General features: G+C 46.8%; 2 protein-coding genes, 1 long non-coding RNA gene and 2 pseudogenes across 3 annotated transcripts; 3 read left to right on the forward strand and 2 right to left on the reverse strand.

Annotated features, from left to right (window-relative positions):
- Positions 1-17,336: 17,336 nt before the first annotated feature.
- On the reverse strand, positions 17,337-19,937 carry LOC144100545 (uncharacterized). The gene is made up of 3 exons (XR_013307719.1): positions 19,650-19,937; positions 18,804-18,897; positions 17,337-17,543 (listed from the first exon to the last, which is right to left on the reverse strand). It is a non-coding gene; the product is annotated as an uncharacterized LOC144100545 (long non-coding RNA).
- Positions 19,938-27,268: 7,331 nt separating this feature from the next.
- Positions 27,269-30,191, forward strand: LOC144102613 (uncharacterized; annotated as a pseudogene).
- Positions 30,192-41,552: 11,361 nt separating this feature from the next.
- Positions 41,553-42,413, forward strand: LOC144101134 (uncharacterized). The gene is made up of 2 exons (XM_077634171.1): positions 41,553-41,705; positions 41,964-42,413. Exons 1-2 carry the CDS (start codon positions 41,553-41,555, stop codon positions 42,411-42,413), a joined length of 603 nt encoding a protein of 200 aa, XP_077490297.1.
- Positions 42,414-43,515: 1,102 nt separating this feature from the next.
- On the forward strand, positions 43,516-57,628 carry LOC144102615 (uncharacterized; annotated as a pseudogene).
- Positions 57,629-68,424: 10,796 nt separating this feature from the next.
- On the reverse strand, positions 68,425-71,562 carry LOC144100546 (uncharacterized). Its single transcript, XM_077633462.1, has 5 exons — positions 71,440-71,562; positions 70,938-71,124; positions 70,594-70,836; positions 69,234-69,405; positions 68,425-68,674 (listed from the first exon to the last, which is right to left on the reverse strand). Exons 2-5 carry the CDS (start codon positions 71,095-71,097, stop codon positions 68,425-68,427), a joined length of 825 nt encoding a protein of 274 aa, XP_077489588.1. The 5' UTR covers positions 71,098-71,124; positions 71,440-71,562.
- Positions 71,563-71,623: the final 61 nt, after the last annotated feature.

Here is a 71,623-nt window from a genome sequence, read left to right on the forward strand (position 1 = left end):
GGCCGTTACCCAGCACCTCCACCAAATATGTCACTGAGAAACTTTCTCAGAATGCCCGGAACGTGTAGATAGAATTCGCGCGGTAAAAAGACGAGTTCAGATTCCTCTTTAGTGCATCTTTAAGGGCGTTTTGAGGCCAAATATGGCAACAGCACAGAAAAAAAAACTGTTCCTGTCTTGAAACAGCCCAATCTTGAGCAGAAAACTTGATGCGGTCAATGATCAAGAACTGATCAGAAAAAACAACAAAACCGGTCCAGGATAAACCAGATAAAGCCATCTGGCCAAGGACCTGATAGTAGTACTCATGGCCAAAGTCCAGCCTAAGCACACCCATGCTGTCCTTGAGGCAGTGCCCATCCCCCATATCGTCAGTTTTTTTCTTCAAACTGTGTGGGCACTTCACCTCAAGAAGGCCATGTGAAGGAGTTTTGCACGGGCCTGTCCGGTGAAGCTCCCAGCCATGGACACGAAGGGTCCACGACCAATCCGCTCCGGAAGGCCTCAACATCATGGCCCCTGGCTTTCATCACAGCCACAGAAAGCTGCACAGCCGGCTGCTTATTCGTAATGCCGTACCTGCAATAACAGCATAAAAAAGGCAGGCACTTTCATCTCAAACGGAACTTTCACCTAGAGCAGAGTTGGGTGTGCTTGCCTGGTCTACCGAAAATAGGGAACCGTTCGCATTGTATTGTAGGGCAGTCGGATAATCAAAAAATTAGGATAAAGGAAAGAACACATGCTGTTCTGAAAATGACTTGGTGCATATCCACAGCAAAGCAAATTTGGTGACACCCTTTGACCTCATTTTGAAAAGGTCTATAAAGGACGTTTTTTTTATTCAGGCGTCCACATATTTTGCTGAAATTATGTTGAGCTCTCAGGCAATGTTCTGCATGCCATGTTATATGCTCCACACTTGTTGATATTCGTTCATTTTTTGAAGGGAAATATTTTGACCTTTGGTCTTTCAAATAAACAGTGATTAAATTTGCCACCTGTGGTCACCTGTTGAGCAATTCGACGTGCACATAGGAGGCTTCACAGCACTACCCATGACGCCGTGTGTTGTTTGAAATTCATTTTCCGAACTTAGTAAAATAACCTCACTTACTGAACATCCCTGACATGGGGAAGGTCTTTGTGGTCAGGTTCTGCAGGCCTTTCTCTGTCCACGTAGGGCACTTGACCACAACCCCAAATGATGAAGCAGACAATCGATGGACGCGGGCTCTCTTCCACATCTCACTGCCAGACTGCTGCCTCGTGTTCTTTTCGAGGTCGATGGCCTCATGGCTGGATACTTGCAAACCCTGGAAAGAAATATATTTTAGGTAGTTATTGATATGACAGCTGTTCACCTGCGTAACCTGTCACCTCATACTTACATTGCCAAATTATTACATTGCCAAATTACGCACATTTTATACCCAACCAGGACAGGGGCGCAAACAGAGACAAACACGATCGCTCGTGTTTGCCTCTGTTTTTTGTGTCCCTGTACTGGTTGCGCTAAAGGTATGTATAATTTGTCAAATCCAACTAGCCCAATATCCAACTCTCTTAAGGTATATTATATTGGCAGTGCTGTTTGCTATGGCTCTACCACTGTGTAGATAGCCTAAAAAATTTCTCTCAAAAAAGGGACTATTTCAGGCCCCTATTGTGCAAAGTGGTCTAGCAATCACACACCAAACTTCCTCACGACGGAAGCAGTAGCCTGTATAAATAATACGTTCAATTTCTGAGTGACTATAATGATGCTTGAAGTCAAGGTTACTGTTCTGCAACTGAAATAATAAAACCGCTATAATGGACAGATGCTCCTTAAACTACCAGCTGCTCGTTGTTGCTTTTTGTGTTTGCTTGTCATTCATGGGTTATCATCTATTTTTATTCCTTTCAGCAGTTACGAAACAGACTGCTGTGCAGTTTGGTGCAGCTAGGTTTTCAATATGGAAGGTATGAAAGAAACAGCACGACACGGAAACCCCACTATAGTCGGATACAACTCAAGAAAAAAAGCGGCACTTCCTCTCGTATGACCCTCCCCGCAAGCCAATGGTGTCGAGCGATTTTCATTGCGTCGCGGCCAATCCGATCAAGTCATTGATAACTCGCACTTCCCCTCAAATGACCCTCCCCACAAGCCAATAGTGTCGACCAATTTTCATTGCACCGCGGGCAATCCGATCAGGTAATAGATAACTGCCTTTAATCTGCCACTTCTTGCGATGACATTGAGGGAATGACACCTAGTGCGTCTTCGGCCTCATTGAGTCATGCACAAGGTGGATCAGCAGGCCACTTACTCGGTTACCTCCAGCCTCCAGGTAAAATATACACATATTGTCACTGAGAAACGGTTGGCATAAGAAGGGCTGGTTTACTTGCTTTAATCAGACGCGCAAGACGTTGGAACGCGCAAGGCAGCAGGCAGCACGAGAGATGAAGACGAAGTATCCAGCCCCGAGATGGCTCAAGGCTTGCCAACTGCCATGAAATGCAGTTTAGCCGCTGTATGGCGCCACTAGAGTAGTTAGTAGCGTAGCAATATCTTAAGGATAGCTGATTCAGCGGCAGGGAAATCCCCATCTTGTAGGTGCCGCTTGCGACACGACTCAAACAGTCGTGGTGGAGTTGGCATTTCTGCAGTGCTAGCATTTGTGCACACAATTTCTGGTACCACGCAACTTGAAATCCATGTGGCACAAGAGGCATCAAATACTGCAAAAGACTGCCAACTGGTGTCAGCCCAATTTTTGAAGACGTTTCAATGAGTTGAGTGCTTTCAAGGTGTCTTGAAAGTGGCGAAGGACACAGTTCACCAATGCTTGCCCCAAGTGTCCTTATTCTTGATGAAATGTCCTCAAATGGCTGGGCGTGCTGTCTTGCATCATAAAACCTGGTGCTCATCGGCTTTGAGAGGCCACCTTTTCGCACACTCTTCAGCCCACAAACTGCAAAGGTAGCGGTGCAAGTGGGCTGCTACGAGGCCGCCCCCACAGCTGCGGCACCTCGGTGCACGCTACCTCTGGTGGAGGTTCCTTATAGCCATTGCTCTTAAATAGCAATACTAGCTTTAATGCAGCTACACACTCCACAGGCACCAGCTGGGTAATCGCATCTTGCAGACACCACTGATCCACAGGCTTTCAAAGTAAGGCACACCTCATAGGCCTTTGATGCCTCCTTCTGGCTCCAAAAACAAGTGCAGTTGACATTCACCTCATCAGGCCTGCAAAAAAATGGAAAAATTTCATGTCAACCACTTAGAGTAATTTTAGACCACTACATACTGATATCAGTTTTTTGTACACTTTCTATTATAGCTCCATGCAACCTATTTGGCAAACTATAGACATCCCAAACAATGAAATTCGCTTTAAACTGCATTACGATAACATGTGGCGCTCACAAGATATTGTTCTTTTATTTTTTCAGGTACTAGTATTCTATGGTGCTCCTGCTACTCTTGTATGGCAGCAGCATGAATATACGTTTGTAGCAGGAGCCTCGTTCGCCCGACAGCATGAGACATGCTCTAAGCGTGCAGGTTCACCAGACTCGATTCTCGACAAAGGAAAACTAATTCTAAAGGATGAGCGGAGTCAAAGAGCGAGAGATAAATATCTCAAAGAGCAAAGCGGCTACAGGTTTATGCTTCAGTGCGCCTCCCGTGACTGACGAGCGGCGCAGATGGGCGAGGCGCCTTGAGCTACCGAACACACAACACTGGTGTGTCGCATCGCTTCCCCCTTGCTTCCTCTACATTCTTGACCCAAGAGAACAGAGAGCAGCCCACGCAGCACGCTTGCAGTCATTGGCACAGAACACTACAGACAAAGGCTTGTCTAGAGCACCTGAACTGAGGCCCGCGAAGCAAGAGATAAGAAATTTTAATTAAAAACAGGCATTTTCACGAGTAATCCTAGCATGCAATCGCTGCAGCATAGCCAAACGAAGCATAAAAACAAAAGCGCAGTTCACACACAAAGCAGCTGCGGTAAGATTTCTGGTTACTTGTGTAGCACACCGATCCTGAGCTTTCTAGACCAGCGGGCACACCTCAAAACGACTTCAGACATTAAGTAGGAGCGCGCGTCCGTATCGCATTTTCACGCAACGTGACGCCCGAGTTCAAGTCTGTGCATTAAAGGTTGCTAAACACGCTACGCTTATATTTTTCCTAGTGAGGAGGCATATATGCTGTGGTTAGCAACTAAATTTAAACGCGTTCTCTGCCACTGACGTGCAGCGTGGACGCACTTTAGTGGTATGCACAGACGCACCAGAAGCACCGAGAACGCAAATTTTTATAAGTCGGGAAGAGAGGCACTAATACTGTACCTGCAGGATAACACGGCAACGCGCACTGTCGACGAATCGCACTAAGTCTTGTATACCAGCTTGTAGCTTCGCTGAGAGGTGCGGCCGGACGGACCGCACACACCGTGGGCATCACAATAGGAGCCCAAAAGCCTTTCCGAAAATTCACCCGGGATTATAGTCAGGTCCTTCGACCACTGCAAATTTTCTGCCATCACTTTCGCAAATGCAAAAGTATTGTAGGTGCCACAAGGTGGAAACTAGTGCAAAGGCTGTGCAGAGCACCTGTGCATCTTCTAGGTGCCCAAAATGTGGCGACGGCACCGACAGAAGTTGCTGATGATGATGCCTGCCAAGCTGCCAGACTGAATTTTCTAAAGGGTCTATTGAAATGCAAATAATCAATTTTTATTTACTGTTATGTGCTTTTTTCAAGCTTGCTGATGCACGCTGTCCAGCGTTGTCCTGGCCGCAGGTTAATAGCTACATTACCCATGAGCCAAGAAAAGTTGTCTTTTGTTTGGGCTGAAAAAAGGAAAAAAGTAAAACTTTTACTCCTCTCATGACAGGGGTTCTTTTTGGAGTAAATGTTCTGATCGTCAAGGAGTATTAGTGCTCCTTTTAGTACCTGCTTTACTCTCACATACGGAGAGGCATCTGGTGTTCCAAGGAGTACAAATTTTATTCCTCTTAGGACAGGGGTTCTGTTTGGAGTAAATGCTTTATCATGAAGTATTAATGTTCCTCTTAGTACCTGCTTTACACTCAAATACAAAGAGGTATCTTTGGTGCCCAGACCAGTATATTTCATTTGATGAGGAAGCCCATTTCAAATGCAGTACTCCTATGGAAGCCCTATTTTATAGCTTTGTGTTGCACAACAAAGGCGACAACGAAATTGCTGTGACTAATTTCAAACTATACATTTATTGACTACAAAACATTTGGGCATCCAATTTGAAATACCCAATGCAATGAAAATTGAGACGGCACGCTTGCAAGCAAGCAGAGCACGTTTTAAATGATTTGCTATCAACATACAGAAATGTCATGCTATCTCTGGTTATAAGGTAAGATGTCAAAGGAGGCTTCTTCTGAAAGAAAGATTAGAAGAAAAAATAAGCGCGTGAAAGCAATCACACCTCTAAGCGTGAAGTATGAGATGCTTCAAGTGTAGTTTAAGTCGAGCTCACACAGCCAATTCGGAGCACACTTTTCAGTAAATCAGATATTGATGTTTAAATGTCTTTATGGCAAAGATTAGCTAGAAGGACATAGTAGCTAATCTAGTAGTTAGTACGTATCTGTACCCTGTCGGATGACAGCAGCTGAACGCAGTTATCAGGGTATCACGAGTTGCGGAGAGCCGCTTTAGGAGCCATTAAGGCAATACGCCGAGTGGAAAACAGCATAGATCAGAAACATTTTTCCAACAAAGCATAAAACTGGAAGACAAAAAATTTTCTTACTGAGGCACTTGCGCGTTACGATTGCCTCTGGCTGCTTTCCTGCGCTGGAAGGGGCATTATGGTATATATGTATTTCTTTTTTTCACTTGTGCGAAGGTTCCTCACGCGTTCCGCTTTGAACACATGCAGTGGAAGCTTGCATACAATTTCCTTGCAGGTAGAACGCGCCGCGCGCATTTTGAGGGCGTCGTCATTCTGGGTGCAGGAGAGAAACAAGGCAAGGGTGACTAATACAGCACAAAGAGCGAAACTTTATTGTAATTTTTTTGGCATTGTATGAAATAGAACCCTACCATCAGACGATCAGACCCCTCCTTCCGACCCCATTAGTTTTCTGTTCTGCTTTGCCCTCACATTTCTGGCCAGAGTTCAAAACATTCGACACAAGTCTGCCTGGTTGGGAAAGGAATTTAAGTCATAAAGAACGCCAACTAAAAGCAAACGGAAAAAGACCCAGAGTTTCGGAAAGTTATCGGTTCCCTCCTCAGGTGTAACAGCGGGCGGGTTGCAGCTATCTTTTTTTCAAGCCCTCGGTTATTCATAGGGGGGGGGGGGGGGGGGAGGAACATTGTCCAGCGTCTGCTGAAAATTCCGTGGGTAAGGGTCTTGTGAGAGGGCGCGGATCAGTGTCCAGCACAATAGTCCCCTGAAGTCAATCTTGTCAACTCGCGTTGTGTCCCTTGAATATTGTGCGCTATGGATCATCATGTTGTCAACCCGCGCTCTGTTCCCTGTTCATTTGTTTGGCATCCGCTTTGTGCTGCTTCATTCTTTCGGCGAAATGCTTGGTTTTGCCGCTGTACGACGCCAAGCTCTTCCAGCACAGGATCTTGTATACTTGCGTATGCTTTATTCTTTTCCTTTTTGATGCGTTCCCGGGATAGGCAGTTTAAACTGGAACATTTGCCTCCACAAGTTTCACATAAATGGAAGGTGTTTGGAAACTTGGAAGCGAAGAGAAAATTCTTTCAACATTTTTTCAAATGCGAAGAGCTTCCAAGATACCACATTTTGCAACTGGAGGTCTCACGACCCCATGTCCACTGCTGAAAATCGCTGCTACATTAAGACGCCACCAACCAGGAAAATGTAACAATTTAGGCAATCTCTTCGGGTGCTAAGCCACCGCCATATCCTGTGTTTTGATAACAAAGAATAAAATTGCTTGCTTTGTTTGCATCACAGGCCCCTATTAAGAGAGGAAATGAAGCGACCGATCAGGGAACGTGAGGTTTTGTTCTCATTGCTGTTCGTAATAACATGAAAAATATTCACGCACCCCAATGGCCGTGCATTTTCACCCTGCTCATTGTCTGCACAGCTTTTCCATATTCATTGCACGTAAATACATGCAGAAAATTCGGTCCCCAGGGAAAGTGATCATACTTTCATTCGTACATATTAACGCAAAGAGCCACAACTGTACTGCCACACTTTCACTTTCAGCCACACTTTTTTTTCAGCCACATAGAACAAATTTCGCATACTTACTTAGTGACAGCTGTGTGAGTTGGGGCGGTGATGAAGCCTTTCGTCTCTGTGCACCCGGCGTTCACAGCAGTTCTTCACACACTGAAAAGAGAGTGGGGTTAGGTGCATGCGCGTCTGTGGCATCAAAGGAGAGTTCAATGCTGCTTACCCCTATACACACGACGTTGATAATCCGGTGTTTCGAATCCCTGCAACAGCGAATGAACGAGGGGACATCGGTGTCGAGAAAACTGATGCGTCACACACAACGCCATGTCGACGTGGCGAAACGGCAGCCACCAACATTTGTATGCTGCTTATATAAGAAATGACCAGTCATTGCTTCTGCACATATTGCCAGCTTGAGTGAGACATTCAATACAGCATGTTGCTGCCAAGGTCGATGATGTCCACTCTTATGTGACGCAAGCGCACGCAAAAAAGCGGGCGGTAAGCTGGCGGCTGCGGTGAGGGAGGGAGGTCGACGCGTCACACACCGCCATGTTGGTTCGACTGAGCTAGGCTGGCTAGGCCTCTCTCGGACTACCTTCACAGGCGGCGCAGCACCAGGCATTCCGCGAACACACTGGAGGCTTCAGAGACAGAGTCTGTGTAGCAGATTGCTGAGCAGGGCAGCGGTGATCCGGTGTCCAGTAGCATGACAAACGTGCACGAAGCAGCAAGAGCAGAAGCGAGAAGCAAGCAAGCAGCGACGAGCGAGCTGGAGCCGTCACCTGCAAGTGCAGCGAACGGGAAGCTGCCACTAGGGACGGGCAGACTCTAAGGAGTGTTTAAAGAGCCCGCAGTAGTATTTAAGCCGACATACTTCTGTTTGGAAAAGTAGTAAAATCATGTGAATGCTTTGTTTTACTCCTTGCCTTCGTGACGGCAGTAAAAAAGGGGTATTTCCCCATTTTCACCACTTACAGCCGGTCATATTATTTTTGATACGGAGTTTAAAAGCGGACGGTAGCCACTTATGCTCCTATAAGGGCTCGTTTACAGTGTACAAACTGCTAAGCTCTCGAGCTGTGCTTGCAATGTCTTCGTCTGCGTCACGTACCCGCGTTCACGCGAGTTAAACTGCCAGTCTAGAGCTCTCACGCTGCAGTCTGAACGCATAGTTTTCATCATCTTCCGTCCTTGCGTGGCGGAAGCTTCATCAGATAAGCATGCAGCAAACCGCACGAAATGGCGGGACAATAGAAGCATCGAAATTCAGAAGACCCAGTGCTATCGCAGAGTCATCGGGTAATGGTAATTAAGCGACCTACAAACTTCTCAAAATGAGGGAGATGCTGAGGGAGGGCCATGGAATAAAAAGAGAGGGTGAGGGAGTGAAAAGTAAAATGAGGGCATTTGCCCACCTCTGCCCGTGAGCACTGAAAGAATGCGGGAAGTCCGCGATAATCAAGGCAGTAGAAATGTTTTCCTAATTCCTCAGCCACTTACGGGTGCCGATTTTATGCAATTTGCCACAGCTGACTGCATTAACAAGCAACATTACATTTACTTAAGGCTTGAAAGGATTTCAAAGTGTAGTTTTTCTCCACGAGTATGCAGTTTTAAAGAACCAATGTCCAATAAGCAAACTGAGGCGTTTTTCGAAATAGATAGCTTCAGCCAATTTAGTACTCCAGTCATTCAATGATAGAGATATATTCAAGGATAGAGGACACGCTTGGGTTCTCCACAAAAAAGAGCCACAAGTTGGGCTTTTACCGCACGAGGCGGATTTAGGGTTGCTTGACAGCGGAACTTATCTCTCATCCGTGAAGGCAACTGTTTGGTCCAAGACCCTTTCGCCAAGCATCTTACCCTAGAAGAGCCGAGCATCAGGACGGGGAAAAATCATGTACCCATTATAAAACCGGTGGGTACATGGTGGCACTGGGGATCGAATCCAGCACCTCCCGAATGCGAGGCGGAAGCTCAACCACAAGGCCACGCTTCGGTGTTGAAAATAAGGCCAAAGTGTGACCTTGTGGTAGAGCATTCGCCTGCCTCGATTTCGAGGTGCTGGGTTCGATCCCCAGTGCCACCATGTACCCACCAGTTTTTTAATGGGTACAATATTTTCCCCGGCCTTGTCCTCGGCTCTTCTGGGGTGAGATGCTTGGGAAAAGGGTCCTGGACCAAACACTTCCCTTGACGGATCAGAGATACGTTCCGCCGTCAAGCAACCCTAAATTCGCCTCATGCGGTAGAGCCCAACTTGTGGCCCCACAGTCGTGGCCTAGTGGTCTGGGCGTCCGCCTCGGCTGCGGGAGGTGCACGTTGGTTCGAAACCCACCACCGGACACCCACCGGTAAATTTGGGAACAAACCACACCGGCCCGGCGCCCGGCTTCTTCAGGGGTGTGCGCTTGGAGGAAGCTCCGGAAACCCCGCTGCACCCATTCGGGGGCAAACCCAATTTCGAACACTGAGCCTGCAAAGTGAAGAGTTCGATTCAAAGCTCGTATGCTCTAAGCCGCGTCAAGTTCAACACTGCTGTAAGCGATCCTTTGTCAGAAGCAAAAACTGGGTATCACTGCCGTCCTGGGCAAGTCCGGTTTTTCCGGCTGTCCGACTTTGTGAGAAAAAAAGGCCACAAGTTGAGCTTATACCACACTAGGCAGGTTTAAGGTTGCTTGACGGCAGAAGTTATCTCAGATCCGTCAAGGCAACTGTTCAGTCCAGGACACTTTTCCCAAGCATCTCACCGTAAAAGAGCCGAGCACCAGGCCGGGGGAAACCTTGTACCCATTAGAAAACCGGTGGGTACCCGGAGGCACTGGGGATCGAAGCCAGCACCTCCCGAATGCGAGGCGGGTGCTCTACCACAAAGCCACGCTTAGTTTTTTTCTTTTGTGGAAAAATGGGGGGACAGCCTTCAGCCCCCCCCCCCCCCCTCCCACTCCACGGATGCAGCGTTCCCGCTCGCTAACCGCGGAGGGGTTCGTGCTCTAGGTAACAAATGGAGAGACGACAAAGCGCTATCACTCATGTCCTATTTATTACTCTTGCAATTAATACACAGAGCGAGCCATCTAGCTACAAAACATTAACGAGGCATTCCGCGGAAATAGAAGGCTACGTAAGAAGGACTTCCAACTTACCGGCTCGGTCAGGGGCGCGGCTTCGGCAGTATCGGCAGCGAACATTTCTATGGTCCGACAATGGCGGCCGGGTTTTCCCGTGCGCGTTGCATTCTTAGGGCAAAGCACGGTGTAAGAGTAGGTTAGGTGAGGGAACGGCGCAGGCGAGCCACTGACGCAGAAAGCAGGTCGGAGCATTCTGCTTACACGGCGGTCAACAGAGGGCGCTACCGACTGTTCCTTGGGTATCGCGCTTTCGCACTTCACGCTGTTCGACTATTTTTGACTGCTTCGGATTGTTCCTGCTTTCAGAGGCTCTATTTTTTTTTCCTTTTTTTTATGCCTCACCATAATTTATGTTCCTGCTTTCACGCGCGCGTTTAGTAAAATCTAACTCCACAATCGACTTATTCTATGGAGCAGTACGATCGTGAAGTGCTTCATGCAATTTTGTAGCAGCGGCTACATATCGTGTAAAGAGAAGTACTCTTTTCTCAAGCCGCCCCAGGATGACGCAAGGCTCGAAGCATGGCGGCGAGCAATACTTCTCATTGACCGTGTACTACGAAGAACAGATCGCGTTTGCGAAAGGCATTTCGCTCCACACTTTATATTGAAGACGTGGTCAACGGAAGTTGATAGCCAAGTGCTAATGTCTGGCAAGAGAAGAGCGGGCCTTACAAAAGATGCCATTCCATCTATCTTCGAAGGGGCGCCGAGCTACCTTTCAAAATGGATCAAGAGCCTTTGCAAGACAGCGAAGCGACTATCTGGTCGCGCAGGTCCTTCTTCAGCCTCTCAAAAGAGCAGCAGCATAGTTGGATCAAGATTGCTCGCCGACACGACTCAACCTGTGGCCTCCTCCGATGAAAGCGTCTGCGTTACGAAGTCCTGCGGGGCCTCGTCGTTCGAAACACTCTTCAACGAAGCGGGCAGCATTTGCTTACCTCACCATTCATGGGCAGCACATCGCACTGACGTTGAAGTGGTGAGTACATTGTGTTTATTGACGCACAGGTAATACACAGGCAGAGAGACGGTTCTTCGGTAAATTTCAATAGAAAGACTGCATGTGAAGAGTGATCTCACAGTTGAAGTGCATGTCTTTGGCAGGCCAACTAAATGTGCTGCTGTTGGTGTAAGTTCGTTTGCCACGTCACCATCTGATATCGAAGTCATGCTCAAACCATTGATAGCCTTAACGTGTGCAGGGGAGGGCCGAGTTTAAAGGCCTTTCCGAGTGTGCATCCTAAGTGTGCTTCGGCAGACTACCAGAAGAGCTGGAGACACAACTGCCTACTACTATTGAATGAAGGAGTGATATGTCATCACTGCAGCGGTCTCGCTGACACCTTGAGGTTATACTGATATCGACGCTTTGTTTAAAACAGGTTAAATGTTTTTGTGTAAATAAAGTATACTTTACATCCTCGAAGTAAACTATCAGAAGAGGAAATCTTGACCACGCAGTTAACCACGCAGTTCAAGAAAATATGGGCCCAAAGCACCGTACAGCGCTCGCGCAGATGTGGCCCATTCGCTCGTGGAGCGGGGAAAAGTTGGTCGCGCCATCTGTCGGCTGCCTCCAAAAGTAGAATGTTATGACAGGGCGCTGGGCGCGGGCGTTCTCTCACCTAAACTACTCTTACACCGTGGGGCAAAGCCGTCCCCGAACATTTGCGGGGGAAGGTGACGAGAGCAAGCGTGTGCTGCTCTCGCTTCGTTGTCTGGAACCAGGAGTCCAGCGGCAAGGCACGACGGATTTCCGTGCGCTGGCCGCGGACGGTGACGAGAGCGTCCGGCTGCAACCACTCGGGACGCTGGCCGGATCCCGAACAGACTCTCTCCGGTCACAGCCGGTCGATTTTACGGCCTGTGCAAAAGGGGCAGTTGCGACCTACCACCGCATCTCTACGGCGGCGCTGCGAGCCAACCCTCTCTAGGGAGCCTACATACCTGCCGCCTGGCTTAGGGTGGTGACATCTCTCCCAGTGTTGCCGAAAACGGCCGCTAAACATGACGGGCAGCCATGTTGGTCCCCTTGAAGAGAGCATCCCCTGCTTTCAGTGGCGCGGTCGCTGGGGCGATCTACAACATTAGTTTATATTCTAGTTTATCGGCGTTTCTTTCGAAGTTAGTACCAACAGATGACGCCGTTCCGACGACATAGAGCAGTTCTCAGCGACGGTGCATTACACTCCGAACGGGTCTCTCCTCTGCGCGCGTCATCACGCCAAAAAGCAGCGCTTATCAATTACGTAAAAAGGGTTCCTCCTCACGATGAGCACTAACCGAGCTTAGGTGTTGGGCGTTCAGAATTTAATGTTATGACGGTAATCAAAAGATTACGCAGGCCCACTTTTTAATGCTTATCAATTACTTGGTTCATGCGCGGCCTGTACAGAATGTGGCCGTAGTGGCTGTGTAGCTTATGTCGGGCATAATCGCCGCAAGTGTTCTATCGTTGGATAGCTTATGTCGAGTATAATTGCACCGGACTAATTGTAGGTCTCAATTAATTACCGGTAATTAGTTAATTGTAATGTAATTGAAATTTACGCTACATCACTAAGTCGCTGGATAGCTTATGTTGAGTACAATTGCACTGAACTAATCTTGTCTTACCGACCATTAATTAGATAACCGTGATTAAAAATCAATCGTTATGCTCCATCATCAAGCTATATATCGTTGGATAGCTTATGTCGAGTATAATTCCACGGAGTAATCGCAGGTCTTAATTACCATTAATTATTTATTTGATTTAAAATTGAACCTAATGCTATAGCATCGTCATATATCGTTGAAAGGTCTCGATGAGTAGAATCGAAAATGTAACGGTAAACCGAGCTAACGCTGGTCTATGTAGGTTCAAAATAAAACCACGCAACAGAAGCAAAACAGTAGCACCTAATGCTTATGCATTCACAGCACGGGAAGAGACTTAAGTGCCCCAGTAGTTCTATTACCGACATCACAATGGCATTTGCGTGTGCAATGTACCATTAGTTTGTGCATTTTGCTCTTCTGTGAGCAATTACACATGCTCTACGCAATGAGCTATGCAACCCCATACTAGCACACTGTAGCTTCAGCAAAAGGTATAAACATACTTAAAAAAATTTAGGGAATCTTGAGGCTGATGTTAACAAATTAAGATCGAGTGTTGTAAGCGTCTTAGTTTTGTACAGATTGCCATTGAGTTAACATTAAAGCAGTGCTTCATTTCACATTGCCTACCATTTTTCCACGTGTGCTGAGAAACTAACTTACACAGGGTGTTCAGTAGGAGGCTCAAATGTTCAGAGTGTAACATGAGACTTGCTGGAATGGAATCAGAGAAAGAGGAGCAATACAAACAATGGGACAAGTGAGAAAACCTAAAATCAAGAAACCAAATGACATTTTCAGACGCCTTCGTGTAAACATCCAAGAAGCTTCTTTTATTGCCGACACACTTCTGGCAACTGTCAATTAAAGGGGAGGTGCTCATATTCTTTCTCAAGCAAACTGACAGAATATATAAGCATCCGCAGCCAGCTAAAGTGCATATGAAATTACATTCTTCCATTATCAGCATCTGTGAAACCAGTGAAATTTTTGTACACATATCAGTCACTCCTGTAAAACATATCTGGTGCGCACACTGATGGTGTAATTGCAAACAGGCTTATTATTTTTAAACATTGACCGAAGTAAAGCAGCTTCGTTGCTCAATGAACACTTCTACATAAAACAAAATATACTGATAGCCATGAACAAATTGCATGAGTGCAGTACAGAGGACACAATAAATGGGCTAAATTAGCAGGACTAGTAATGCAAACAACTCAAATGATAATGAGAAACACCACGGCAACTCTGTGGGAGCGTATGTTTTACAGCCCCTAAATAATGCAAGGCATGGTAGTGATGCTCCAGCCACAAAAATAAGACTGTTACGCACTTCACAAAAGACTTGAAACAGTGGTTTACACATTTGCATCTAGTTCCAACACTTGCTCCTAAAAACTTCACCTTTGATGAACACACTAGTGGCACGCACTGTAAATCAGTTTGCTATTTCCAAATGCTGACTGAAGCAAAGCAGCTTCATTGGTTAGTGCACACAATCTGCCAGCAACAGCTTGCTACAGAGAGGTGACATAAAAATATGCTGAAAGACGTGAACAATTTACAGGCGAGCAAAGTACACACGACATACACAGTGAAAGTGTCAGAGTGCTATATTCGGGTACAACCCAAGGAAGTAGTGGCAGATGCCCCCCGACCGTTTCCCTCCAGCCAATAGCAGTGACCGATTTTCATGACAACGCGGTCAATCCGATTAAGCCACGGTTAACTGCCGTTCATCTGCCACTCCCAGCGATGCAACTTCCCAGCATTAAACATGGTGTCATGAAAATCGGTTGGCGCCATTGGCTGGATAGAATTATTTAAGGACATCTCCCCTATTTTCTTGAGTTGTGTCAAACTATAGAAAAACAACGAAAGCAAGGCCAAATCATTAACTAGCTGACTGCAAGCATCTAAGCATATGATGTTACCATCCTTCTCAGAGTTCAGACCAGGTTTGTTGCGGCACATGTTTTGCTAGACATTCCATCCACCCTCTGTGCATGCTGCTGTCGTAGATGGATCCTCAGTCTTGTCCTCACATATTTTGTCAGGAGGACCTTCCCTGCCTGAGCATGATGCGTTTCACAGCAACCTAAGTTCAACTTCACAGCCTTGCACAGGGCATTCAGAATGCTAGCAAATGGGGTTTTGAGCACCATGATTTCCTTCATATCTGCAAAAGTCTTGAACTGCTCCTCACATTCTATAAGGACATTAATCACTGCTTGCGTTGGATAAATGAGGTTCTCAGAATTTTTCACGTACTCTTTAAGCTTAATAAGATTGCTATACTGATTTGTAGCATCTCCAACAAGGGCATTTTTGCAGTCACTACAGTTACCAATGGACTTCATGACAGACTTGACCAGGAATCCTCCTAGATAAGCAAGAATGTCACATTCTGCTTCTGTGAGAGCACACACAAACAGGTTTTCTAGCTCTTCAGGCTCTTGGTTTTGTCCTTCATGTCTCTGGATAGTTGGGTCAAGGAGGTCAGCTAGATGCAAGCTGTCATCAACCTCGTAGCTAGAATTTGTAGGTGTGTGCATGAACTGTCCAACACAAATCAGCTTCAGTGCACACTTAACGTCGTATGCACTAGGGACCGGCTTCTTGAGTCTCAACACAGAGAATATGTTTTCGAGACAATCTTGTACGAGCCGGCCAAGAAGCACATACTTGTAGCTTTGGTTGTCCAAGAGGTCTTGCGACAGGCTGAGAGCAACAGTGGTCGATGCCAGAAGGCCAGCTTGTGAAGGCTTCCAATGTGCCGTTGCTCCCATTTTCATTTGACGGAAAGTGCTGCACGTCAGTTCCAAAAGCGCAGTGGCCTCTTTATGCTTTGAAGGATCTATATCGCTCAGAGCAACAACCGGATGTCTGGCCGACATAAGGGTGTACCACCTGCTCACGAGGTTAAAAAACCACGCTGTAGCCTCTGCTTCGGGGGGCAAAATTTTTTGTTGGATTAAATATCGGATAGCAGCAGGAGCCTCACGGAACAATTGCACAGCAATGTTCACTTTCATGGTAGTGAAATGTCCACTGCTGATGTGGATTTCCGACAGCCTATTTGCAATCTTCAGCTCACTTTGACAGTCGTACTTCAACACTGCTTCAACATGCTCCACCTTGACAGTGCCAGAAGGAAGACTTTGTTCCTTAACAGTTTCTTCACCCAGAGTGAATTCTCCCACTCGGAGTAGTTGGGCACGGATGTTCTTCAAGACGTGGGCGGGGTCAGCCATAAAGAATAGTTGCCTGCCACGGAGGTGCGGGTGCGGAATACAGCAGACAGTCTGTGAGTTTCTGTGGTTGGACAAGCCAAGCAGGCGCCAAACTGCACGGTTGGCAGCTCCCATGTCACTTGTGACAACAAGCACTCTAAGCGAGATTTGAAAACAAAGCTCAATCAAGTGGAACACAATGTCCTTCAAAATAGAGCCATCTATCGACCTTCCAGTGAAGTGATAGGCGATAACCTGTTTCCATCTCGTGTTCACGCCACCAACCATGAACACAAGAGCATGGTTGGCAACATCTGTAGCGGACTCCGGCTATGTAGTGCTCCCAAAAAAGCAATCAAGCGAGCGATCGTGGTCAAATCCTTGGGAGATTTCCATCTCATCCATGAAGAGCACACAGTCTTTTTCTATGTCTTGCATTGTGGCTACTTTGGATTTCAGGACATTAAAAACTTCATGAAGAACTCCAGGCAAAAATTTAATATTTTGAAGCCTTCGTATTAATGTCCTATTGCATGGCAGTGGATATGATAATGATCTTAATAATTCATAGCCTGCTGTTCCACATGCGTGCTTTATTTGAAGGGCCTCTCGAATAGTCTTCTCAGACCACTTAAGGCCCTTCGTAGTTTTCACCGTCAAAGCCCTTCTCTGGTCGTGTTTGAGGAACGGTAATTGTTCCAAGGTTATCATTTTTTGTTGTGGCGACTGTGACTTCTTTACAAGACTGCGCAGTTTTCTCTTTGTTTGCTCGTGAAGCCTCTGTAGGTTTCTGTACTTTTGGGCCAAGTCCTTATTTCTCTTTCTCAGCTCAGCATTCTGTCTTTGAAGAGACAAGTCAGTTGAAGCCGTACTTGAACCAAGTGTGAATGCAGCTTGAGGTATTTCTTTACTTGATCGCTCATTACTATGCTGTGACCTTTCAGCGCTTAAGGATTCGGCCTCCATGGGTGAAGCTGCGGGCAGAGGAAGTCGACTTGCATCAGTGGAATGTTCCCCACTGGCTTTATCTGTTCTCAGAAAGGAATGGGCAACGCTGTCTGCATAGATAACAGTGTCGACAGCTTTGGGCGGCAGCAAGGTGGTTGTTAAAGGTAGATCATACCCTGGTACCTGAGCACATTGTAGTGGACTGACAGTGTCCTGGGAACTCATGCTGTCACTCACAGCCGAGTCTTGTGTTTGTTCGGCTGTTGATGCGAAGACAGGCTCTAGAGCAGCACTACCACATGGTTCATTTCCGGTGGGGTCAAGTACTGGGCTTTGCGTTGGCGTGGCCGGACGAAAGCAAGACCGCTTCTTCGGAGGCTTCCGGTGTTTCGGGATGGCTGAAATAAAAAATTCAGTCAATAGGGTAGCACTACACTCAAGAACTGCAGAAATTCTGCATTTACAGAAGAGCAACCTAGTACCTGCATAAAACTTCCAAATAAACTTCAGGAGTCGTAATATCAGTTGGGTTTTAAGATTTCAAAGCTGTACTGGGGGGCTTTAGATTTCTTACCGCCAGTGCATATTTAACAGCGTCGGAAAGCATGCTACAACTGGCAATGATTCAGTCGTGCAAAATTGTGCTCAACAGCAGGTTGTGTTAGCAGCTGAGGTGCCATTGATGCAACTAGAATTACTAATCGTCCTGAATTTTGCCATTTTAGCTTCTGTGCCAGGTGACATAGAACAAATGAGACAGCACAGTATGCAGTCTGCTTTAGGATATTTGTTTGATTCTAGACGCCCCCTTTCTCGCAGGCGTCGGGTGAATTATAAAGAAAAAACGATGCTATACAAAGTATAAACACACTATAGGTGGCCTTGTGCTCTTTGAATACAAGGCTATATCTGTGTGTTACGTTTTGGATCTTAGTATCATATATATGAGTGCATTGAATGTGTAGAGAAGATAAACAGTAGTCCCTTAGGGAAGCAGTGGGTGTTCAAGAAAAGCAAATATAGTAGGGGTAGGCAGAGATTTAGGTGGCAAAAGTTTTGTTTAGTGCCATACTTTATACCTTTATGGCTTACACGGAAGATTTCAATTGTCATTCATTCATTTTTTTTTCAATCTACAGTGAAAAATGAGCCAGAGGTAATGCAGAAGCCGTTAAAACACGGCTTAAGGTGATTTTATGTTTGAAGGTGCTGTTCGAATGCATGATCCTACAATAACGTGCAATATACATATTTTTTTATGCCCACGATTTAGTTTTACAAGAAATGAATTGCATGGATCCCAACAAATTTCTAGCTAGGGATCTAGATGCTGATGCAAACATGCGCTGTAGGAATGCTTGGATATAAAAGCCATATCAATAGACCAAGAAGTTTGTGTGGATAATGTGGCCACAGATGGCACAGGAACCGGTTAAAGGGAAGTCAGTAGGATAGGCTTCGTCCTGCTATGGACCTTGAAATGCTGATGGTGATGAACCTTTCTTTGCAGCCTTCTAAAAGCAGATGAGCGCACATTTTTGAGCTTGCACAAAGCAACCACAGCACTACCGTATACGTGTAGACAAATTTCTTTGCAAACATTTCATATGAATGAGGCAGAGTTGTATTTAAGAGATGGATCAAAATTAGAAGCTTACCTCGATAAGTAAAAAGTGTGGGAACCGCATCTGGCCTTAGCTTCTTTAAGCCATCCTGTCTGTTTTGCTCGAAACTTGTTTCTTCAAAATGTGCCTGAAATGAATGGCAGCAAGTACTTCATAAGCATCAAGAAGTATATTCATACCTGCACATAACTGTGACAAATGCTGCAAACCGGAACATGACTAGCGTTACAACTACAGAGCTGTTTCTACCTGCTGTAATGTTTTCACATGCTGTCTTTTACCAGGCTATAGTGCCAAGCTAAAAAAACTGGATAAGGGCTTCCTAAAGGCTTCATATGCATGCCAGTAACCGGGCATATACAAAATGTGTTCTTTTAGTCTGATCTTGGGTTCCCAATATTTTTCTACCGAATAGCGTCGTACAGCAGAACGGTGCCTAGATAACCAGACCTGACTGAAAATAAGTTCCTCCGACCACAGCGCTCACGAAACAGCGAACGCGTACAATGTCAGAGAGATGTAGAAATTTATTTTCACTACCTCAGTCATGTTCTCTGACATGAGTCTTGGCGCATGTATTACAGCGCAAACAAGGAAGCGGGCGCCAATATATCGTGAGTGCACTCGCGTGAGAATTACAGTCAGCGAGGGCGAATGCGAACCGTTGCTTCTCGCCCTTGGTGCTCGAGACACGCCGCCAGCGCATCTAAAAACTAACGAGAAGATTGCACCCACGCCCGCAATGCGTAGCCTGTTATCAAACCCACGCCGCGCACGCCGTTCGAGGCGGCCGTGGTTTAATTATCGTAAACGTGAAGCACAGTACACCAAACATAACAAGCGAGCAGGTAACAAAAGAGAAAAAGGTACGGTACTCACAGAACATATGCGAGAAGCAGCAGTGGGTTCCCAGCAGTCTCGCTTTACTTGTGCCAGCCAACGTTTTCTTCGGTTGGAGTCAGCCGGGAAACGAAACATCCGTGTGCCCTTCCTGCAGTGGTTCGAGCACTGCGGAACGCAACACCCGGGCATTGCTGCTGCGTAAGCTTCCTGGCGCACTTAGTGCAACAACCGACAACATATGACTGTCCCACTCAACGATGAACGGCGATGAAGACGCAACTGCTGCAGCAGCTAATGCGCGCCTATGCACGGCGGGGAACAAGATGGCGCGGCGTCTTCCCGTAACCATGACAACACACGCGCTGGCAACATGGGTCTTAGCGGGAGGCGGCATGTGCTGTGTCAAAGGAAGTCACCACCCTAAGCCGGGAGGGGGCGCGACATGTAGGCTCCCTAACCCTCTCCGCTCGAAGAGAGCCGCTGAAATGTTAGCTGGAGGCAGCCTCGGCGCGCGCTGGTTCTGACACCTTGCACTTGCTCCCAGCGTTGAACAAGAACCTGGCAAGTGTGTATTATAAAGCCGTCGCTATATATGCATGCAAAGGAGGGAAGTAGTAGACGGATCTCAAAACATTGAAGTGGCACGCAGTGATGGTGCATAGCTCGGCTGGATCATTTGGGACTGGCTCAAGTAAAAATGAAGCAAGGTATTTCAGTAACAACCAGGGTTAGGAAACATTTATTTTCATCTCAAAAGCCAGCATAGTGTCTGTCGGTACTTCAAAATGCATTCTGACAATAATAGCATTTGCCGCTCGAATGCGTTCAAACGCACCTGTTCAATCTGTTTGCACTGCACGAAACACAGTAGATAAGACAGATCATTTGCTCTTTGAAACTCTGACAACGTTTCCCATACTTAAAAGAACTTACAGTAATAACAAGAACTGCTTGTGATGAATTATACAACATTGTCCTGTGACTGACAGTTCCGAGTGATGTCGTTTAGAGCCTGAAATGCTTTCGCGTTTGTATGTGGATAAACGAAGACGGCTTGTCATTTTGGTCTGTCAATTTCTTTGTGTAATTGACGAGAAGAATTCGGAGAAACTTTGAGAGATCAGATGTGCTAAGCGTTTGAACAGGATTCCTGTTGAACCCAAAGGAAACTCAGAACATAGCAAAGACAAGAAACAGCACAACGCCACACCTTCGTACACCCTGGGCAGAGAAGAGCCGGTGTCATTTTCACTGCTTTGCGAACGTGCATCAAGTATTCAGCTCCCCAGCAAAGCATGAACAGTGCAAGTAGTTGAGAACTTTGGACTGCATGCTGTGATTTTTTCTGAAGCGGCTTCGCCAAACACTCTAGACTGTAACCACCCAACTTATCTCCGAAAAACAGTACAGGTAACACCTTCCACTGATGGCTCTCTGTTGGTGAGGACATTTGTTCATGCCGCTCAATAAATGCCGAGAGTGTGAGCAGTGACAGAAGTATGAATTCTGTAAGCACAGTAGAAAGTGCTCTTCAATGTTTCCATGACATGCATGCGTGCACCGGTGGCCCTTCTAAAGAAAAGTTTAGCAACATACATCCAGAGTGTGCATATGTTGACATGTGTGGAATGTGGCGGCACAACAAGTGTATGCTGCTTGCTGGTGGAACAATCTGCAAGGCTTGTAAACGACTGAAAGATGTGCTCCGTATCCATCATGCTAGGCAAAAGAAAAAAGGCAAAGTGAGGCATGTTCGGCTCATAGCAAGCCCATCAAAAAAGGCCAGGGTTGAGACAGTACGCAAAGCGAGAAATGCCTGTTTTAAATCCAAGGTACGGCTTCTAAACGGGAAAAAGAAAGTTGAAGCAGAACTTGCTAAGTGCCAAGAACAGCTGGAACGTCTAAACGACGAAACTATTGAACGTCTCTTTAAGGAGGCAAACCTTCCCGAGGCTCAGCAGCTCGTTTTTAAAGAGAGTGTGGCAGCCGGAAAGGTTGATTCATAGAAGGGCCGAAGGTACTCTGACAACTGGGTACTGCTCTGTGCTCCTACATATTCGGTCGCCTGCAGGATACAAATTTCTAATGGAAAATGAAATTGTAGCATTGCCATCAATCAGAACAATACGTCGTCACATGGCGACGGTCGGCTTCAAGTCTGGCTTTGACAGCAAGTTTTTTGCTGCTCTAAAGAAGAAGTTGGCGAAGAAGGACAGTTTTCAACAACACGGTAGGATAATGTTTGACGAAATGCAAGTCCGCAAGAGTAAACGTGTCAATTCAAGTGCAATGACATATGTAGGATTGACTACAGAGACAGCAGACTCAGGCGAGCTTGCTGACCATGCTCTGGATTTTAAGTTTTGCCCTTTTGGTGACAGCTATGCCCAACCAATTGGAGTCTTCGCTGCCAAAGGTTCAACAAAAGGCACCATTCTTACGCAAATGCTCCTTCAAGCACTTGCGCTCATGGAGGAAGCTGGTGCCAAAATTCATGGCTTTGTTTGCGATGGGGCATCAACGTTTAGAAGTATGTGGAGCACACGGTTGCAACTCTTTCACCCACCCAAGTGACCCTAGAAGAAAGATGTTCACCTTTTCGGATGTGCCACACTTATTTAAATGTATTAGGAATCGCCTCAAGCAGCAGAGGTACCTGAAGAAGGAAGGCTAATGGATTAGATGGGAAGATTATAGTGCAGTTTATAAGGAGGACCAGGACAAAGCTGGAGGATTACGCGTGTGCCCAAAGATAACATTCAGTCACATATGTCCAAATACTTGTGAAAAAATGCGTGTGAAATTGGCAACGCAAGTGTCCAGCCACTCTATGGCATTGGGCATTAAATTCTACAGAGAACAAAGTGTGCGCCGTCTTAGCGACAGCGAAGCAACTGAGGAATTTACTTTCATTTTGAATTATCTTTTCGATGCACTAAACCGACGTTTTCCGGCTGAAGGGATTACAAGGCACAATTCAGACCTTGTGGTTATTAGCCGCGCCATTCAATGGCTTGACAGCTGGGAGAAGGAACTTGAGTGCGGCTTGATAACAAAAGACATGTTTCTCACTAAAGAGTACCTGTGAGGGCCTTCGGGTCACACTAAAATCAACAAGAGACCTTTGTAATGTTCTCTTGGAGGATTTGAACCAAGATCTAATTGAACACTTCTTCAAAAAGTTAAGATTGGCTGGAAGACAAAATGACCACCCCTCAATGCCTACTTTCTTGCAGCTGTATCAGACATTGTCTATTTAGACCCTTCTAAAGCCTCCTAAATTTGGCAACTGCAGAGTAGTTGAAGGAGAAAAGCCACTCCTAGATGTGTCAGATTTCAGGGCTCTGATAAGCCCAAACCATGTCAAAGCGTCATGAGCTGATTTTGCAGATGATGTGAAGCAGAAACTAGAGAGCCTTATCTCCGTAGACGACTGGGAATGTGATGACATCATCAGCCAAACGAAAAGAAGAGCAGAAACTGAAGTTGAAGACTGCATTGTCATTTATTTAGCAGGATTCATGACCAGGAAAATGAAAAAGTTCACGAACTGTGCTACATGCAAATCAGCGTTCAGTTCAGAAAAGAGCAGTACCGCTGAGGCAGCACTGACTTATACATCCAAATATGCACCTTTACAACTTACTGAAACAAACTGAACGTTTGTTTGAAGCATATGCAGACAGACTGTCTACTGGGACACAATTGATGGTGTTGTTGACACTTACACTATTACTTTTCCATGTGATGAGCACAAGGAAGAAACAGTGGCTCAGTTGCTCCACTGCTATGTTAGCATGCGGATGAGGCAGCACTGCAGGCATGTTAACATGGGCATAAAAAGGAGACACAAGAAAAAAAGAAACTGGCTAAGCTTTGTTCCTCTTAGCCGCAATTTTCATCATTGTTCCTTTATGCTACAGTTTTGGGACTTTTGCTATTAGGGAGCCCTCCACTACGGACCTATTTGTTCCTCTCTTCTTTCACTCCCTCCTTTATCCCTTCCCTTACGGCGCGGTTCAGGTGTCCAACGATATATGAGACAGATACTGCGCCATTTCCTTTCCGCCAAAAACCAATTATTATTATTATTATTACGTTAGACGGAAAACTGCTGTTACCGCAGAGTGACACTGTGTATATGTTGAATATTTCACCCAGTTACTGCATTTTTGTTTGCACTGGGCATATGGTGTGCAATAATGTTCTGAAAGTTTTCATTTCATTTTTTTAATTGCGGGAGTACATGACAGCGTAAACTTCTGAGATGGTGATTTCCTTATATTTTTTCACCTCATTATGAGTCTAAAGCATACTCTGCTGAATGCTGACCCCTGCATACTTGAATCCTTCAAGGGCCATTTAGCCTCCAGTGGAAAAGAGTTTATGAAAATTATGCCCGTTCTATGATAATATGCATTGGAATAAAAATGCCGTATTCTCAAGCTTTCGTGTTGGGTTTTGGACCATGATCCGAAGCGCCCTTTCATCCCGCCTGATGCATTTCCGGCGTGAGAAATTTTTTTACCTAATACGCAGCCTCTTCAAAACTTGAGTCGTAAATAGCCGCGCTATACTAGTGGGCTGCATTTTGAAAATTGCACTCAGCGAAATAATGTTTGAACGCGTCTCTTCATATAGAGTGAATAAGCAACGATAAGCGTGAAGCAAAAACTTTTCGGTGCAATAATTTTCTACCCTTGTGAACGGAAAAGGGCACGATGACCCCCACTCATATTTATTATGGTTAGATCTACGATTAGATCGATTGAGCCATGAATTGAGCGAGAAAGCGAAACGTGAATGAGCTTCGTGTGCTGCTCGACCGAGCCCATATCGTTAACTGCTTTACACAAGATAATTTCATGCTAACAAAATGTTAAGGCTGGCACACTACTGATTTTAATTCCGAGCATCAAACAGTGTTTTCAATTCACGCCACCAAAGAGAAAATCGAGCTTGGGCAGCGGAATCTCAAGGCACCAGCAGCGCTCAACTGAGCCCGCTGACATCGGCGCCATCTGTCGGCTTGCAGCCGAACTGCAAGGCGTGCTCCACCGCGGCCGAGCATAATCTGGACGCTCCAGCAGGCGCAGTGTCAACACCTGAGTATTCTTGCACCGTGGTCAAGACCGGCCTTGCTCCGGTTCAGCGGCATTCCGCGAAACCTACGAGGTGACGCTCCCGCCTGCATATCCTTAGCAAGATTTACCCGACGCAATATCGGGACACTTGCCCGTGGTGTGGCAGCAAACCATCGTTGTACCACATCATGTGGGAATGCAGTAAAAACGACAGCTTTCGCAAAGACCCGAGTGCGGAACAGTGGGAGAGCCGGCTCTCCAGCGGCGATCTGGGTTGCCAACAAGGTCTGATCCAGCACGCCCAACGAGCAGCGAAGCTCAGCGGAGCCCTGGAATAGGGGCACCGACCCTGTGAGAAGAAGGAAGATGGACCTCTTCTTTCTCGTCTGCTACTAGCACCTTTCTAGAGCATTAAAAGTCTTTCCTACCTACCTACCTTCCTCTTCCCTCATGAGACTTCCCTCCTCGCCCAGCCGGTGCTGTCCTGATGCAGGGTGATGAAGATGGATCGCGTCGAAATGTAGGAGGAAACAGGTTCTCCACATCCCTCCCTCCTTAAACGTTGGCCTATGGTTGTACTCATCCATGGATGCCAACGATGAAGTGCCCACGAGCGTTGCGGTGACAACTGCAAGACAGCTCGTACAGGTGGGGTGCCGCGGTCACCCGACGAGCAGTAAGGTCACCGGGTACCCGTCCTTGTCCCGCGGCAGGCATCCAAAATAAGCGTGCCGAGAGAGTGTTCGCACTGACGCACCTTTGCTGGATGGTAGGGGGAGGGATGGCCCCCTGCTCTCGTAGCTTCTGCAAATTCCTCGCGGGAGACTCCGCAGCTCGATGACTCATGGCAGGCAGCTTCTCTCGAACTCTACATATCACTTCGATGATCTCCAAAAGTTTGAATAAAAGACAATGGACACCGCGCAAACTGACCATTTGATAAAATGCAGAGCAATGCGAGTGCCAAACAATCCTATCCGGCACCGCCCAAACGCTCGGTTCATTTGAACGTAGCTGGCTCTCTTCGGTCGAAGCAGATTCGCGGTTCACTTTCCTGCATGGTGATGTTAAGCTCACTTGCACTGTATTAGCGTATCTGGTTCCGCGAAATTATCAGTTCGCTTCGCAGCCGAAAAAAAAGTACCAAGTTCATTCGAATAAAGTCAGCTTTCTGTAGTCGAGCGAGGCTTATCGGCTCTAGCGAGGTTAAATATAAAACAAGCAAACCCGTTTGCACGTACTTGTGCCACGGTACAACAGGCAGCTTGTGCCACGGTACGACAGGCTGTCCCAAACGCGACAGGCAGCTCCCTAAGAGCCTTACGCCTACTCGCTCTGACACTTTGCCGGTTCCAACAAAAAACCAAGGTCAATAACTAGAACACAACGCCACGAGGAGATACGGTTCTGCCAAGGTGACCCTACTTGCTCGCTGCTGTACCAGCAACTTCAGAGCGAAACGATGCCCACCGCTTCCCGCACTGTCGGAGCGCCCCGGTGCTCTTCCTGCAATCACGACTGCAATGCAGATCAGCCGGTTACGGCACCCGGCTCGAAAGACACAGAACAGAGCATATTTAAAACTATGTACAAGAAAGATCGGGCCACCCTTCAGGTTTCCGCATTCACACGCTTCTGGTTTGCTGTTCTCCGTGGACTGCTCGGTCTCGGTCTACATGTGCGGACCTCGTAGGTTCACCTCCCAAAGGTGTACCGATGAAGTTCTCATCAAAAGCGTAGCATGCACGGCAATTCTCTCATGCTGCCATTCCGCTCATCTCGCTGTCAAGAAAGCAACTTAGCCTTGTTAGGAACTCCGAATTCGGGTCAGGCTTAACGCTGTTCCAAATCCGGGTGAGAATTCCACGCACCGAACTGACTGTCATCCCTCGTCCCAAAAGCTGGCCACACGTTGGGCTGCAATTGTGGAAATATCGGGGGACAAAGGGAAAGGACGACAAATCGTGAACACTAATATATTATTTATTACACTTGCAATTAATACATAGAGCGGGCCAGCTAGCTACAGAGCATCAACGAGGCATTCCTCAGAAACAGAAGGCTACGTAAGAAGGACTTCCGACTTACCGGCTGGGGAAGGGGCGCGACTTTGGAGGTACCGGCGGCGAACGTTTGTATGCGCCGACGATGGCGGCCGGGTTTTCGCGTGCGCGCTGCATTATTGGGGCAGAGCCATTCCTGAGCAGTTTCTGGGGAAGGTGCCGAGAGCGCGCGTTTGCTGCGCTCACTTCACTGCCTGGAACCAGAAGTCCAGCGGCAAGGCACGACGGATCTCCGTGCGCCGGCCACGGAAGGTGACGAGAGCGTCTGGCTGCAACCACTCGTGAGGCTGGCCGGATCCCGAAAGACTCTCTCTGGTAACCGCCGGTCTTGAGGGGGGCGCGCGCGGTCTTTCATATTAGGGTGCCTCGATGCGCGCGCCCTCTCGGAGGGTGGAGTCATTCTGTGAAGGGGTCAGTGCCGCCTTCCGGCCGCCGGCCGCCATTGCGCACCCCACATTTCGTTACGGTCGGTCGAGAGAGGCACGTGCACGGCGTTTTCTGGTCCGAAATGCCCGAGTGTTGCGTGCCCCAGTGCACGAACCACTCACGGAATGACTGGAAGATGTTCCCATTTCCTAAAGGATCGAAAAGACGACTCGTTTGGCTGGTTAAGGTCAAGCGCGACAAGTGGCAATACACGCACCTGTCGTGTGTGTGCAGTGTAAGTTATGCCATTTCTGCATTCGTAGTTATTTGTTCATTTGTGTGCTTTTTCCCGTAGTGTGCTCGTCTTGTATTCTTGATATCTGGCACACATGCATGCGTGTGTAACTCTTATTTCTGGATAACAAAAAATCTTGTTTTAAATCGCTTGTTGCACACCAGCTGCAAGAGCGTCACGATGTGCACTAGGCGCACGTTGTGCGCTCTTTGTGACCGGCGCCTCGTACAATTTGATTTTGTGCTTAGCTGGAAGAGCATACGCATGGCACAGTAGACGGTAAGGTGAGTTTTAAGTTTGCCTTTCATGTCATGACTTACGGAACGTGTTGACGTGTTTTCCCACCGTTATTCTAGTGCTGCTGTTCAACTCGGGCGGTACTTGCTGTCAGTGCGTGTGTGTGCTCATGCGTGTGTTTGTGTGTGAGGGGGAATAAACCCATGACCACGCATGATGCATGTATGGTCATGACAAGCATGTCATGTCACGACTCATCCTGACTGATTTAGTGAAAATTGATTGGTGGTTACTGCTATGTATAGAAGCCACGTAGTTGTGCATTAGGCATGAGTAATTTGATCATGCATTGTCTGTGCGTTCGCTATTTTTCCTCACCCGATGATCGACGAATTATTTGAATATCGGATAAGAGATGATTGATGAGGCTTTCAAGGCTACGTGTTGGTTTAACCACAGAAATTTATTTTGGGCAGTGACAGAATTAAACGAAAAAGAGAGCTGTTGTGTTCGGGCTATGCAAACTTTGTGGACGCATCACGCCAGTGTTGACCTACAACATTGCCTCTTTGAGCATACATATAACAGAGTGCCACCTTTTATATTTAAAATGATTTCTTAGCTCACTACCCTTGTTCCACCAGGCAAGAAGCTTTAATATTTTAATTTGGAAAGCATAAACGCCTTCAGTTCATATTGTAGAATTCCCTCACACTGTCCCTGCTTGTTCAGAGAAAGCCAACAGTCTTTGGCTTCTTCCTGATTATACTTTACCGAGCCCATAAATTTCACTTGTCACTGGTCGTGAAAGTCCCTGTGTTAGTTATTTTGGGCTGTTTAGAAGGTTAGCGTGAAGCCTTTTCAATTTAAACAGTGATAAGCTGGTGTCACCATTGCATGCTTCCGTGCTACAGGCACATTTTGAAGAGCCTTTGAGCAGAACCGGGCGGATGGCTGGAAAAAACTGAAGCCCCATGCTGTGCCAAGGCTCTTCTCGTTCAGAGGTAAGAAGCCACATATTTGCGCACAAACTAAAGTTTGCGGAGCATATTTCTGAATCCTGTTCCTTCTTGCAGTCGTTGCCGGTTTATTGCTCTAGCTTAGCACTCTTATGACCGGCCATCCTTAGCCACATGGAGCGATTATCCAGGTGTTTCTTCAGAGACAGAAAGGCGCAAATTACAGCAAAATGCTCTTCGTACCACCGGTCAATGAAATAGCTCGTTTCCTCTATTTTTCTGGAGAGATGAATCAACCACGCCTGCCATCCAGAGGCATGCTACTGACAATTTCGTATTTTGTTTAATTTTCATTTTATATGTAGCATACCTCGGAGCATGTTCGTTCATAATGATAAAAGAATGTACCCGCTGAGATGCAACGTCTGCGGTTTTTTTTTTTTCAGCAGTGCCTAAGCACAGGAAGCCGCCAAAAGAAAGGCTTTCACCACAAGGGGCACTTGCGGCAGAAGAAGGAACACATACTCTGCAGCATCAACCCTGTGCTTCTGGTACCTCACGGACAGACATTCAAGACCAGCATGTCATCGACGTGGCTGATATACCAGAGGCAGCAAATCAAGAATTGCTACCAGTGCCGAGTGATGGCACGGAGATGACTCAACATTAGATGAACAACATACCTCGCCCAAGCTCCACGCCGGAAACCTCAGTTCCTGCCACAGATTCTCAGCAAGTTTCCGGCCCACTTAGGGCAACCCGTGACGAATTGTTGGGAGAGAAGTGCAGTAACAGTTCATGTGCTGAAGTGAATAAACAGCTTGAGGACATGAAGAGAAAGTACGGAAACTTCACAAAGTTCATAGCAAGGCAAGTGCTACAAATCAGTCAATTAAAAAGAAGCTTCAGAAGTTGGAAAATGCCAGTGGGGTGTTACGAAAAAAACTGAAGTTTCTAAATGAAGACCAAATGCAAGCCCTATCACGGAGCAGCAACCAAGGTGCCGCGTGGTCGTCGAAAGCAATTGAACAAGCCCTTCAGATAAAGTTCGCGAGTGGAACATCAGGCTATGAAACCCTGACAAAACTTGGGTACCCTCTGCCTTCCAATATGACTCTTCTTGTCCGTCGTCTTCAAGGGCTCAAGTTCCTGCCAGGGATTTTAACTGAAGTGATTGACGTGCTCAGAGTAAAAGCAGAGGGCATGGAAGACATTGAAAGAGATTGCGTACTTTATCTCGATGAAATGAAAATTGCCCAAGGATATGAGCTCGATCGTGCTGAAGATGTCGTGTATGGAGAAAAAACACTCCCAGCAGAGCCAGATGAACCTGCCACTCACTACTTAGTGTTTGTGGTCGGAGGATTGAACTCAAGGTGGAAGCAGATCATTGCGTACCAAGTTACAGGAAGCTCTGTCGACGGTTGTCTGCTCAAGGATTTTTCGCTCGCAATCGTACAGCTTTGCGCAGATATTTCTCTCAGAGTTCTTGCGGTGACATGGGATACTCCAACAGAGCGATGCGGCGCGAGTTCGGTTTTTCCAGTCACAGGAATTCTAAAACGATGTGCTGAATCGGCCGTCCTGTGCTTGAGGGAATGGAACTCTTTTCACAGCGGATGCTGCACACGTGATAAAAAATATTCGGGGTCAGCTTTTGAACTCGATTGACTTTACGCTAAGCGATGCAACTGTCTGCCACCATGGCTTACCCTCCAACAAAGTAAAGGTGGAGCATGTGCGTGCTGTCGTGGAATATGACTGTGACAGAGAACTTAAAATTGCGCCCAAAGTTTCGGAAGTGCATGTCAGCAAAGGACATTTTACGAAAATGACTGTTGGCATAGCAGTTCAGTTTTTCAAGGAATCGCCAGTTGCCATTCGTTGCCTAAAAAGAGAAAAAGTGCTGAAGCCAGAAGCTAAACCCACAGCACGGTTTCTGGAGCTCATCGCAAAATGGTACAAACTGATGTGCTCACGACATCCATCAGTTGCACTTAGTTGGCGAGACATGGCAAAGTACCACGAAGCCCTGGACACGTTGCGCATGGCATCAGAGACTGATTAGAGAAGCGATTGAGCGAACTGAGCGACCAGCGGCGCAGCGCAGGGACGCTTTTCACAAGGTTCCGTTTCACATGCGTCGCTCCACAGCGTTTACTACCGCTGCGAATCTGTGTTGCTGGCAAAGAATACGAGCTCACGGTTGGTTTCAGTGGTTTGCAAACATCAACATGGACAACGTTCATGCATTATTTTGCCAAGATTACTCAAATTTTGTTAAGAAATAAAAAACTCGTTTTGATTGTGACATCATTTCTTTAAGTTCGTACGTGCGGTGTAACCGGCGGCGTTGCGAAACTGTGAAGTCATTTGTAAACATGGACGCTCGTGCAATCGGAGGGGCAGAATGTGGAGCAGACGTGGAGTCATCCGAAATAGATGTATGCGAAACGTTTGACTCGTCGTACACCCATCTCCTCTTGACAGAGGAGTACTGTCTGGTCAGAAGAAAGAAGGCGTTGCTGGAGCTCCCAATTCCGCGGCGCTGGTGGTTGAGGCCCGTCTGGCATAACCGCAAGCAAGAGGCTGAGTACTTTGCTTGCTTGCTTGCTTAAATATTAAGGGCCAAAATATAGCAAATCATTGAAGAAGGAAAAGTATGGGCCATGTAGTTAAGTTTGAGTTTTAGATTATCAGAAAGACCCGGCTGCTTGCAAGACTTCAGAGCTGTCCCTTCCAACACTCCACAGCCTCGCTGCTCAGAAACTTGGTGCACTTCTTTCATGGGCTGTACTGGCATGGCTACAGCCTGGAGGGCTAATTTTTCTAGCACCAGATTAACATAACATTCCACATTGGTTGCGCCCTTGGCGACAGCACTGTGCTTTCGTGTCATATTATGGCGCCCCCTTCTTCTACTTCTACATAAACACTTTTCCACAGATGAGGACTACAAGGTCCACAAATTCCACAGACTGCAAACTACCTTGTGCTCACATTTCTCATGGTTGTTTATTATATTATTTCTACTAGAAATGTGTGCTGACAGATATCTTAGCCCACATGGTATGCTGAAAACACCAAACCTGGAATGTGCAGTCATGTGCGAAAGCGGAGAGACCACATGAGTGGGGATGATTGCGTGGCTGGCAGAAGTGTGTGGGCAAATAGGCTGACATTTTATCAGTCACTCATTGTATGCTTTAAAAAAAGACGCTGCACCATGAGAAAGCGCTGGCACGTACCACATTTGCTCGCGTATAACCGGCACCGAAATTTGAAAAAACGCCTTTAATAAGTGAGGGTGCGGGTTACCTGCTAATTTTTTTCTTTGGGGGGGAGGGGCAGCTTCACAGCAATGCATGATGGCGCCCTTCCACGTGTAGTCTGCCATCCACATTGTCGTCAAAGCCTGTCAAGTCGATAAGTGGCCAACGAAAGGCGTAGCGAAATCCACATCCATAGTCTGTTTATTCTTTCGCCCGCCATTGGCCACGTTTTCTTCAGCAGTGTTGTTGAGCCTAGTGTCGGGCGCTCTTTCATTACTGCACCCCAGTTTACACTGTTTCCCTGCTTTGTTTTGGCGTCATGAGTGCGACTCGTTGGCAGTTTCGTAGCGAAAGAGAAGCTAAGCGGAAAATTTCTCTTGCTGCCAACGATTTGTGCCAAAGTTGTGCTTTCACTGTCTACGCTAGACAGCAAGGTCACGGCGTTCAGCTGGGTACATCCCGCGCTTCTTTGATGGACCCGGCGGGGCCATGTTATCCACAACCCGAGTGTGCACCACACCGCTCGTCAAACACACGCAAAGACAAGACACTTTTCGTTCAAAGCAATGGAACTGCCGGACGCAATCACAAAACGGCGAACGGATGTAACTTCGTGAAGACGGAGCGCCACTCGGTCGACACGGTCAGAGAAATCCAAGTGACGAAATGGCGAACGACTAACGTATGAGACCCGCCGTGGTGGCTCAGTGGCTCCGATTTTGTGGTTGGGCGACGGTACTCCACCACGGCAGCCACTTTAAGTTCTGCAGGTCTGCGTTGGCCTCGTCCAACCACGTGCCGGTGGGGCCATCCTGTTGCAATAATGGGCCGATGACCTGTGCTGCTATAGGGAGCTCGGCTACAGATCCGGAGTTCCCGGCTTTAAACCCGACCGCAGCGGCCGCATTTCGATGGAGGCAAAATGCACAGGTGCTTGCTGTGCGATGTCAGTGCACGTTAAAGATCCCCAGGTGGTCGAAATTATTCCGGAGCCCTCCACTATGGCACCTCTTTCTTCTCTTGTCCCTCCTTTATCCCTTCTCTTAATGCACGGTTCAGGTGTCCACCGAGATTTGAGACAGATATTGCGCCATTTTCTTCCCCCAACAATCAGTTTTTAATTTTTAACGTATGAGACAAGCGATAACTGCCCCTGACAATTTTGGCAGCGATGACTATCCGACTGCCACCTCGAAGTGTCAGAGATCGCAGGGACCTCTACTGGCAAAAATGAGGTACCAAAAGTATGTCAAGCCAATCCAACTGCACAGTAAATCCACCTCAATCCAAGATGGCGCCTTTTGCGCCGGCAAAAAGCCAATAAGATGGCCGATTTTGGCCCGCAGGCGACTCAAATTAGTCTGAAAAATCGAACTTTCGTACTTTTAAATGTCCAAAATATCCGTCGCGAATATGTATGCACTTCTATGGGGTAACTGACAGTGCCTCATCGAAGTCCGAATTACTCGCCGGCTACTGCACTTTATTACTTGCTAAGGAGGCACAAGATAAACTGTGCATTCATGAAATTTAGCGTTGTGCAAGCTCGGTCCTCATGACTCACTTCTGGTGCAAATAGCTGAAGCAAGCATGGGCACATTCAGTTGGGTGAGGTATGCGAGATCTGCCTTACCACTTTGAAGGTTACCATAGGCCAAAACAGGCTACTGTATGAATAATAGGACTCTTGAGCAGGCTGTTTTGTTTGAAGCAGAGTAAAACAACTGTGCTGACATGCTTTCTTTGTGGAGTTCCATGGAAATCAGACCTATAAAATTGAATGTTCTATACACAAGCTGTAATTAATGCACAAGTAGCACGGCAGTTTAGGAAGGCAGTTTTATCTGCTTGTGCAGTTTAATTGCTTTTGCTGCTTTTGTGTACTTACCTTTTATTTTATAACCCAGCCTGCCCAACATTGTAGTTTATTTTTTTGCAGTTACTGTTTCTCAGTGGTTGAGGATGTCGAATTTTGCATTACTTTTCCTGAACAATTAATATTGCTGAAACTGTTCAAGACAGACAGTATTGAAGTGCAGATTCTGTGAATTACCCAATGCTTTAGTGTGTTCTCTTCTGTTTCATGTACAAGGAGAAAGTAAGCATAGTATGGTAATGTTCACCGAGTTGAGGCAGCTAGTTGTGTCAACAGTTTCAGTTGATATCATACAAGCAGTGACAGGCATATTGACTCATTCTTGACGGCACATGTAATTTCATGAATGCCCCAGTGCAGTGGCTGAGTGGTTAAGCACTCGGCAGCCATATTTCAGTGCACAGAACACCATGTGGTCGAAATCTGGAGCCTTCCACTGCGGCGCCCCTTATATACGATTTTAGTTTCGATACCTGGGCGCCGCCATGTTTATTTTACCTGTGCTCACCGCCTGCCGCCGACGCCATCATGGGCTGATAATCCGCAGCCCGTGGGCTGCAGACGAAGCAGCGTGTGACTTCTGGCAGTGTCATCCGCCCGTTTTATACCTGCCAAAAGAAGAAATCGTGCGTGCGGGTTCACCTCGTGTTAATCCTCGTGTGTGCTGTGCCATTAGCACCTGCAACAACCAGCGGGAGCAAGCAACCATGCTTCGACAGAGCAAACGATCAGCTAACCCCAGAAAATGTGTAACCCTTTGCAACATGGCGTGTAGAATTGTACATGCGATTTTTGCGATCTTTTTTGCGAGTTTCTATCGCCGTCATCGATACTTGGGCCACTCAGGTAGCATTCTAATTTCCTGCTCTACCCGACTGTGCTGCCATCTCAGGATTGCTGCGCCAAATGCTTTACCAAAACAAGTGAACAAGATGGACGCTTTGACGTTCTACGACTCGTCAAGTAGGCGCTCCTGGCTTTTTCTTTTCAGTTTAATTAAAATGTTGAATAAGAAAAAACTAAAGCTGCAGCCTTAATATATAAATGCTACAGATTACAATAATATGCATTTAGTTTTTATTCCAGCACTGGTTCGGAAACGGCCGTCATGTTTATCACTGCGTGTCGATTTGTATACAATGTGTCACAAATACACTGCTTAGGCGGCCGCTGCTACATCCTTGTGGAACTGTGCGAGTGTAGCGTTTCTGCGTTCCTGATTTTTTTTTACAGGCATTCAAAACCATGCTAGAACAAGACGCAAGGCTTCGAACTCGTCAGTCGACCAGCTTTTTGACGCCATCATGAATGGAGATGCGTCAGACGCCGGGCTTTCTGACGATGGTTTGGTTTATGGGGGTTTAACGTCCCAAAGCGACTCAGGCTATGAGAGACGCCGTAGTGAAGGGCTCCGGAAATTTCGACCACCTGGGGTTCTTTAACGTGCACTGACATCGCACAGTACACGGGCCTCTAGAATTTCGCCTCCATCGAAATTCGACCGCCGCGGCCGGGATCGAACCCGCGTCTTTCGGGCCGGCAGCCGAGCGCCGTAACCACTCAGCCACCGCGGCGGCTTTTCTGACGATGGAGTCGCTGATGTACTGACAGTTCAAGCAGTAAGTGGCAAGTGGTGAAATCTCTTGTGAGCAGCTGCGTCATTTTGGTTCTACATTTGCAGGATACATCGGATGAGGAACATGATCCTACAATGCATCCGGCAGACGCTGAGGAAGATCACAGTGACAGTGACGAGACGCCTGCAAAAAAAAAGTGAAACATGTCAAATGGATCGCCAAACCTTTCAATCCAGTGGACACGCGCTGCACCTACCAGCCGCTTGGCGGGTCAACACCACAGGAACCACTAAATTACTTCATGAAGTATTTCACGGACGAAGTGTTTGAGGACTTCACGAAGTACACAAATATTTGTCCTGCAGAACACAGGAACGGAACTCTCGTGCTCCGTGCTAGAAATGAGTGTTTTTTGGCATTCTGATTTACACGGGAGTACTGAAGTTCCCACGTGCCCGCATGTACTGGGAAAGCGGTACCCGAATTCCTGCAATTGCAGATGCAATGGCAGTAAATAGATTTTTTAAGCTGAGAAGCGCGTTACACATAACCGACCAGAACGAGCCCAGGGATGCATCTAGCGCGGACAAGTTTTGGAAGATGAGGCTGCTTCTTGACGCCATTAGGTTGCGGTGCCTTCAGCTTGAAGAGCTTGAGCACAACTGCATTGATGAACAGATGGTGGCATTTGCAGGAAGGGTCCCAGAAAAAAAGCTGGTGAAAAGCAAACCAAACCCTGTTGGTGTCAAGATCTTTGTGCGGTGCAGCACCGATGGCCTGGCGCAAGATTTTGAACTGTATCAGGGCAAAGGCACAGGAATAGACCGGGAGTTCTCGTACCTTGGGCTAGGGGGCTGTGTAGTAATGAGACTTGTGGAGTCATTCCTACAGCACCGCAACCTGAAGTTGTTCTTTGACAATTACTTCACGTCGGTGTTACTTCTCAGGGAGCTAAAAGGTATATGGAATTCTTGCCACTGGCACAATCAGGTGCAACAGGCTGCTCGGTTGTAAGCTGAAGGGCGAAGAAGAAATGCGAAAGGAGGAGTGTGGGAGCACCGATATCAAGGTGACAGAAAAGGGAGATGTTGCCCTTGTGCGATGGAAGCACAACAATCTGGTGACGGTAGCCTCAACACACGTTTCTTCTGGTGAATCTAGGATTGTGAGCAGGCGGAGTGCTTCGAAAAAGAAGCGCATTGAGGTGGAATGCCCACAGGCTATACTAGAGTACAATCGTCACATAGGTGGGGTTGATAAATTGGATTTTATAATGTCCCTCTATCACATCAGAGCAAAAACGAAAAAATGGCCTGTAAGAGTAATTTCACATCTCACCTCATTTGCGCTTGCGAACTGATGGTTGCAGTATATAAGAGATGCCTCTGCTGAAGGCCTTCTCTGAAAGGACACGATGGACATGCTTCAGTTTCAAACCGATACTGCTATGAGCCTGGTTGTTTCCGATAAAACTTTGTAGAAGAAGAGAGGGCGACGAAGTGCGGAAAGTTTACAGAAGATATCAAAAGCACCTCACAATAATGGACCCCTTCCCACAAACTTTGTTCGTTTTGATTGTAAAGCGCGCTGGCCTCAACACGTGGATGCACGATTCCCACAGCGTTGCCGAAGACCAGGATGCAATTCCAAATCACGAGTTCGATGCCAAAAATGCGAAGTTTTCTTGTGCCTGTCCGCTACTAATGATTGTTTTTTATCAATTTCACACAAAGTAAGGAATAACATGATCAAAAATGTCTTCTTTTACCACCCATGACCGCAGAATGTATATTGTATTGGTTAACCTGCAATATTTTCGTGCAATAAAGCCTTCGGTTGTTTTTTGCTGACTTCGTTGTATTGAGTCATAGTGTGTACATATGAGGACGCGACCTAATTTTTTAAGTACTTAAGATATCGGACTGATTATAATATTTTAGTGAAATATTGGCTATCAAGAGCATGCACAGGCAGTTTCAAATTTTTCTGATGGCTATATCTAAATGCGTGTAGCAAAGGGGTAATTACACGGACTGAAGGGTTAGTAGGCTAATGGAACGCTATTACCACTTACTGACAGGCCGAATAGCCGCACCTGTGTTGAGAATTCCAATCTCAGTCGGGTATGGGCACTGCTCAAGTCGTTGCGTTTGTCTTATCTCTGGCACAGTCCTGCATAGTGAATTTTCTTACAGTGCATTCTATGTAATTTCAGTCGAATGATTCATTGCAATGCATAGCAGAGGTTGCCGTCCCGCGCATGCCGTATGTTGTTTCTTCTTATACGTTGCCATGGCTGCATTTTTGAATGCTCACTTTGCAGTTGGGTAAAAGTTCGTGTCACCGCTATAATTGATGCCATTGTGCAAATGAAATTAGTATTTTTGTACTAACAGCATTTTTTAGGTGGCGATGCCCACGCGCTCCCGATATTCTTGAACATGTGGGGTGGCGAAACGAAGTTGTGGCCACATTTGCGAAGTCCTTACATCGTGTACTGCTGAATGAAAAGAGCTTTGTCAAGACCATCTAAAAGCTTGTAGCTGTGCTTCGTTCCGGGCCCGATATTAAGCATGGGGAATGGGTTTGCTTCTGTCTGCATTTCATTCACAGAATGCGCTGATGCCTAAGCTTGATGTTGGCGCAAGTATTTTCTGTTCGCCAGCTACGTCCACTACCAATGCAACTCGGGGCCGGCATGAAAGCGGTGAAGAAACAGACATCGCAGACACTCTGAGACCTTTGCGTAACATGGTGCGCGTACATACTTGCGGCTTTTTGTTTTGTTTTTTAATTCCGTCGACTATTGCTGCAATCGGCAATAAAACATTGTTGTCTAGAGGATGTTGGCTTTCCGTACAACATTGCAGCTTTTGTTGTACAGAGGCAAACACGCGCTTGACCGGCGGCTAACCAGCCGAACGTTGCTCCGCGCGCCGGATTATCAGTCCAGGGCAGGATGGCAACAGTGGCGTGTCGCGCAGCACGCATGTTTGAGAGTATTTCTCCCTCTCCTGCTCGCTCCTCGTAAAATGGTGTATAGCCATGTGTTGTTTTGGGATGGTAAACCCTGTATACCATACCAGTATCATGAGGTGATCAGGGGCAGTGCACACAAATAATCTTGACTATGTTTCAATTGATATGTAGCACACCGTAATTGTAATTTGTTTTATATCATTGCAGGGTACACGTGTGACCATTTCCCAGCAGTGAATGTAGCATATTTAAAGAGCAGCCTGGCAGCACTACTTGCACGGGAACTGAAATAATAAACTGAAATGAGTTCACCAACTACTATTTCGCACCTTCTGTTAGAAAATAAATATTCAACTACATTTTTGGTTGGTCAGTAACAAAGTACAGAATATGTTCATATACTACAGCTGACATAACTACTCATCTCTAAGCTAAGCAGATATCTGAAATATCACTTCTTGAAAGATTTGCGAGTTGAATGAGTGTGATGCAGTAAAATGGTTGCTTCATCCAAAATAGTTCAAACCAGCTGCGCACGAAAAAATTACTAATGCACGCCCACTTTATCTAAGGTACACACTGGCTTCAGCACCTAGAAAGTGCACTAAACTGCATGGAAGTGAATTGTGGTAGGACACAGCTAAATTAACATGACGCACATATTATAGGTTTAAGCTGTAAAAAAACTCATGGAAATGGGGATAATGAACCAGGCAAGCTAGTGCTTATTTGCCAGGTGGCAGTAAATTTAGAAGGAAAGGACAAGTTGATTTCTATGGTGCATAGTAGGAGATGAAGCATTGCATTGGGGAGGTGCACCTGCCTGCCACCAGCTCTGGCTGCAGGTCCTGACTGCTGATAGCAGCTAAAAAGGCACGAGGTAATAGTGACCGCTGTACAGTGCATACTGTACAGCGGTCTGGAAGTTTTGCAGACCAAGAAACATTTGCCCAGCTCATTTATTGTGGCACTACTTTCTCCCCTGAAGCCCATCACCATTTCGTACGTCACTTCAATGATCAGGGACAATCTCTCATGGCCCCAGGTAGTGTTACGAAGACGACGAAGCTGGCGGTGGCATGGGGCGTAGCGCTCGCGCCCAACTGCCATTAAATCATATCTCTGCCATTGCTCATCGCACCTCATTCTTTGGCTGGCTGCCACCTGCCATGTTAGCTGCTGGCTAACTTATGATCGTACACGTTTTTGTTGTTTATTGGTGGATGTTCAACATAAAATCAACAGCAGTTTGTGTTGTGTTAATTCAACACATGCTGAACAGAAACTCATGTGGCAATTTTCAACATATGCTCAACACGCTGTCAACACTGGATCACCCATAACTCCACCTTTTCAACATAATTTCAACAGTGTGTGTTGACACGGGTTGCTGGAATTCCAACACAAAGTCAACATGCATTTTTGTAAGGGACGTTACCAACTTCCTTTACCCGGAGCAACACCCTGGTGGTCCCCCATTCCCTTACAGTCCGACTTGGCTCCGTGCGACTTTTTTGTTTCCCCAAGTGAAGAGAGTGCTGAAAGGAAAGCACTGGGAGACCACGGAGAACATCCAAAAGCATGTTACAGCGTTCCTGAGAGACATTCCCGTCGAGGACTTTCAGGGTGCCTTCCAGGCATGGCAGATACATCTCCGCAAGTGTATATACAGGGGGAGAGTATTTTGGAGAATTTTACCCATTTGTACTGGTCGGGTCAATAAATCTATTTTTCCCAGAAAATACGCAATCCTTTCATAATGAACTCTGTAAATGTAAAGAGGAAATGACCGACTGCACATTTATGGCTCATGGCACATTTATGCTTGAAGCAGCATGCAAAGAAACGAATCGATGAAAATGAAGGTGTATAGAGTGATTAATAAAACGGCTCACACGCATTATTGTCATCCACCAGAACTGCCTGCCGCCACGAAGATGAAGAGCGATTCCTTGGCAGATTTTCTACAGGAAAAACTTGCATATGCGTGAATAGGTCAGCAATGTTAAGAACCGTTCAGCGCATATATCTCGACAAAAGGCGCGCGCAGTCAAATAACGCTGACAGGCAGTCCGGCAGCAGCTGCCGTTTTCTCACACTCATGCCTGTACATACTACAGTCGATCCCGTATATATCGAACCCGGATATATCGAATTACTGCCTATATCGAACAGATGAAAAATCCCATTGGGAATCCCATGCAAAAGTATAGCGCTAATGTTCGCGTATATAGAACTCCCATGCACCGGCATATCGATGTATCGAACTCCATGCTGAGCTGTGCCCCGGCAAGTGCACTTCTCCCATCGCATCCCACCCCCGCAAGTGCGCTTCTCCTCACGAAGTTCTCGCGATGTTCCCGCGATCTCACGCGAGCCGCCCCGCACTCTGAGAAAGGGGCATGTGGGTAAAAGGCACGTGACGAGGAGCACTTGGAGTGCGATTGGGTGTGAAAGGGAAGCGCGAGGGAGAAAGCACGCTGACTGCAAAGGCCCGTTTCCTGTTTTTGTTGGCCGACACCGATGGCGCAGCGAGACTAGCGAGGTCAGCCAACACCCTCTAGACTAGCTAAGGCCTCTCCATATCCTCCTCTCTTTTGTGGCTACGTCATCACACTACGACAGACCAGCTCTCGGCGCTTTCGAGGAGCGCCCGTCGTGCCCCCACTTTCTTCAACCGGTCTCCGTGATCTTGGTGAAACAACACGTGCGCAGAGCAGTACCAGCCAAAGCATCAAATTTAAGAAAACATTTTGATGCCTTTATTACTGCTTTGCTGCAAAAATAAAAACGTTATTTTGTAAAAATTTATGCTTTTTGTCGAACCGCTTATTTTAGAATGTATTATTGTTTTTTGTACGTATTGTTACGTGGCGGCCAGCCGAAAAAAGAGACGCTATGATCGATGGCAATGAGATGATTTAATGGCCGGTAGCCAAGCGCGAGCGCTCCTGCCCGCGCCACTGCACAGTTCGTCTTCTTCGTCACAGTATTATTGTTATACTTTTTCGTTTTCGTACAGTGCTCAACTGGAAAATGTGTTCGCACTGCGGAAAACATCAGTGGTTCCTTCATTACGTGTTCGCATTTCTGTGTTTTTTTTGTTCGTGCAGCGTGTGTCACGACACTCAACGCTGTTTCAGAGTTAGCACCGGTACGATAACGACGTCGGTATCGATGAAGAAGTATGTCGGTGCCGGGAGGAGTGTGTCCAGTGTGCAGGCCGTGATAATGACTGGGCATTGCTGCGTACCGCGGTGCCGCAGGAACTATGATGGTGGTGAGCGTGTGCGAGTCTTCACCTTCCCCTCGGACCAAGCAAGAAGAGCTCAATGTATTACAGCTATCCACCGTGCAGACTTCACTCCAGGAAAGCGATTGGTGGTAAGGAAACATACCTTTAACAGTCGTTGTTACTCCTCCCACAGTTGCATTGAAAACGCTGCGGGCAGCATGTTGCGAGATAATTCCGTAGTGCTGCCTCTTTTGGACCGGGTAAATCTGCAAAGTCGTAGCAAAATAGTATTGCTGACATTCAGTTCACACGACATTCATAGAAATTTCTCTCGTACTGTCATGCACCTGTCTGATTTTTAAACTTCAGGTTCTAGAGCATTTACTGTCTGTTTTTTCTTATCCCAGGTCTGCGAAAGCCACTTTAAACCGTCCGACATGGTAAATAGAACAAGCTACACGGATACAAAGACCAGAAAAGTAATTAAAGTGGCGCTGAAACTCCTACGGTTACGTTCTGATGCTGTTCCAAGCATACTTCCAGACTGCCGGGCATATCTTTCTGCCCCAAATGCAAGCACGTCTCGAGAGGCCCCAGATGAAAAGAGGACGCGCCGTGAGGCAGCTGCGTTACAAGATGCCATCAACTTGTGCATTGAAGCACACCAGGCGGAAGAGGACAGAAACAAAATTGACAACTTTCAGGCGCTGTTGAAATGCATACCATGTATCAAGGTCTCCAAATTCTGGACGGTGGTTTCCCAGCATGACTTTATACTCTTCCTCAATCTGACTGTCGATGGTGCCCCAGCAATCAAAAAGTCAGTTAAAGTCACCGAGGACCTGTCTCTAAAGTAGTATTTTCATGATGTCGAGGTCACCAAACTTGATGGCGTGGAGATCATTCCAAAAACTGTGAATATTCGGTGCTTGATAGGTCTGTTGGATGCCGTTGAGAGCTCTGATAAGGCTCCTGCCTTCCTCAAACCTGAAGACAAGACAGGTGGTATATTGAAGCTCGTGCTATCTCTTCTTGAAGAAGCAACAAATCAAGAAATTCAAGACAAAGATCGGCAAGATGCTTTGACATTTTAAAAAAAAAACGAGTCTTTCTTCTTTTAGGCAAGTCACCCCGCTACAGAGCTGTTGGCATTTTCCGGCCTTCTATTTACCATCTCTCCTCATGCTTATAGGTACTTGCGTAACTAGGAGGTCTCACATTACCGCAGGAGTCCAAGATCAGGTGTGTATGCAGGTGTGTATGCATCACGAGTGTATCCAATGCATGTGTTATAAATCCAGCAGCTGAGCAGCAGGATGCTTCTTTCTTGCTTTATCCAAAGATCACGAGTGCAATGAAGGATCCTGAGAAGTCAGTGGTTCTCATGATGGATGAGATCCATCTACAGGTGCATTTTGATTATAAGGGTGGCACGATTGTCGGCACTGCCTGCAACACTTGAAATGCAGCAAAGAAGCTCATGTCTTTATGATTCAAAACCTCCTGTCATCACAAAAAAGTGTTGTTCACATTTTGCTAGTTGAACAAATCAATGCTCAACAACTGAACACTGCTCCGCAGCATCAAAAATGAGCTTGAAAAGGTTGAGCTTCGCATCATTGCAGTCATCACAGATAACAACTCTATCAATCGCAAAACAATGTCTCTCTTTGGTTTGTCATCAAAAGTCAGCAGCTCCTATCCTCAACCATCAGATCCCACTCGTCCTTTTTTTCTATTCGGAACAATTGGATCAACCAAAAGAACCATGGAACATGCATGTTTCTTCCTTCACTTATGAATTTGAACTCCAACCCAAAAATTATCACTGCTTCGTTCAAGACCCTCCGTGATCTTCACCTAAAAAAAGAACACCTTAACAAGGCTGCTCCAACCATGTCTGTAAAGGTCCTCCATCCATCTAACAAAACTGGACTCTGGGAAGAAGTGAGAGACGCCATGAGAGCAGTCAACCCCACAGGTGTGCACCAGGCCTTTTTGACCATTATTTTAGTATTTTTTACTAGGAGTTAATTGTAATGTCAAAGTGCAGCCCCTCGTCTGACTGTGACTGTGCCGCCCCTCATTTGACAACAAATGACGGCTGGCTCGGAAGGTCAACACATGCAACATGTTCAGTCCACGCTACACAGGCACGCAGTTACACATGCAGATACAGCATAAACCATTTAGTGCGGGACCACATATGCGGCTTTTTATGACTAGCAGTACGCCTCCCATAGAGTTCAATGTGTCAGCGTACCGCTTAGTGTGCAGTCGCGCACAACGGAAGACCGGGTATAGTGCGGTTTCTCTGAAGAGAAGGGAGCGCACTACCCCACACCGCCTACAAAAAGAGAGAAAAGAGCCACGAAACCCGTCACAAGGGAGAAAAATATGGGTGAGACACTGCAGCGTGTGAAGAAAACAAGTGCAACCAGCGGCCTTATCTTTTGTTTTTCTTTGTGCAGCGCCGCAAAGGCCGGGACCGAGCACCCGCGCCGCCGGGGCGGGTCCCATTCAGGAGGCAAGAAGAGGGAACATTGGGAAAGTCTATTCGCTGGGGGTGGTCGGTTGACAGGCTGGCTCTGCACTCTGACATGCGCCACTCTTTTGCTTTCTCTCTCGTTATCGTGCATGTGCTGGAGTCGTCTCGTGGTACCGAAGTGCCCTGCCAGCTGCGCTAAGTTACCATGCCGCCTGATCCTTCCAACTCAAGTGAACGGCAAGCTTTATCCCTAGAGACGAAGCAAAGTATCATTAAAGACGTCGAAAGTGATCTAAAGAAGGTTTTTGTCGCGCAGAAGTACGGCTTTGCCGACATGAGAGTGTCGGCAATTTGGAAAAACAGGGATAAGGTGCGACAGGAACTGCAAAAAGATTCTGGATCACTAGCAAGGAAGCGGATACGTACATCAAAGCATGAAGATGTCGACGCCGCTTTGTTCAAGTGGTTCTGCGAGGTGCGAGCCTAGAATGTGCCCGTGAGTGGTCCCATTCTGCAAGCAAAGGACAGTTCATTTGCCAACTTGTTTGGCCACGGCAGTTTCAACCCATTAAATGGGTCGACTCAAAGGTTTAAGGACCAGCACGGAATAAGCTGCCATGTTATCACCGGAGAGAGCTGTTCGGGCCTGGCTCAATATAAACATTAAGACAATGCTGGCGAAGTACGCCGAGCGGGACATTTATAATGTGGATGAGGCTGGTGTGTTTTATAATTTGCTACCACACTGCATTCTCGCACTGTCCCACGAACGCTGCTCTGGTAGAAAGGCTTCGAAGGAGCGGTTTACCGCTCTCTTCTGCGCCAATATAGATGGCAGCGACAAGAGCCGCTTATTTGTGATCGGAAGGTCGCCGCGGCCGCACTGTTTCAAAAAAAGAGAGTGCCTGCCAACTACATATAAGGCCAACAGAATGTCATGGATGAGTAGGGAGCTATTTTCAACTTGGCTTCAAAAATTTGATGAAGACATGGTCTCGGAAAAGCGACAAGTTGTCCTAGTTCTTGACAACTGCAGTGCCCACCATGTTAATTTAAAGCTCCGTGCAGTGAGCCTCAAGCTCTAGCCCGCAAATACAATGGCCAAGAGACAGCCGATGGACCAAGGTGTAATCGCCACAGTGAAAGCGCTTTGCAAAAGGCGCATATGCGAAAGAGTGCTGATTAACCTTCAGCGAGATGAAGCGGTGAAGGTTAACCTGTGGAGTGCCATTGACATGATAACGGCATCTTGGTGGCAGATAAAAGCATCAACCATTGCCAAGTGTTTCGCAAAGGCGAGGTTTGTGCGCAGCGCCGTGGTCAGCGATCCTGATGTGAGGAGCGACGATAGCCACCGCGGCGACAATGCCGACAAAGTCCTCAACGCGGACGATGTGTGGTGGGACCTGGTGAAAAACAACATTGTTGGACAGGATGACACATTCGAAGGCTTCGAAAATGAGGATTGTGATGACTTTGTCTGTGAAGAAGCAGACGCGGATGAAGCAACTGTCGCAGCAGTGCGTGACGCGATGAGAATGTATCGGACGATGACGACGAAGGAGACAGCACACCGAAACTTTCGCACAAAGATGCACTGGATTACATCAGCAAGCTCAGGATGTACTGCGCATAGAAGGGCTTGATAAAGCCCCTCAACGGACTAAAAGAAATGCCATCCACTGAAGAACGCCGCTGCCCTCCTCCCTTGCGCGTCCCCTACTTTCAGCCCTCCCATTGGCCGAACGCCGTCACGTGCATTCGCGCGCCTTTTTCTTGCTTGTTTGGTTGCTTCCTCCTCACCCGCGGTGCCATACAGAGTGGGAGAAGCATGCGAGGAGCACGTTTTTGAGCCCTAAAGACCACGTTTTGCTCGTTTTTGCAGGTTCTGCGCCTCGCTTGGACTGCTTTTTCCACAGCGCCGTGTTCACGATGCCGTGTTGCTGCACTTTCGGGTGCCGCACACGTGAAAATGACGGCAAGCGTCTCTTCATGATTCCATCCGCGAATCGAGACGCGGCGCGGCGGAAGATTTGGCTGCAAAGAATCGGCCGGGCTGATTTCAACCCAATGCAGTGGTCGCGGCTTTGTGAGGTAAGTGAGCGATTTCTCGCTCATCACATATCTTATTGGCCGTGATATATTCTGCACTGATTCATAAGTACAGAATTGGTCATTCTCTAATCTATATTAATACATCCCTGGGAGTCCTCACACCACTGCGATGACAGGTACTGCCACCGGTGCTTGTAAGATCTAGGTTGCTGTCCGCGAGCAACCCGCTGCGCCAAACTTATAGTCGCTCGCACACGAACACTGGAGGCATAGGCGCTCACCCTAGGATGTATGAATATATTGTCACGTGCTGCGCATGGGCTCTGAGGAATAAAGAAGACGTGCGGCGGCTGGAAGTAGAAGAGGAAGTCAAGTATCCTGCCGCCGGCGCACCAGGCTCCTCTCGACCAGCCTTGTAAATATTATTTGTAAATAGAACCTGTAACAGTGTGGTGGAGGTGCTGGGTATCGATCCCCGTACCTCTCGCCGGAGCACCAGGCTCCTCTCGACCTGCCTTGTAAATATTATTTGTAAATAGAACCTGTAACAGTGTGGTGCAGGTGCTGGGTCGATCACCACGGACCCCTCTCGCAACCGCTGCAGCCGAAGAATCGCCGGATTGCCACCGTTGCCCGTGCAAATGCCCAAGGAGGCCGACGCACGTCCGACCGGCGCCGCAACGCCCGCTTGGCAGCACTACCGTGAGCCGCGGACGTTTTCCGGGAAGGCTGGCGAAGACGTGGATGATTGGCTCACCCATTACAAGCGGGTGAGCAAATACAACGGCTGGGATGCCACTCTTCAGCTGGCCAATGTCGTCTTCTTTCTCGATGGCACCGCGCTAACTTGGTTCGAAAACCATGAGGCATCAATAACAAGTTGGGACCGCTTCATGGAAGAGCTCCGCAGCTGCTTCGGGGATACTGTTGCCAAACGAAAATGCGCTGAGCAGTCTTTGCTTCAGAGAGCGCAAGTGCCTGGAGAGACCTGCACGACTTACATAGAAGAGGTCTTGAAGCTGTGCAACGTCGTTAATCCCAGTATGTCCGACGAAGATCGCGTTGGTCATCTCCTCAAGGGCATCGCAGAGGACGTCTACAACTTTCTTATTAGTAAAGAAAATTTAGACTCGCCCGCGCATATCATCAAGCACTGCCGCACCTTTGAAGCTCTAAAACTGCGTCGAATTACTCCCAAGTTCGGTCGCCTGCCTAACGTCACCACCGTCGCCAGCGTGGATTTCCACGAGCCTGTGGATGCGGCGACTCTCCCTGACGTGATTCGTCAAATCGTGCGTGACGAACTCTCCCGGCATCAAGATCTTGCGAGCCGCAGTGAGGTCCCGTATGGGAGCTGTTCTCTGCAGGCGGCTCCCGCCTCCCGCTCCTCCCCTTGGAGTTTGTCTGCCCAGGCCCCTACCAGTGCTACTCGCATTGATTACAGCGACGCTCCCCGGATCACCCGCCCCGGCCCCAGGGCGCCTGCTCATCCGCAACGCCACCTGCGGCAGCCGGAGTACGATGGTCGTTTCGACACTGGCTACGAGGAGTGTTATCCCGAGCGCCCCCCCGACCCACCACTTTGTTACCGTTGTGGTATGATCGGTCACATCTCTAGATTCTGCCGTCGCCGGGGCCAGTTTACCCGCTCCCAGCGCCAATGGTCGAACCCTCGCCTGAGTTTCAATGCGCCTGTTCATGACCGTGTCTTCACATCGTCTCAGCGCCCATCCAGTTACGCGCCACCACGGAACGACTCCCCTGTTTCTGACCGAAGTCTGACTCCACCTCCGCACCGCTCTCGCCGCTCGCCTTCCCCCCAACGTCGTTCCCCACCGTCCCCGGGAAACTAGCGTGTGCGGCCGATGGAGGTGCGGTCGCCGGATCATCGATAGTGCCAATTCCTCTGCCCATTGTTATGTTAAGGAACCGCCTTGAAGTTTTAGTGGACGGTATTTGCGTCATGGCCTTAGTGGACACTGGTGCCACGGTGTCAGTGATGAGTTCAACTTTCAAGAACCGTCTGGGTCGTAAAATAATGTTCGCTTGGGATCGTGCTGTTATATTCCGGGGTGTAGGGGGAGAATCATTGGTTCCGATTGGTATTTGTTTTGTGAATGTAGTGATCGCTGGCCACATGTTCCGAACTGAATTCACGGTGCTCCCTCGTTCTACGCATGACATCATCCTCGGTACTGACTTTTTGCACCAGTGCGGCGCTACTCTCGACTTCCGCAGTGGTGGCATATCGTTAAGTCCTGGCCTTCGGTCAGCTCTCATAGAAGACTCGCCAGTGGTTGCCCAAGTGTTTTCTGTCTCTGAAGATACCGTCGTTCTAGCAATGTCTGCCATATTCGTTCCCGTTGTGTCCTCGAGCACGATTTCTGATGCCTTCGATGCTGTGGTGGAACCTTGTTCCCTTAACTGTGCAAAGAAAAGTGTGCTAGTACTCCGCAGCGTCGTCCATGTGACCAAGGGCCATGCCACTCTTTGGACTGTCAATCATTCCAACGAACCTGCAGTATTGCCATGTGGTTTAAAATTGCTGGCTTTGAAGAACGTTTTTCTGTACCAGTTGCCGCGATCACTGACGTGTCTCGTCCAACTAGACGCCGCGATCTGAGCGACTCTCAATTCCTAGCCATGGTCAACAAATCCCTACCCACTAGCGACCGCCAGGTACTAGTGGCCGTTCTTATGAAGCATGCGGACGTGTTTGACTTTGGTCGCGACCAACCACCGCCGATTCCAGCTTCCCGTACCCATCACATGATCAATACTGGATCTGCACAGCCGATTCGCCAGAAGCCATACCGCGTCTCCCCTTCCGAACGTCAGATAATCGATGAACAAGTCCGTTACATGTTGCACCGCGGCATCATTCAGGAATCTTCAAGCCCGTGGGCTGCTCCAGTGATCCTTGTCAAAAAGAAAGATGGCACTTGGCGATTTTGTGTCGACTACCGCCGGCTTAACACTGTCACAAAGAAGGATTTTTACCCGCTCCCGCGCGTTGATGATGCCATTGACTGCCTCCACTCAGCCTCCTACTTTTCCTCGGTGGATCTACGGTCCGGGTACTGGCAGATCCCGATGCACCCGCAAGACAAAGAGAAGACAGCATTCGTGACACCTGACGGGTTGTATGAATTTAATGTTATGCCTTTCGGCCTTTGCAACGCTCCTGCCACTTTTGAACGATTTATGGATACGCTTTTACGTGGCCTGAAGTGGCAAGTTTGCATGTGTTATCTGGACGATGTTGTTATTTTTGGTAGGACCTTCGCCGAACATAACAGCCGCTTAGCGATTGTCCTAGACTGCATAGAGAGAGCGGGCCTCGTGCTGAACTCGAAGAAGTGTCGCTTCGGTGAACGCCAAATTACTGTGCTTGGTCATCTCGTTGACAAGGATGGCCTCAGACCCGACCCGCAGAAGGTTGAAGCTGTAAGCAGTGTCAAAGAACCCAAATCAGTGAAAGAGCTCAGGAGTTTCCTAGGACTTTGCTCATATTTTCGGCGTTTCGTTCCCAAGTTTTCTGATTTAGCCTACCCGCTTACAAATCTCCTGCAGAAAGACACCCCTTTCCACTGGACTCCCGAATGCGACTCCGCGTTTCGGCAGCTCAAGTTTCTCCTCACCTCGCGGCCAATATTGCGTCATTTCTGCCCGACAGCACCGACTGAACTCCACACTGACGCCAGCGGCATCGGCGTGGGTGCTGTGCTTATCCAACGCCATGAGGGCAATCAACACGTTGTCGCTTATGCAAGTCGCACCCTCAGCAAGTCGGAACGCAATTACACTGTAAAAGAGCAAGAGTGTCTCGCCGTTGTTTTCGGCGTACAACGGTTTCGTTCGTACCTTTATGGACGTGCTTTTACAGTCGTCACAGACCATCACTCTCTGTGCTGGCTGGTCAATCTACGCGACCCCTGCGGTCGGTTGGCCCGCTGGGCGTTACGCCTCCAAGAGTTTAACTTCAAAGTGTCTTACAAAAGTGGCCGCCAACACGCCGACGCAGATTGCCTCTCGCGGCTGCCGCTCACGGTTACTACTTCCGATGATGAAAACTTCGATGACTATCTCGCTGCCGTTTCCGAAGAGTTTCCAGATCTTGGCACTTTCCAGATGGAACAACGCAAGGATCAGCACTTGGCGCCGCTTTTTGCCGAAGCCCGTGACCCGACATCCGCAAGCCCTTTCTGCGTTCGCGACGGTTTACTCTACAGAACGAATTACTCGCCTGGAGGTGCGCGCTTTCTCCTCGTCGTTCCGGCTACTCTGTACTCCTCTGTTCTGCAGGCAATGCACGATGACGTCACGGCTGGGCACTTGGGGTTTGCCAGGACCCTTGACCGCATCAAAGAACGTTTTTACTGGCCAAAAATGCGTCACATGGTTCAGCGCTACGTGGCCACCTGCGTGCAGTGTCAGCGGTTCAAGCTTCCCACGACTTCTCCGCCTGGACGCCTGCATCCTTTGCCACCTCCAAGCACGCCATATGAAAAAGTTGGACTCGATCTGCTCGGCCCGTTTCCCCGCTCGTCCAACGGTAACCGCTGGATTATAGTGTGCGTTGATCACCACACCCGTTACTGTGAGACCGCCGCCCTACCTTGCGCCACCGCTGCTGAGGTCTCGCTCTTCCTTCTTCGTGCTGTCATCCTCCGGCATGGACCTCCTCGAGTTGTTATCAGTGACCGCGGTCGCCAGTTTACGGCAGACGTTGTGGAAGAGCTTCTGCGTCTTAGTTCATGCCATTTTCGCCACTCGACGCCGTACCACCCCCAGACTAATGGACTGGTTGAACGTACCAATCGGACACTCACGACCATGCTGGCCATGTATGTCGATTCCCGCCATAAGAACTGGGACGACGTGCTTCCCTTCATTACATACGCCTATAACACGTCGAGGCATGAAATAACTGGTTACAGCCCATTCTTCCTTCTTTATGCCCGTCCGCCTCGAAGCTCCGTCGACAGCATCTTACCTTTCTCTCTCGACACCGAGCCTTCTATTGCCAACACTCTATGTCGCGCTGAAGAAGCCCGTCGGATTGCCCGGATACGCACCTTGGCATCACAGCATCGCTCTAAGCAGCGTTATGACCGCCGGCACAAGGATGTCTCCTACCTGCCCGGTGACGTTGTATGGTTGTGGACGCCCCTACGCAAGCGTGGTTTATCAGAAAAGCTGCTATCCCACTACACAGGCCCGTTCATCATCATTTCATCATTTATTATACCCTTAAAGGCCTCTGTTGAGGCATTACATAAGGGGGGGGGGGACAAAGCAAATGCAACTAAGAATAATACGTTAATACAACAAAACATAATGCAATACAATAAAATGAAAAACGATACATCACAATACAACGTTGGTCAATAATGAAGGGCACAAGGCTGAATTAGGCGGTAACAACTACAACAACAACAAGAAAAATAATAAGTTAACTGGGTGAAGTTTGAGAAGTGTCTTTTATTCAGTACAGTGATTAATTAATGCCTGTCGAAATTTAGTAGCGTCGCGCTCGTTAACAATGTAGTCGGGTAGCAGGTTCCAATTTTCTATTGCAGTTGGAAGAAAAGATTTATTAAATGCCAAGGTCGATCCATGTATACGTTGAATGCTGAGGAGGTTAAACAGGCGGCGCGATGTTCTGATGGGAGCTAGTAATAATGTGTCACGAAGATCAGGAAAATTGTAATATAACTTATGAACGAGGCAGAGTCGTGCGATTTTCCGTCGGAGCTCTAGTGGCGGGATGTTAAGTGAAGATTTAATACTGGTGATACTGCTGTGTCTATTGTAATTTGAGGATATAAAACGGGCTGCTCTGTTTTGAACGGCTTCTAAGGTGTTAAGTATGCTTGGTGAGGATTCCATATAGCCGCTGCATAATCAAGTATGGTACGGGTGAATGTTTCGTATGCTAATTTTCGAACAGAAGGAGGGGCTAGGTACAGGGATCTTCGGATGAGGCCAAGTGATTTTGATGCTCTAGATGCTAGATATAAGATGTGTTCCGACCAGGTTAATTTGCTGGAGATGGTGATTCCAAGGTACCGATATGATTGGACTTGGGTTACCGTGTTTGACAGGAGTGAATATGCAGATCTGATGTTGGAACGTTTTCGCGATACTTGCATGAATTGGCACTTTGAGACATTCAGCTGCATAAGCCAGTCGGAACACCACCGTTCTATTATGTGTAAGTCGTTCTGAAGCGATAGTTGATCCCTGTTAGTGACAATGCGACGATAAAGGATGCAATCATCCGCAAAAACCCGAATAGTGGATGAAACACCGGAAGGAAGGTCATTAATGAAGATTAGAAAAAGAAGTGGGCCAAGAACGGAACCTTGGGGAACGCCAAAGATAACGTTAGTAGTGCCTGAAGGATGATTGTCGATTACTGTGTATTGGGAGCGACCTGTTAAAAAGCAATGTATCCATGATAAAACGAGAGGATCAATGGACAGTCCGGAGAGTTTAGACATGAGGCGAAGATGGGGCACGCGATCGAAGGCTTTAGAAAAATCTAAAAAGATAATGTCAGTTTGGAATGAAGAGTCCATATTTAAGTGGAGGTCAGTGGTAAATTCAAATAGCTGAGTTTCACACGAAAAACCGGAACGGAAACCATGCTGCTTAGTAAAAAAGAAATTGTTCTGATCGAGGTGTGATGCAACATGTGAATATATGACGTGCTCTAGAAGCTTACAGGCAATGCATGTAAGAGATATTGGGCGATAATTTGAGGGATCTGATCTGTTACCTGCTTTAAACACCGGCACAACTTTGCTTATTTTCCAGTCTTTCGGAAGCAAACCCGTAGTCAATGACTGCTCGAAAATAACTTGAAGGAATAGGCTAGAACTTTCCTTAGTGCTCTTAAGAAATTTTGCAGGAATTCCGTCAGGGCCTGGTGCTTTCGACGTTTTAAGCCCATCAATTATTTTCACAATGCCTTCCGCTGCAATGTGAATGGGGGGCATTTGAGGAAAATTTGAATTGGGAACTGGTGGTATATTTTGAGGGGGCTCATGGGTGAACACCGATGAAAAATATGAATTCATTGTATCTGAGCGGAGTTCTGTGGGAACAGATGCACCACGTTCGTCAAACAAGGTGATGTCTCGTGAACGGTGAGTGTGTGGTGCCAGTATGGACCAAAATTTCTTTGGATTATTACGAATAATGTTCTTCAAGTCCTGATGAAAGAATTTCTTTTTACTGTGTCGTAATAACCGTGTATATTGGTGAAGACATGCCAGGTATTTTTGCCATTTAGGAGCGAAAGTAGAATTTTTCGCTTCACGGTAGAGGCGTTTCTTTTTATTCGATAGTCTTCTTAGTGTGTTGGAATACCACGGTTTCCTAGCATCACCGCGAATACGTATGAGGGGAACGTGAGCATCAATAAGCGATAAAATTTTATTTTTATAGAGTAGCCAGTTTTGATCTATTGTTCGAGCAGGAGAAGAATTTAGGAAGTACGGAAAATACTTAAGCTCGGAATTAATCTTAGCGAAATCGGCTCTTTTGTAACTACGGATGTATTTTATTGACGGTTGTTTCATGGGGATTGGAATAGAAAGATCACACAACAGCAATTTATGATCACTGAGGAAATCAACACATGACAGTGACCGGATAAAATCTGGATTTGATACCAGGATAAGGTCAAGAATATTAGTGCCCCGGGTTGCTATTTTAACTGTTTGCATGAGGTTAAATGTGAGTACCATGTCAAGAAATTCGTTGTTGCTCGCCTCAATGACCTCAACTATGTCATCTCTCCCCAATCAACGCAAGGACGCCGCTCCAGGACAACCCAGGTCGTGCATGTCGCAGGGCTGAAGCCATTCCACTCTCGGGACCCCGATTGATTGACTGGCCCAGAGGGCTTCGTCTGCGAACGGGGAAATGTCACGTGCTGCGCATGGGCTCTGAGGAATAAAGAAGACGTGCGGCGGCTGGAAGTAGAAGAGGATGTGCCATATTACTTGAGGAGAAGAAGAAGAAGAAGAAGAAGTAGTCAAGTATCCTGCCGCCGGCGCACCAGGCTCCTCTCGACCTGCCTTGTAAATATTATTTGTAAATAGAACCTGTAACAATATATTAGAGAATGTCCAATTCTGTACTTATGGGCAGTAACACATTAGCGCTGCCGCGCCACACCCTTATATTTGCACTGTGTTCAACTTTGTTGACCGATCGCAATGACGTTGTGCCGAAAACTCCGTGCTTTTTATCGATTCCGTCATAGAATCGAAAACGTTGCTTTTGCTTTTGGTCTGAATGTGTGGTAACTGCATCTTTAGAATGTATCGCCGTAGATAACGAAGCGGTGACGGTACTTTGGAGAAAAGGGGCGCTTAATTTTTTGCGTAATGTTGAGCATATTTGGGCGACTCCGTGCCCTAAAAGAAAAAAAAAATTGAACCCTTTTCCTGTCGCTATTAGCCATACTCAAAGCAAAAACGTTTCGATGAATTATAACTATATCAAAATTGGTAGAAAGTGTTGAGCTTGATGGCCATTCTAATCGCCTATCTCGTATCGACTCAGAATCAAGGTCGCATTCCGGCGGTGTAGGAAACGACGTTAACTTTCTCTGAAAGTGTATGAATTAGTGCTTAGTGGAACACGGTTTGATAGGGGCCCTGTTTTCTGAATTCACTTTTCAACAGGACCACTTCACGGACGAGCAGTTTGAGCCGCTGATTCTCAAGAGCTGCGGGGCAAAAAAATTGAAACCCAATGCCGCCCCATCACTCTTTATCCATCGGAAGCAGCCTAAGCCAAGGAAGCCACCTGCCAAACGTAAGATTACGCCTAGAATTTGATTGATATTAATGTCACACTGCAGATTTCCTTGCAAAGAAAACACGGTGAGGATGACGTATCAATCCTAGCAGAGTAACGCTGATGTTAAACAGCAGTATGTACTCGCTAAATTTTAGGCATTTCTGGTCCCAGCCAGAAGTACAGAGAATGCATACCTATTTTATGTATGAAGTTATGCGTGTACCAAGTCAGCTATAGATTTCATCGCCCCCTTTCGTGCAGGTTCTGCTGTGCCGTCTTGCAGCACACCTTTTAAATCACCACAAGACAACAGCGTTGCTGGTGAGTGAGTACTTGCTGTGTGATGTCAATCACCACGCTGCACGTGATAAGGTACAAAGCTCATTGCGGGTGTATGGTGTTCATTATTACTTTTTGCAGCCTGTTTGGAAGCTGGTCCTGCTTAAAGTATACCACCATGGCAAGGTAACTTTCATCCACAAAATTCACTCATGAGGGGTTTCGTTCGTTCTGTTTTCACTTTTTTTTGTACCGAACAGTCATGCAATATGTTCACAGGCACACAGCCTTCTTTGGTACCTGCTGGCCTTGAGCTCCTGTGTGCAGCTGCGGATTGCATTGAAAGTGAAGATCTGTCGAGTAACTACCATTTATAAACACAGTTTCTTCTGGTGAAGAGCAGTCATTTTATGATGTCTTCCTGTGCAGGCTGCATAGATGCTGACCCCACTAGCATTTCACTGCAAAGCTCATTGCAAGGTGCGCCCGCTATCGTGTGCCATTCATCAACGCTGTATATTCGTGGAGTAAACTGCTATTCCACGATATACAATATTTTCTTGTGTAGGCTGCTCGGATGCTGACAGCACTAGCCCTCTGTTGCAGAGCTCGTTGCAAAGTGAGTGTTTATCTAGTGCTATTCATTAACGCTGTATTCTGCTGGAGTGCACCGCTATTTTATGATATTCCCTCTTCTTCTGTATAGGCTGCTCAGATGTTGACTTCACTTGCCCTTTGCTGCAGAACTCGTTGCAAGGTAAGGATGCTTTAATTCAGGGTTTTCTCGTCTTGATCTTTCTGCATTATATGCAGGTATAAAAACTCCTAGCACGTCTACTAGTTACGAGGCTCTTCCTGCAACTGTAACTGATGTTGACGGTGAGGATTTCTTGCTGTGAATCTAAAGGGGATTCTCTAAATTAAAACTTGGGAGCTTTCCATTTCTTCAAGAATACACACATGATACCATAGCTCATGTTTCATGATGCACTTTTTGTCTTTGTTTCAACTAGGGAGCACATCAAAAGAGGCCTTTTGTGCAGCAGATGAGGCTGCCTTGCACAAAAGAATTGCTGAGCTAGAGGATGAGCTGAAAAGCCACAAACGAAAACTGTCCATCTGTCAGCGACAAAAGAATGCTGCACTTCAAGAAAAAAGCGCCCTGAAGAGACGGACCTGTCATTTTTTAGCAAATGACCAGCTTAAATCCATGGAAAGATCTACAATGCGCGGCACACCATGGTCGACTTCTACCATTGAAAAAAGATTGAAAATCAGGCTGTCTTGTGGATCTCGGGGTTAGAACGTCGTCCGAGAAATTGGGACACCACTTCCGTCTGAACGCACTCTGCAGAGACACCTAGAAGATTTGAAATTTTTGCCTGGAATACTTCATGAAATTCTACCATCTCTTTCTGTCAAAGTGAGTATGTCTGGCATAACACATCTTTTCCTTGCTGAACATACGTGCTTTGGCAACAAGGGCCCAAGCGGATGTTAAAGCTAACTACTAACACTGTTAATTCTTTGGGGGGAAGTTCGCAATACATTCATTGGCTGATGTGGTTTTTTACTGAAGATATTTTGTTTTATTGCAAACGAAGGCAGTCATTTGCAATGTGACAGTATTTACATGTATCTTCTTTATCAGGTGAACCTCATGAAGGACTATGAGAAGCACGCCGTCCTGAAATTGGATGAAATGCAGCTTACGCCGGGAATTGCCTACGACCAGGGAACCAAAACGGTGATTGGGAAGCCAACCATTCCTTTATCAAATGGTACCCTCCCAGACAATGTTATGGCCACAACATGGTCTTTTTTTTTATGCTTGCTGGAGTGACCACACGCTGGAAGCAGACAGTAGCACACCACTTAACATCTAACTCTTTTTGCAGTAATACTGTGAAACATGTGATTCTCGAAATCATCCAATCATGTGAGAGCATTGGGATCAAAATAGATGCAATAGTCTGCGACATGGGAGATGGCAATCAAGCCCTGTGGAAAGAATTTGGAATTGTTGTTGGCAGGCACTGCCGCAGCAAAGTATCTTGTTCCCATCCATGTGACAGCAGCCGACAGCTTTACTTCATGGCAGATGTTGCCCATCTGTTGAAAAATCTGCGCAACCACCTAACTCAAGGACAGTCAATTTTTTTGCCTGAATCTATAGTTAGGAAACACAGCTTAACGTCAAGCGAGGTAAACCTAGTTCAAGCAGAAAGGCTTGTTGAGCTCGACTCTAAGCTTGACCTCAACATAGCACCTCACCTTAAGCCCTCTTGCCTGGACCCCGGTCATTTTGAAAAAATGAAAGTTGGTCTGGCATTTTCGTTCTTCAACCATGATACCGCAGCAGCATTATGCCTTCTGGTTCAAAGAGGGTCCCTGCCAGATGAGGCCCCGACTACTGCGCGGTTTTTTTGAAACTGTTTTTAAGTGGTTTAAGGTTATGACATCGAGAACTACAAAGCTTGCCATTAGCAAATTTGATCAGGTGAAGTATGCCGAGGCAGTTTCATTCCTAAATGATGTCATTTGTTTGTTCTCAAACATTAAAATAGGTGATGGAAAACATTTCTGGAAGCCAGTCCAAGCTGGCATTATTTTAGTTAGTACTGTTGCCCTTGAACTCCAAGACTATTATCTTAATAAGAAAGGTTTTGTGTGTGTTTTGTTAAGTCGATTCGGTCAAGACCCACTAGAAAACCTGTTTTCAACTCTCCGGTCAAAAAATCCCGTCCCCAGGCCACTCGAGTTTCGCTGCGCAATTCGTGCGGCAACGATGGCTCAGTTCTTCAGGCCAAGAAGATCTGGTAACTATGACCATGACTCAGGGCACTCGCTGATAGGTCTGAGCAGCCTACCAGCAAAACAGAAAGAAACTGTTGACATCACCAACGTTGCATTCCCTGAGGACATACTTGCATTAAGTACCCTTGAGCAAGAGTCTTTTGAGTACCTTGCTGGTTACATTGTGAGCAATGTCCAAAAAAACGTGTCTATTTGTGATGAATGTCAGAAAGCTATAACATGCAAGGAGGCCAACACACTCAGCTTAAGTCACATACAAAGAAATACGACTTGCTTTGCCTTCACCAGCTGTTGTTAATTTTTGGAAAGTGCTGAAAATCTTTTCCATGTGAACAGTGCAAAAGTTCTCCAGAATGAGCTTACACTTTCTCAGCTTGAGGCCTGTGTGCTGAAAAGTATAACCCAGGTGAACTGTTTTCCAGACTGTCATAACATTGCAAACAAACTTCTCAAAGTATACCTGAAAACAAGGCTTCATATATATTTGCGCAAGGAAAACCAGCGCATGGCTAAGATCAGATCTACTGTAAAATGTGGCAGCAGGAGTGTTGGTAAACAGGTGGCAACCAGCAATGTAAAATGATGCCAAGTTGGAGACCTAAAACAACTGCAAACCTTTGGAGACCTAAAACAACTGCAAACCTTTCTCACACCTTTTGAAAGCCTCAGAAATAGCAACTTTGTTTCTCTGTGCCTGTTATGCCAAAAAGAAGTTTTTGTAATGATATAAGAACACCCTTGGACATATTAGTGCCCGCTGAGAATTTTGCAATTCTGTGTCCCTCTCAATTCCTTTCTCCTATTTCACAATTTTAAGTATTGAGTTATGAGAGTTTGTAGTACAGCTTGAAAAACAAGTTGACATCTTGTGCATTGTATTAGATGTCATCATCAGCCTTACTACACCCACTGCAGTGCAAAGGCCTCTCCCATTTCTCTTCAATTAACTGTCTTTTGCCAGCTGCATCCACCCTTTGACTGCAAACTTCTTAATCTCATCCGCCCACCTAACCTTCTGCCGCCCACTGCAATGCTTGCCTTCTCTTGAAATCCACTCCGTTACCCTTAAGGACCAGCGGTTATCTTGCCTTCACATTACATGCCCTGCCCAAGCCCGTTTCCTTCTCTTGATTTCGACTAGGATGTCATTAACCCGCGTTTGTTCCATCACCCACTCTGCCCGCTTCCGGTCTCTTAACGTTGCACTTATCATTTTTCATTCCATGGCTCGCTGCGTTGTCCTTAACTTAAGCTGAACTCTTTTCGTTAGCCTCCACGTTTCTGCCCCGTAGGTGAGTACCGGTAAGATACAGCTGTTGTACACTTGTCTCCTGAGGGAAATTGGTAAACTGCCGTTCATTATCTGAGAGAACATGCCATATGCACGTCACCCCATTCTTATCTTTCTAGTTATTTCCCTCTCATGATCCGGATCAGCTGTCACTGCCTGCACTAAGTAGACGTATTCCTTTACTACTTCCAGCCCCTCGTTGCCAGTTGTGAACTGCTGTTCCCTTGCTAGACTGTTAATCATTACTTTGGTTTTCTGCATGTTGATATTTATACCCACCGTACTGCTCCGTCTGTCTAACTCATTGATCATGATTTGCAGTACATCTCCTGGGTGACTCAGCAAGGCAATGTCGTCAGCGAATCGCAGATTATTTGGGTATTCTCCATTAACTCTTACTCCCAACTGTTCCCAATTCAGGCCTAGGAATACCTCCTGTAAACAGGCAGTGAATAGCTTTGGCGAGATCGTGCGTCCCTGCCCGACGCCCTTCCTTATTGAAATTTTATTGCTGACTTTATGAAGGACTATGGCAGCTGTGCAGTTGCTATATATATCTTCCAGTATTTTGACATGAGGCTCTTCTACACCCTGATTACGCAATGCCCCGCGATACCTTGTGCCAGCTTTAGCGCCAGTGTTTTCTCCGGAGAGCGTCTGCTACTTCTGCACCGCATAGGGGGAGCCGCAGTCGAAACGAGAAGGAGCGGCAGCGCACGAGAGGGATAGAGGAGATGGCACTACTTTTAGTCCATTGAGGAGCTTTAGGGCTTGAGCGGTAAAGCTTTCCAGCGTCTGATCGTTGTTAAAGATGAGAGAGTGCAAAATGTGGTGAAGGCTCAATGACAGACGAAGATAATGGCATTTTTTCATTGACGAAGGAAAAAAGTTTTTGTTTTAGTGTCTTATTCTGGTGCTTTATTGCGCATTAAGTTGTAAAAGACATAATAAAAGGTGGGTTGATCATTTTTGCATGTGAATAAGAGCCTAAAAAGGACATATTTGATATACCGTATTTTCGCGATTCTAAGCACCCCCCGAATCTAAGCACCCCCCCCCCTATTTTCGGAAAAAAATTTCTGAAAAACTTTGCATGCGAATCTAAGCACCCCCCTTTTTGCGCGGAAGAGAGCGTTGACGAGGCCGCCAAGTGCACTTCGAGCCTGTGCAGTCCTGAGGAGGCGCGGCCTGCGCGTTGTTGTTGTTGTTGTGACTGAGAGAAGGATGAAAAGGAAATTGCACGGGCCTGCCTACCGGCTCGAGCCAAGCCACCACCGCGGCCAGGTGCAGATAGAGGAGAGTTAAAATATCAGAGGAAAGATAAAGAGAAAAGATAAGACGCGCGTCATGGGTCCGCCGGAGCGGACGCTGCTGAAAAAACAGATAAGCGGGCGAGGCCGCGGCCGCGCTCGCCGAAGCGAGGGCAGAGGCGGCACAGAACGCAAAAAATAACCAAAAACCAGCCGAAAGCAACCGCGATAATTCTGTCTGTAGTAGTAATTATTTATTTATTTATTTTTGAGTAGTGTCGGGTCTGTCAGCCTGTTGTCACATGGGCCTGGTATCGGCGGCGCTCGGCAGGTTTCGCGGGCATCGCGGGCGCGCCTTGCTTTGTCTAGTGTCAGTTGCTTGATAGCCCTAACGCCTAACGTGCCTAACACAAGTCGATATGAGTGCAAAGAGGGCTGCCTACAGCTTGAAGTTCAAGCGAACTGTGATCGAGTTTGCCGAAGATAATGGCAACCACAGTGCCGCTGCGGAATTCGGCGTGGACCGGGCGTGCGTCATCAGGTGGAGAAAACAGCGGGACCAGATTTTCAAAGGCGCCGCGACACGCAAGAAGTTCACGGGACCGCGCAAGGGCCGACATCCGCAAATTGAAGAAGAAGTCTGCGAGTTTGTTCGCAGCGAGCGATGCAGAGGCTTCGCTGTCACTGCTGATGCAATTCAGCTCAGAGCGATGGAAATAGCAACACGAATGAAGATTCCCCGCACGGTGTTTCGTGCAAGCCGGGGCTGGGTGGAGCGCATGATGAAAAGAAATGGATTTTCGTTGAGGCGTCGGACAACAATATGCCAGAAGCTGCCGTCCGATTTCGAAGAAAAACTTATTGCCTTTCAGCGGTATGTGATTAATCTCCGCAGGCAACACAGCTACGAGCTCGGCCAGATCGGCAACGCTGACGAGACGCCGGTGTACTTTGACATGCCGAGGGCGTGCACAGTTAATGAAGTAGGAGCCCGAGAAGTAAAAGTGAAGACGACAGGTTACGAGAAGCAACGTGCCACTGTGATGCTATGCGTAACAGCCGACGGCCACAAACTGCCGCCGTATATCATCTTGAAAAGAAAAAGCCTGCCGAAGAATGAGCTTTTTCCTAAAGATGTCATCGTACGAACCCAAGAGAAAGGGTGGATGACAGCAGAACTGATGTCCGACTGGATTCGAGTCGTGTGGCAGCAGCGCCCGGGAGCATTGCTCGGCGCATCTGCAGGCACACGGTCAATGCTTCTGTTGGACGCGTTTCGTGGTCATCTCACCCCCCAGGTAAAAACAAAGCTCCAAAACAGCAATTGCGACCTGGTTGTTATTCCAGGCGGCATGACGCCAGTGCTGCAACCTCTCGACGTATCGGTAAACAAGCCCTTTAAAGCTAATCTTCGGCAGGAGTATGAAGAATGGGTGCGGAACCCCGACCGGAAGAAAACGCCGACGGGAAAGCTGCAGAAAGCACCCCCGTCAACCATCGCAAGGTGGATTTCGGAGGCGTGGAAGCGGGTGCAAGTTGATGTTGTGGTGAAATCATTTAAGAAGTGTTCCATTACAAATAACTTCGACGGAACAGAAGACGACCTGCTCTGGGATACTGAGAGCGGCTGCTCGAGCGGTGCGACGGACTCGAGTGGCAGTGAGAGTGACGAGTAGCAGATAGCGGTGCGTTCACTATCTGCAGCTATTTTTCTTTTGAATGTTTCCTAAATAAAATGTTTTTTCTCGCGCCCGTTTCATCGAGATTTCGCCGCGAAAAGAGGGGCCCGGGGGGGGGGGGGTCTAGATTTTTCGAATCTAAGCACCCCCTCTCACTTTGGGCATCGCGATCGTGAAAAAAGGGGGTGCTTAGAATCGAGTAAATACGGTAGTGCGGTACCGCTCATAATGCAGATTTTCCTGACTCCTGCGACCTATGTAATAAGCGGTCTATGCTGTGTACGGCATTTTAAACAGTGGTACTGCACATTGCTTTGTTTAACGAGAACATAAAAACGCCAAAAAATCATAGTATACCGAGCTCTGCTCAGAAAAAAGGTATCGAAGACGTCTTTTCCGCACATAGTTTTTTAGGCATTTACAAACTGCGGCGGCCAACCACATGCACAATATGTGGGCTGCCATCTGAGTCAAATTTCTATTTCTTGAATAAGAAAATTGAAACATTAAACTAAATGACGACCGGTCTTGTTCACTAATGGGGACCACACGCTTGTACCCGGTTTAGTACAGTATACTCTTCCGCTCAGCACGAGACAAATGCCTCCGAGTTTGTGTTCCGGTTTCCGATGGCGGCGAAATGGAAAAATAGTCATGTGCTGAGAAATGTCGGTATACTATAAAGGCACTCAAATGAACAGAATTATTCTGGACCTTTGAAATTGCTGCGGTAGCGCCGTTTTATTTGCAACCATTTATGTGCTCAAACCAAACTCGTAGTTGAGTTTCCCCTTCCGGTGGCGATGAGAGGAAACTACTTGATGATGAAATCGGGGTTTCTTGATGACCCGGTGGCTTTACTCGCAAGCAATCACATTACTCAAGGGAAGGAGAAGGTTAACTATTTATTTACAACATAGGTAAAAAAACGAGAAGAAACAAAGCAAGGAGAAAACTATTTACATGACTAAATCGTGGATCAGACGAATTCAGCCCCTGCTCAACCCAGAGCGCTTGGTTTTAAACCCTCTGTCTCCGCCCTTAGCGGGGACAGCAACCAATAGGATAACAAACGACCCACCTCGCCAATCAGTGGTCAGGGAAAGGAAAATAAGGATTTCCGCCAACTAATCACAGATTGGGGAAAGAGTGCTGATTAAGCATTTGGGAAAGGAGAGGTTGCAATCAAATAGACAAACAACACAAACGCGACCACCCTCTCCCACGGCACCCACGGCCCAGCCGTTACCACTTTCCTATCTCTTTCGCACACGTGACAAAACGATCCCTAAAGTGTTTACAGAATACACCCCACGAGACGAACACAGTCGTTACCGAAATAGTGGGTTTCCGGTCACTCGGCTAATACTCAGCCGTATCTCGTGAGCCCCCGAAATCTCGTCAACCCCTTAACAACCACATGTCGACAGCTGTACATGGTTAGCGTTTTTCCCGGTGGGTCATCCCCGTGACGGCGCGGCATAAACGAGGACATCCGCCGCACGAAGGGGAGGCAGGGACGGGACGGGCCCCTTTGTTGGGGACTTCCGACCCCACTGGAGCGGCCTTCCCTGCGGACACAATATCAACGAGTTCGCGGAAAGGTCAGCGAACTCCGCACTCGTCCCAAAGTCATCCTAGTTTCCTTGCATGTGCGGTCATTCTTTGCGGTATGCATTTTCACTGACTCAAGTGAAGGCACATTCAGGGGAATATGAATGTTCATTCAAAATATGAAGGAACCCAGCAGTCACTGGAACTAAGAAGCGGATATGGGAATGTTTCTTAGCTATACTTAGCTCATGTTCCCTGCTTTTCATGGAGTGCAGTTCTGTGCGTTTTGTTTTACACAACCGACTTGGGAACACACTGGAGAATTTCTGGCATGTGTTAACCGTTTAAACTTCATTTCAGATAACTGGTTTCATTTGTAACTAATTTTCATATACTTTCGGTTGCAGCTGAATGCATACAACGCCGATGGCGGAATCTAAAAGGTACTTACCGCCGAAAACTTAGAGATTGAAATGAATACACGGAGCGGCGCCGAAGCCCTACCGAAGAATAGGTGCTGGATGCACTTGGAGAGAATGAGGTTCTTAAAGGGAGACTGAAGCACTTTTTGAAAAAATTGGGCTTGCGGCGGCCCCTTAGAGTTTTTGATGCTGCAAACTCGAATATCGAACTAAAATTGGGTAAAAACAAGCCCTAATTGTCGTTTTTAGCAGAAATACGCAGCCGGCGCCTCGGGGCACATCGCGGGTCGTGCCGCCGCCTCTGATTGGCCAAGAAGACGTGACGACATTTCGAGGACCGGCGAAGCTGCCGATATGGCTCCAGTGCTGCGTAGGCTGCGTTGCTTGCTGATTGCAGCTATTTGCGGTGTTGTAAAAGCGATTATAGGACACTTTTGACACTCACGTGAACATCGGGGTGTCACTATACCAGTTTCGCACACAAACGACGCAGTATCTCCGTTGCGGGGAGCGAAGAGCAGCCGGGATCGTCTACCGACGTTGGAAACTTGCTCTGGTACGTAGTACGTCATTTTCCGAAGTTGCATGTCGTTATTAGCAGAAGCTTGACGACTGTCCGATAACTTTCTCGCAATAAGCCACTTCGCACAATGCCTTTCGGAGTTCGAGGAAGATTCGGAAGATCGTGACGGTTTGCCTATAGTCCACAGAAACGACTAAACCGGAATGTTTTTGCTTTCGCTTGCCCTACGATGTGTTCTTGGTCGTGCCGTGGCGTGGTGTGTGAAAAGACCCGCGACTACATTTTTCTCGCCTGGAAATAGCACAACGTACAAAGCGTTGCATGGAGTAGAAAGTATTATGTTGCTGCACAATATATTGATTGTGCGTGATCTGAGTGCGTTCGTCTGCTGCGATGTGATTCGCAATATTGCTTTGGTTACGCTGGAGAGCGGCAGTTATACCCGAAGCTTGATGCAACGGAAAGGCGAGTTCGCTAGCTCACATGTACTGCGGCAAGACTCGCTGCCGTCGGTAGAGGCCTCCCTTTCGAAAGAAGCCGTCCACAGAACTCTCGTAGTTGTGCATGCGCCGGCCGGCATCATTCGCGAAAAAATTTCCGGTACGTGTCTGATGCCGGTACGCGATTTTTTCGCATGTAGGGTGGCACCCAGTTGTGCATAACCGTATTTTCGCTGTGGCTGCAATATTACTCGTTCATAGCAGGTGTGTGTATGCATGCACAGAATGGAAGATGAGTACTTCTGCTGCATTCATTATCAAGTGCCAGAAATCGCTAGGAGAGACCTGCTCTGTGCGGCTACTGCGAAATTTATGATAGCCTGTGGTTTAACACAATTCTTGAAAAAAATAAACAGCAAATGCTCCACTAATGAGTGAGAAATTTGAATCGACCCTGGGGGAAATTTTAGCAATTTTCAATCACAGGTTATAGCGAAATGCAGCGTACTTGCTGTTTTGCTCATCTGAAAACAAATGAGAAACAGTCTACGCTTTCTGCCAAGTTGTCTCCTGGATACAGTCTGAGAAAACCACCTTTTTTATGTGTTCCCGCAGAGAGAGGTTTCCACAGAGGTGTGTGTTGTTTTCAGTGCTTGAGGTTATTGCAAAGTGAGAGCAAGAAAAAGTGCTTTTTGGAGTGAGGACAATTTAAATTAGCTGGGTCTGCTGAGTTCTGGCAGGTTTTCTTGCAATCACTGTGCAGGAACCTGGCACTAATGTGATTGACATGAAGAAACGACATGGCAAAAAACCAGAATTTTATTCCGCTTTGAAGCCAGGAAAAAGTATTTGTGGTCCTCTAAAAATGTTAATAAGGTGCATTAATTTGTGAAGTTTGGCAGAACATCTCTTACCATTCAGCGAGGTCACACAAGATAATTGTGTTCCAATACCAACCTGCAAGATAAGACAGCAGGGATTACACGGGTTGTAACTTCAGTCAATGACCATTGCCATTGAGCAGTCATGTACAAGCTGGCCGAGCGCTGTTCTGCTATAGGTAGTAGGCGACAGCCTCCTGGCATCCAGCATTTCAGTGACTGCTTGTGATGATCCACTATGCCAGCAGCAACAAAACAGTTAGGCACATGTTGAACCAATATCAAGTTGCATTTTACTACACTGAATAGCTCTATTGTGGCATTTATTGCCGCCGGTGCCAAGCAAGTATGTCCGAGTTAGCAAAACTTCATTCCTTTATGGGGAGTTGATGACGCTGCCCTAAAATTATCGATCATATGAGGCTCTTCAGTATGACAGAAAAAATAAGGCAGTTAGGCTGAACTAACACCAACATGAAAGATGCAGCTGCAGGGATTAAACAAATCGTAGCTTCTACAGCTGAGTGAGTTCGCAAGTCCACTTCAAATAAGATTTTACGTCAGCTAAATTATTTTTTTTTTAATCTTGGGCATAAATGCAAATATGAGGGCTCCGTGCAGCAATTATACGCTAGCAGCATATGGATGCATGCACAGTAGACACTTGTTCAGGGAACTGAAATACGAGAGAAGGTCTGTTTGGCTTATCGAACGCTTAGAAGGGCAAGCTAAAGCAATAAAACTCTAATCATGTCAGAATTGCTATTGCGAGTGATAAAATAAATTAAACACTGTCACAGAAAAAATAAAAACCATGTTGGAAGCCTTTTGGCAATGCAAAGCCTACTTGTGTCAAGGACAAAAAATCACCTCTGAAGATCTGTAATTAGGGTGAAACTTTCCTTTGTAGTCAGCCCTGGCATCTAGCTGCCTCCCTAGTGTGGCTTTGGATTGAGGTAGTTGGTCTGTTTGCAGTTCATGCATGGTTAAATGGTTAGACATAGACATCCAACACTGGATACAATGATGGATGCAATATCGTTCAACTAAATTTTGTGAAAAATTGAGCTACGTCTATAGTCTGGTGGAAAGTGCCGTAGTCGAGGGCCAACACACTGAACTCCTAGCTATAAATGTGCCTTGTGTCCATTTCTTCATCATTGCCCTTCTAATCAATAAGGCCCAAAAAATTGCAACATGTTTACCGAAAAAAAGCAAAGCAGAAAGGTGGCAAGAAAAAAAGTTTTTTTTTCTGCTTACCAAATGACTATTCCATGAAGCACACTAGGCAAAATGATTAAGTCTTCTTTCGTGCTAGCCTGCAAATTGTCGAGAAATGCAGAAGCATAACGCTTTTAAGATCATGCAGATACTGTCGTATAGCGTATGGTGTGTTCACCACAGTCTGTCGCTAGTAATATTTTCTAGAAGACAGCAATGGTTGCTAAATATGTGGTAGTAGTGCACTGGTTCTTCTTTCGTAATGGCAGATAAGATGTATGGGAGATTTCAATCTTAAAAAAATAAAATGAAGGGAGAGCCTCAGTCCAGCAACCAACGTTCCAACAAGAGGACTTGTCTTTGTCAGGTCAAGTGCGGTCATCATTGGCGGGGGTTATATAGGCCCTTCACTCTAAGGAGGATGGACTGGGGTTATGGTGGGGAGTGGAGTGAGGAGGGTGGGAAGATGGCGCACTTGGTCTTCAAACAGCTGTTGTCTGGCCATGGAGGCTGTCACCTACAGGTAGGAGAGAAGCAGGTTAATAGCCATACTGACATGAAAGGAGTGCAAAAACAGACCGCCCCTTTTCAAAAAATATGCAACAGAATCAAAATGAACAATGGCAATAAAACAGCAAGAGGTAAAAAAAGCTAAAGGAAAAAAAATGCCATAAAGGAAAGGATAGAGGCGTTAAAGTGGTTATCAAGGTTGCATTTTTTTCCTTCATAATATAGTGCACAGTGGTCTACATACTTTCTAGTGGCTGCATGATTTTTCCTACTCTGCCTTCTTATGTTTAGTAATATCTGTTTTTCTTTTTTCGACGAACCAAACATTTTGGTAACTAGTTTTTCCTAATTAAAGTATACGGTGCATGTCATCACATCTTTTGCTGTACATTTTTACCTGTCACAATGGCTATCAAGCCACATTCAGATTTGGGACATGCGGTAAGCCCCATACTACTTACCGGTATTTTCTCTGCAGATGGTAAGAAACTGATCATTGTCTGTTGAGCCTTGACTTTCTTTTCTCGACCAGGTTCTCTTTTGGGGCCTTTGGAAAACTGCTGCTGAGTGGTGGACGAGATTCTGGAGCAGTTTTCCTCTCCTGAGGCTGCATGCTCTCAGCCATGGCCACAACCTTGTCAAGGAGGCGTTTGACGTAGCCTGTGTGAGCATTTCATCTTGTAGCTTGTGCAATATTCACTTTCTTCGTGATCAAATAAACTAGGTGGTGCAAGCTTACCATGAGTGGGTGGCTCCTTTACTGGACAAGCTGTTGGGTCACCACCTGCTGCCTTTGGGTAACGCACACACCATCGAAGTGTGCCATCCTTTGTGCGTGCCTGACCACGTCCACTGTTCTCGTTGTAGTGAAGTACAGAAAGTTGGGTCCTGAAAAAGTTGCACAGGACAGTGTGAAAACGTGTTACCTTGTAACATATGTAAACAGTCCTGCTGTAAAGATCATGTGACAAAAGAAGGTCACTGATGGGAGTTTAGCACAACACCGTGTTAGCAATTAAGTGCTTGAAAGCACCATGAGCACGCGTGATGAAAATACTGAAGGAGCAAAGTACTACTTTTGAAGAGCTATAAGATCAAAGCATCGCCTCAGTTGCCGGGCGGATTGAAAATGAAAATGCAGTGCTTGCATGGTGAACACAGCCGGAACTCTAAATGCCCACAAAGTGTCGGCATGTAAAACCCCTTCCGATTCGGTCGACTGTCTTTTTAATTTCTGTTTATACGACATAAGAAATGATGCAGCTATTGACAATTTCAGTAAGTGTAATTTAAGATGGGCACCTGTTCATATAGTTGCGGCATGTGCCTACATGCCTTTCACTTTTTCTACAGATTCATGTCTAACATTTGTTTTGTTTAACACAATTGTTTTGTGATATCGATGGCTTCTGACTGTAAAAGTAGAGAATAGAAGACAACGGCTTACCTGGCCCTCATTCCCAAATACGAATAATGGTAGGTCTTCGGTGCAAAATGCACTAGAAGGCTATGAAAAGCCTCTAATCCATAGGTTTGATGTCTAGTAGATAGCCGCGGCATGTCTTGCAGAAGGGCCTTAGAATTTGCAATGTCTTGAAGCTTTTGGAAAGCCTTTGATTCTAAAAAGAAACGGCCATTATCATCTCTTTGTAAAGCTCTAAGTGTGCGGCTTGCTGTATGCTCTGCATCAACCAGTTAAAAAGTGTTTCAGTGCACCTGTAAATAAACTTGTGTTCAGTAATGCACATCTTACAAGTTTCGATAGTTTTAATAAACATTGGTATTTGAGGTGCACTGTAATAAATGGTATGGAATAAACTGAAACAGCCATTATTTATTTAGCTCATGAAGCTTTTCATTGAAATCCTGCTGCACTGCACAGGTTGCTGAAATCTTGGAATCCAGAGGAACCCTCAACAACCCATAGGTTGTCCAGCCTCTCCATTGCTTTGCCTGCCATTTCCTCTTGATTTCTACTAGGATATCATTAACTCGTTTGTTCACTTACCCACTCTGCTCTCTTCATATCGTAATGTTACACTTTTCACTTTCACAGCTTGCAACATTGTACTCAATCTAAGTTCAACCTTTTTTGCTAATTCTGTTTCTGCACCATAATTTCCTCTTGAGCGATACTGGTAAATTACCATTCAATTTTCAGCATAATTGTTAAATGCACTGGTCTTTATTCTTATCCTGTTTCTTTCACTCACATGGTCTGGATCTGCGGTCATTACCTACACTAATTAGACCTCTTCCCTTCCCACATTTAATGCTTCGCTGCCTATCGTAAACCACTGCTTGCTTCAGAGACTGTTGGACGTTGCTTAAGTTCTATGCATAAAGTTTTTAGACCCACTGTTCTGCTTTGCCTGTCGAGGTCGTCGATAATGCTTTGCAGTTTGTTCCGAGTTCATTTTTCGAAAGCGCTAAAACAAAACGGACAAAGAAGGAACAGACATGGACAAGTGCTCATCCCTGTCTGCTCCTTCTTTGTCCGTGTTGTTTCAGCGCTTTCGAAAAATGACAAACATGCACCAACTAGCCCCATTTGACACTCTTCTGGAGTTCCGAGTTCTTTAGAAAGGCAACGTGATCACCAAATTCGTTTAACTCTTATCGCCAGTTCTCATTTGAGGTCTGTGAATACCTCCTGTAAACACGCAGTGAATAGTGCTCTAGAGATTGTCTCCATACCTGAAACCCTCTCTTATTAGAATTTTGTTACTTTATATATCATACCTAGATGTGCCTAATTATGTTTCGCTAGGGCCTTTCACATATTTTCATTACAAAATGTAACATACCTTCTCTGAGCCACTGCTTGGGTTCGATGTCACCGTGCAAGCACGTGGGGAACGATGCCTGGTCGTGTGTGGGGATGTCCCTTATGTGGTTAAGAAGTGACAGCCATTTGGGCACAATGAGTTCTGCTTTGCCTTCGCTGGATGCTGCCGCCCAATACAGATGGTTGCACACAGACTTAATCCAGGGTGCAAGTTCCTTGCAGTTATTTTGTTTTGCAGCTGTGTGCAGTTTCTTGGTGATATCTAAAATGCATATTTAAAAAATAGAAATAATGTAATATATTCCATAAATATGCTGAAAATAACACTTTATCAGCCACCGTAAAGCCACAGCTGCTAGATACCTTTTGCCATGTGCCACACGTCGAACTCATGGGTGATTGCAGCTTTGTTGTTGCGGCGAAAGCACTTGATCTGTGTATGACGGTCGGTCACCGGCACTGCTACCTTGATGCTCTCACTCTCCAGAAAAGCAAGGCCTTGTTTCAGGCCTTCTAACTCCATGCGACAGCTTCCGCCAGCATCATTGGACTGTGGTATGATAATGGCAAAGGATATTGAGTGATGTGTAGCGTGTCTACCAATTACAAAAAAAGACTGCATGCATTGAGGTCTCTCCTTCCCAGCTGTAACTATTTTTAAGAAAATAAATCTTTGCATTTCTAACAATGGTAGTGCTGTGCTGATGCTTCATCTACCAGCACGGGGATTCAAGGCTAAGCCAATGATAATGCATGTGCTGTAGAAAGAAGTCATGATATTTAAATGTTGCGTTACAGTTCATTTGGCGGTATTAGTGAGCTATAGAAATTTACAGAACGTTGTTGTAGCAAAGTGGAAACGCACCTGCACGACTTCAAAATGCAAGACTTTGTGGCGTCCATCAGAGTATACGTGCCATATTTAGCACTAAATCCTGGTGAATCAGCCCGTCCATCTCCAGCAAGGTTCACCTGTTGGCCTTGCCTTGCAGCTCTTGCAGCAGACTTTTCTGTTCTTTCCAAACCTGCAAAAAAAACAGTGCACATTG

This window comes from Amblyomma americanum, chromosome 8, assembly GCF_052857255.1.
Source record: "Amblyomma americanum isolate KBUSLIRL-KWMA chromosome 8, ASM5285725v1, whole genome shotgun sequence".
Classification (NCBI taxonomy): Eukaryota; Metazoa; Arthropoda; class Arachnida; order Ixodida; family Ixodidae; genus Amblyomma; species Amblyomma americanum.

What these genes read in the sequence shown, in the direction of transcription:
- LOC144101134 (XM_077634171.1), top strand. Translation starts at nt 41,553, where the DNA reads ATGACTGGGCATTGCTGCGTACCGCGGTGCCGCAGGAACTATGATGGT. An exon ending in CTCCAGGAAAGCGATTGGTG is followed by an intron (nt 41,706 to 41,963) that starts GTAAGGAAACAT and finishes TTCTTATCCCAG; the next exon opens with GTCTGCGAAAGCCACTTTAA.
- LOC144100546 (XM_077633462.1), bottom strand. Translation starts at nt 71,097, where the DNA reads ATGGAGTTAGAAGGCCTGAAACAAGGCCTTGCTTTTCTGGAGAGTGAG. An exon ending in CGTGTGGCACATGGCAAAAG is followed by an intron (nt 70,837 to 70,937) that starts GTATCTAGCAGC and finishes TATGCATTTTAG; the next exon opens with ATATCACCAAGAAACTGCAC. An exon ending in TATTTGGGAATGAGGGCCAG is followed by an intron (nt 68,675 to 69,233) that starts GTAAGCCGTTGT and finishes CAACTTTTTCAG; the next exon opens with GACCCAACTTTCTGTACTTC.